General features: G+C 38.5%; 1 protein-coding gene and 1 long non-coding RNA gene across 3 annotated transcripts; one reads left to right on the top strand and one right to left on the bottom strand.

Moving 5' to 3' along the window:
* Nucleotides 1-6,622: 6,622 nt before the first annotated feature.
* LOC311291846 lies at nucleotides 6,623-11,139 on the bottom strand. Its single transcript, XR_014627619.1, has 3 exons — nucleotides 10,371-11,139; nucleotides 10,176-10,268; nucleotides 6,623-7,138 (listed from the first exon to the last, which is right to left on the bottom strand). It is a non-coding gene; the product is annotated as an uncharacterized lncRNA (long non-coding RNA).
* An 11,086-nt stretch (nucleotides 11,140-22,225) lies between these two features.
* cdh6 (cadherin 6) lies at nucleotides 22,226-60,390 on the top strand. Of its 2 annotated transcripts, XM_084411122.1 has the most exons (13): nucleotides 22,226-22,324; nucleotides 34,643-34,979; nucleotides 37,267-37,561; nucleotides 38,108-38,227; nucleotides 39,516-39,689; nucleotides 40,399-40,586; nucleotides 40,738-40,988; nucleotides 42,543-42,679; nucleotides 42,927-43,057; nucleotides 54,007-54,124; nucleotides 56,105-56,128; nucleotides 56,392-56,643; nucleotides 58,411-60,384. In XM_084411122.1, exons 2-13 carry the CDS (start codon nucleotides 34,767-34,769, stop codon nucleotides 58,914-58,916), a joined length of 2,409 nt encoding a protein of 802 aa, XP_084267248.1. In that variant the 5' UTR covers nucleotides 22,226-22,324; nucleotides 34,643-34,766; the 3' UTR covers nucleotides 58,917-60,384. The 2 variants fall into 2 exon arrangements, with proteins under 2 accessions (XP_084267248.1, XP_084267249.1); XM_084411123.1 differs by lacking the exon at nucleotides 56,105-56,128 and having other exon boundaries at nucleotides 22,229-22,324; nucleotides 58,411-60,390.
* The last annotated feature ends 11,699 nt before the right edge of the window (nucleotides 60,391-72,089 follow it).

Here is a 72,089-nt window from a genome sequence, read left to right on the forward strand (position 1 = left end):
GTTTCACAGAGCAGAAGCAAATGGATTCAGGTTCAAAAATAATTGGCCTTGGGCTGACCGGATCGCTGAATTACCTCCCATTACAGGAAATCGGCCTTGATGTATAAAAATCACATATGTCTTACAGATGCTCACTCACAAACCCTGAAGCATCGAAATATCAGTGTCAAAGACAATCCAGTCGACATTTTCATACTCTACTTATAATCGTCAAGGAAATTGAAGCATGCGGTGAAAAGGATAAGATAGGAAAGTATTGACTTCCAAGCTTTTTTCAAGTGTCACGGTGATTTTTTTTTTTTTTTTTTTTTTTGTGACTAATGTAAAACATGACCAACTTCTATAAAGAATGTCCTTGTAATTACTAATAAATAATCAATTCGTGAAGGCAGCTGAAGTAAAGTGCAATTAATTGGGAGTAATTGACCAGCTGTTTCAGTTTAACTGGGGTAATTTTAGATATAATTGTTGCCAACACCCATATAACCTTGTGACCCTGAAAAGTCTAGTAATTGACCAATCGATGAGAAGAATCAATAGAAGACATGTGCTACCACTCAGAGCTAATAATGCTATCATTTGCTTTATAAGCAAAGGACCATCTGGGATCATGAAGTCCTTGACCATGGAGATTTGAGCTGAACTTTTCAGACCTTTGACTTCTTGTAACATGATTCATTGGTTCAGGCAAGTGAACCTGCCTATTAACTCTACAAAAAGGTTTTTTTTTTTTAATGAGCAGTGGTGCACTGCTTTAAGTCAGCCAACTGAAAAACTCAACGATTGTTCTGCATTCTTGGTTGAGTTGGTTAGAATCTCAGCTCAGCATAATGTGCAGCCCCACTGTAATTTATAGCTTTCATTGGTCTTATATAAAGAAAAGCAATAAGGTTGTACTGCATGAATTTGATTTTCACTGTAATGGATCAATTTTTAGGAATCATACACACATCCTGAACTAAGTGTTAAGGTGTACACTTGCATGACCCATAATAATATGTGCATGAGCCATGCAGTGTATACTTTATGAATTCAAAGCAACCTCATTTGTTTTTACTTAAGTGGATTTTCTTCATTGCTGTCTGCTGTTCTGATAGGATTGTAAAATAATAAATAAAAGAAGATCCTCTTGATTCATCTTTATTCTCTGTAATTTACGTCTCGCCATTTCAGTGCAATGGTAACGGCTCTCCTCTTTGAGCCTTCTGTGTTATCCCACATCACATTTCCATCCCAATAAACTGATAACACACATAAGCCAGACTATATAACTCCACATTCAACATTCATCCTTTAAGTGTGAGTTTTTTTCTCTTCAGGTTTCAAGACCAAAAGACTTTAAAATGCACTGAAAGGAACATGTTATTACTGCAATAAATCTAACCATCTAAGCGAAGTACAATAAGCATCTCATAATTCATTACAAAGAATAATGAACCTGTTATATTTGGTCATTCACAAAATATTTTAATTTCAAACATCTGTTGAGGAGTGTCAACCTCATGTAGTTAATATCAATGTTGCATTAACAAAAGATTTGTGGCCACCATTGTCCATTGTGAAGAGAACAGACAGGAACAAAATGTTGACATGTAGGAAATTATCTATAAAATCTTTTCCATTTATATGATGAGAACCAGCTGTTGATCCAACTGTGACATTTGGCACTAAGATGGTTCTACAAATTATGACCTAAATTCCACTTGGACCCAATTCTCTGATTGATGTTATTTGTACAGTAACCCTCTCAGACTAGTGCATATTGTCAGAAATAATGCATATTAAATCTGCCATACATTTAATAGCCAGATCAAAACTCTGTGGAGACGCTGCTGGTGTTTCCTGCTGTGTTGAAGTGCCTCCTACAGACAGGGCACCCTATGGCCTATGGTATTTCTGCCCCAAGCGCAGAACACCAAGCTGGGCTGCTGTTGTCGAGGGTGGGCTGCTGTGGAGATGGTAATGATGCCCTTTACTTGGCGGGCCTTGGGAACTCCTGCTCCCAGTTCTTTGAGACTTCTTCAGGCTTCTTGACCCCTGGTGAGCTTTATAGAAGCTTTCTACTGCACAGATGCCCTCCTTTCTGTCTGAAGATCATCTAAAGTTATCTGGTTAGTCTGCCTCTTTGAGCTTGTTAACAACACCCCATATCTCAACATCACTGGATTGAACACCAATAAATCATGAATACATTATTCATAGATGATATCAGATCTGAATTATTACAACATTACCATGTTATCAGATGAGATTGGAATGTTCTTTTTTCTTTTTAGATCTTTTAGCTTTATATTTCCTCCCTAGACTGCATCAGCGTCTGGCTTGCAGATGATGAGATGGGGGAAATTAGTATTTATGACGAGTTACATGAAATCCGCAGCATGGGGTAAGAGGTTTATTTTTACTTGAATATTAAGCTTTGAGAGACTGTTACCACTGAAAATTCAGTAATATCACAGCACTGAGGTTTTTGTTTGGTTAAGATTAACTCCAATTTGGAATCAAACTAGGAGGTAAATGAGATATTAAATGTTGTTTAGTTTTGTTTCAGAGTTGAAAGATGTTGATGAAATACAGAGGGAGAATTTGTGTTACTAGTTCAATCTTTAAAATGAGAGTTTTGGGACTTTTAGTCCTTGTGTATTAGCTTTTGCAGGTCTAAATATATCTGCTAGTGTACAAAAAGTCAACAAAATGATCTTTTAACAGATATACACATATAATATTCTTTGCCTTTCAGGAAAATGCGCCAAAAATATTGATGACTCATCCTGCACTAGCACACATTTTGTCCAATCAGAATGAGAATGTCCCTCCCATTAATTCCATCTGCGGTGCATGACAGTAACCTTAATTTCTGTTTTAATAGTACATGGGTTGTAAAAAACAATTTGACCAGGAACCACTAAATATGATGATCCCTTTGTAAAGGCAGTGATATATTTTCCATTTTTTCCTTGCCCCACAATTAATATTGTGAGTTTTATATTACTAATGCTGCCAATACAATAGAATAAACATGATTAATCTAATTTCTAAAAGCAAAATAAAAGTGTTCATTTTAATTTTAACATCTTTATTGTGCACCGGGGACGGAAATTTGTCTTTGGCTCACCAACACATGAAATAACGGCTGAAAAACTAACAGGAATTGATAAAACAATACACAGACATGGTCACATTATATATTAAAAAAAAGTACATTCATGTCACTTTCTGTTGCTTTGTCAATCACTTGCAGAGTTAAAAATTTTAGTGGAGTTTGGGATGAAGGACTTCTTGAACACATTTTTATTTGTCAGAGACTCTATAGCGCCTCTCGGATTTCAAGGGCTCAAACTGGCTGAAGAGAGGATGGGAACTATCTGCCAGAATACTCTTCACCCCCTTCCTTGACTTTTCTGTGAAAAAGTAGTTTTAAGGGCTTCTGGGGATTACCAACTATTTTACTTGCCATTGACAAAATTCTACAAAGTTTATCTATTAAATCTACAATTTAGGTGACCATACCAGGCAGGGAGATGAAAGGCTCAACATGTTCACTCAACACTCAAGATATGCTGACTAACACCAAGTTCCAAGATATGATGACTAACACCAAGTTCTTAGATATGCTGACACCAAGGCTGCTGAGTTGTCTGACAAGATAGAGTCGCTGCGAGTATCTCTTTAAAATATACTCTGTATTTTCAGAGAAGCTCATCTGGGAGTCCAGAGTTGTACCAAGATATTTAAAGTTTCCCACAATTTCATCATGTCGGTCATCGAGTGAAACATATCATGTTTTGTGCAAATAATCAATGCTAAAGCGACTCTATGTTTCAAAGGCCTTACTGTGAGCCAGACAGGCAGCATCGCCTGAGGGGTTTGTTTTCTCTAGTAGGCCATGTCATCAGCATATTTAAATAATCTAAAGTGTTTCTCCTTGATCATAATAGTTGCGATTAACATATTTAAGTTATGTTTGACGGATTTTTTTTCCCTCATATTTTCTGCAGTCCCCCAAACAACCCCTTGTGGATCACCGGACCCCAGTTTGAAACCCCCAACAATAGAAAATATGAAGGTAGGAAAGAAAAGAAAACTGCACTTGTCACGTGATACCATGGGTTCTTTAAAGTTGCATTTGTATATTAATGGCTCTCACAAATTCATGAACATAATTTAGCAAAGAATAGGGCAACAATACAACAGTCATATCTTAGGGTCCTTAGGGAGTTATGATTAAAAGATGCATTCATTTATCAGTCAGGCTGACCGATAGAAACGTGACATTTTACGAGCCGTCATTCATTTATACAGCAGACATGACGACATCTACTCAGTGTGCGGTACACAAACCAACCTCCCTCTCACATTAAGACTTAGTGAGGAACATGCAGAACCCATGAGAAACAAATCAACAAGGCCAGAATCAAAGTGATGATTGGGGGGGGGGGGGGGGGCTGGAGCTGGAGTGTCAGCGGTCCATAGAACTGCAGTGCTGAAAAAGACCTTATTTCATAGTGAATGAGCTGTTCGATATGGAATTGAATTAGAGTAAATTGGAGTCTCAGAGACAGAGGCACTCACAGAGAGAGGGTAAATGACAGTGAAAGGGGGGGAATAAATGGATAGAAGGAAACATGAAAAGGTATTCTAAGTGAATTTGAGCTGTACAGGAGCGAGATTGAGAGAAATGGAAGAGATGAACATGGTTGGTCTTTTAGGTGTTGGGAGGTGCTGTGTTGGTCACCATTAGTTACGGCATCATGCAGTGACTGTAATAAGACTTGACTAGCGGTTGCTGAGAGAGACTGTAATTACAGTCGGAGTTAGCTGTTAGCCCACCAGTTTCCAGTAACACCCCAAATCTCTCTTTTTGTATCTTTGTTATTTGAAGTCTATGGTTATTTGGTATAATTTTGTATGTTTTATCAAACGGCAACGCTCTTAGGAAAATTAGAAGCTACCTTAAAGGGATAGTTCACTCAAAAATGAAAAGTATGTCATAATTTACTCACTGCCGTGTCCTCCCAAAGCCATATGATATATTCTGTCTTCTGAGGAATGTAAAAGGAGAAGTTTTGAAGAATGTTCTCAGGTTGTTCTTTTCAAAACAATGAAAGCTCCAAGAAGCAAAAAAATACCATAAAACATAATAAAGAAAATAGTAGTATTAGGTTTTATACTACTAATACACTCATCTTCTCATTGTGAGGTTTGTTAGTGTAATGAACAGACATATATTTAACTCTTTCCCCACCAGTGTTTAAAAAAAAAAAGTTGCCAGTCAGCAGCAGGATTTTTGATCAGTTTAATGGCCCCCAGAATATTTTGTTGTATGAATATGCAAAGTGTCAATAGAGCATCTGATTCAAGAAAATTTACATTTTATTCTAGCTTTATTCATTCTTTTTTTTTTTTTTTATCTACACTGGAATATGGGTAAGTTTCATAAAAAACAACATTTCGAACAAAAACCTGAGAACGTTGCATTTTTGTCAAAGACGAAATTGTTTCTCTTGGTTTTGGGTGTTTCTGTTATTTTCTGTAAAGAGTAAAATTAAATCGCTGTCAGTAGTGATTTAGTAAGCTAACACCAGCCTTTAGTCAGCTAATTACCACAAATAGTTTATGCCAGTGCATGTTAATGGCATGCGCTATACATGCAAATTAGTGCAGGAAAAAAAATGACTGTAGTAAAATTGAGGAATATGACCAGTGAAGACAAGTAAGATGCTGCCATTTGGAAATCATTTTAATTCCCTGCACAATGACCCGTAGGCCCATGACTCACTCTAGTCGGTGATTTCTGAAATCACAAACTGTGAAAGACACATGCCTTACGCCCATATGCTCAACATGCCTCTCCACTGCTTTAAAACGTAGTGATTTCATTTCATCAGTGCTTTGAAAAGCATCGCCGCTGCCAAAATTATGATCTCCCGAGGAGATGATATATAACCTATAACTCAAGCCTAGAAAGTGAAGGCTACTCTCTGTGGGCCTAGTTATTCACAAGGCATTTCATTTGGCCTGCATTTCATGGTCATTTGAACAGACTCTCCATTTTTCCCCTCGTTCTTGCTGGCAAAAGCTTTTGTTGTACACCCCACCCCGCACCCGCACTATTGAAAGCAAAAGCCTGGCATCATTTGGAGCCAAAGTGTGCTACCAAGCTAATAAAAAGAATCAAGGTCTTTCAAACAATTGCCTTTCAGTGTGTGTGTGTGTGTGTGCGTGTGCGTGTGTGTGCATGTGTGAAAGAAAGGGAAAGAGAAACATAAGAACGGGTATTTAAAAAAAACAAAAACAATCATGAACGTACAAGGTGTTCATTTAGGCCTTTCGCCTACTCTCACAAATCTATTTGTGATTATTCTTCAATTACAGAGTAATTTATTTTTATCTGTTTTGTTTCTGTGATTCTAAAAGCAGTTTTGTGACCGAGTGTAGTTTTTGCTGTATTATCTATTGGTTTTGTTTTTCGTGTTTCTCATATCTCGCTCTGCTGATGGGGTCATCTGTGATGCATTTAATTATTGTTCCCACGATAAATCTAGCATCACATGCCAGATGTTTCCTGCGGAGAGATGGCATCAAAACCAGGACAGAGACAAAAAATTCTGACGCACACTTTCCCAACATTTCCCAAATCGCTCTTTAATTTTGTATTGTGCACAAACAATGTTGTGTGCACATGCTCAGTGGATCTCGGCCACACAGATACGCACCTAAAAGTGCACGTAAACATGAATGCACACTGCAGTGAAACGTCTGACTGACAGCTGCCTGTGTCGTGATGTCCAGTGAGTGAGAGGACCAGACAGCTTATATAAGCCTGATGATCCCGTAATATTTTCCCTCGTATTCCACCTGATCAAAGCCGAGGCTTCTCATTAAGCCAAAACACTTATTTCCGTTTTCTTTCCATGTGTTCGGTGCTCACATTCAGGCACTGTACCTCAAGAGTTTAATTATGAATGTGGCAGGGGAGAGGAGAAGAGTTTTGTAATTGACAGGGTCTGGAAACACATATCGCAACCTTGAGGAAATAAATTGACAGATGTGAGAGAGGATCATGTGTTGGGCGTAAGCAGTTTAGGGTAACCGGCTCTCTGAATGAAGACATCTGGTGGGACAGTCAGGGTGTAGACTAAAAAAGAAAAAGATATAAACAGTTTATTAAGCCTCATATTATGCTTGAGGTCTGAGAGACCCACAAGGCCCTTTAATATCTCAATACTTAACATAAGTACCTTAAAAGGTAAAAAAATATTTCATTGTGTGTTTGGAGTCTCAGACATTCTAAAATAATAAATAATAATAATTCAATGAGTTTTATTTATATAATTTACATCATATATATAATATATCTCATATATAAGACATATATATAGCTTGTTAAAATAGAGCTTCAGTGTCATCAACCTACTGGGAGAAACTTCCTAAAATAATTTTGATGGAAAATAAGAGGTTAATTTCAAAATTACTATACTTTTACACTCACATTATTATGACTGGGTATCGTCTCGATAATGATTTCCCAATTCAATTCATAAGCTCTCAATCTGATTAGTTTCCGATTTTCTTTTTAATAATAATATTATTATCTTGCATATGACAAACTCTCTGTCAGCTATTCTGTAGATTATGCAGGAAACATTCTAACTTGGTACATTACAAATAATAGTAATTTAAAAATAATAATAATAATAACAGAACACAATCTACATAGTTTTCATTTGCTATATTATTTAATCATAAAATCATAATTCAGATATAAACTTTAAAGGGTGTAAAAAGTAATTCATTAAAATGACCAGCTAAAAAGAGTCATTTGTTCATGTAGCTTTTAATTTACCATTGAATCCCAGACTGTAAATCTGAATAAAATAAAATATAATGCCTTTTGCAGTTGGGCGTTTGATTCAGAAAACACTTGCATAAAGTCAAATCGATCTTAGGATTTTGAGAATCAATTTCAAGTTTGTTCAAATAAAGAACCCAAACTTAAAAATAGAAATGTTATACACGAGATCTAAAATGAGGTGAGTCCTCTAAATGTTTGTGTGTGTGTGTGTTGGGAAAAGAATGATGACTGCATAATAATAAGATCTCTTCATTTCTATGAATATTGCCAAGCCTATTTCACTGTCAGAAATCGTTTGGTCTCAAACCTGTTCTAATCATAGGAGAGAATGTTAAATTAGAAGTAAAGCTGACATGAGAACAACAACAATAACAACAACATCTGTCAATAAAGCAGGGAGGCCTCATAGGTTCCCTAGAGCTGAGGAAAAGGGGTGCAAATGAGTGCTGTTCCAGAGGGAACCCTCCAATCGGGAGCTCGCGCAACTTATTAATGCAAACATCTTGTCTCACGCAGCGTTTTAAATGTCACAGTCAATTTAAAGCAGGAGTGAGAGGCAGAATTCATTTCATCCCTATGCCTCACCGAGACCCCTGAGCCAAACCCCCGTATATGCAGACATATCTGTCTCCACTAAACGACAGGAGACAGCTGACGTGTTCGGCAGAATGTATCTCCGTACAACGCTCCTGTACAGACAGTAATGGCTCGGGCTGAGACAGGTTTCTCAATATCGCCTCATTCGCCCTAACGAAACCCCTCACCCACAAGCAGCACTGATCAATTCTGCTTGTACTTTCCTTCAAAATTGCTACCAGGCCTAACCGTATTTGAGGTTGTGTGAGGAAATTGACTTTTGCGGTGCTGTTTTCTTGGGTGGAAGAGGACAGACGGACCTCACCTGTGGTTCTGGGCCACTGGTGCATACTGTGGATAATGGCACAATGTGCATGACTGTAACAATGGGATTAGACAGGTGAGACCATGAGCCAACAGAAGGAAGTGTGATAATTCTCTCTCTCTCTCGCTAACTTTCACTCTGTCTCCAGCTATGGCTCGTCCTCTCTCTCTCTCTCTCTCTCTCTCTCTCTCTCTCTCTCACACACACACCTTTCCTTTGCATGTAGGTCAGTGTCTCTTCTTCAGGAATTTGATATGTCCTGGGTAATGGATTATGGCTTAAACTGGGCCAGAATTATCCAGCAAAGTGTGCCAGTACCTTCAATTCGATATGTTGGTCAATCCATTCCATTCCCTGTATGATTGTGTGTTTTGTATCCAGTATATGCATTTTACCTCTGTTTAGTAAGTGTACTCGGTCAGAACTACAGTTTATCATAGTAAACATTATTTTCCCCTCTAATCAGTAACAACATAATCACCTAGACACAGTTCTGTAGTCTACAGCAGCATGGGCCTCACTAAAACCCCATTCACGGTGCCAGTGTCTTTCTGGCTGTGTGTCACCAGCCGCTGTACTAGTTGGTCACTTACAGGCATTCTTAATACGGGTTGCCCTAGAAACAGTTATGAATGTCAAACACAATAAGTTGTCATGAATGCAATACAGGATCTCAAGCATGGTTTTTCATGTATCCGTTTTCTTTATTATTTTATATTAAATGAGCTGACAGGATCATGTGAGCTTCCTTGTCTTTACTCCTATTGGTAGTCATTGCATCAACTCTGCCTTTGCATAAATGGAAATTTGTTTTGTTGCCGGATACATCCACATCTAGTTCTCAAGGCTCACTGTTACTCATGTCACCGAATCTCGCCAACTGTCATTGATTGTTTATGAGTCTAGGTCACATTGTCATTGCAAATGGCTGTTTTTATTTGAATATGAATTGGTTTATGAATTTATTTAAACACTACCATTCAAAAGTTTGGTGTCTGTACAATTTTTTGAAAGAAGTATCTTTTGCTCACCTAGGCTGCATTATTACAATTTAAAATAACTGCTTTCTGTTTTAATATATTTAAAAATGTAATTTATTATTCTAATGTACTGATTTGGTGCTCAGGAAACAGTTGTACTGCAAAATATTTTTGTGGGGAAAAAACAGTATTTATTTGCAATAGAAATATTGTACCATTAATGTAAATAATTGAAATATTTCTAGCATTATAAATTTCTTTGCTGTCACTTTTGATCAATATGGTCAATAAAAGTATTAAGTACTTGACCTGACCCCAAACTAATAACATGGAAATATGCTTTCATATTATTTGTATTATTTTCACAACAATATGATTAATTTATCTCCAATTAAGGCTCCCAGTGTAACCTCATTAAGTAACTAGATGAATGTGTCACCTTTCCTTGTTGGTTGTTGTTCAGGCAGCTGTTATTCATGCAACAGTGGCAAGAGCTAGTTTCAGAAATGAAGCCACTATGGTGACTGTAATCCTAGAAGAAACGTGAGAGAAGAAAAAATCCAATCAACACACCATTTAGCACTTAACTCTTCAGTGGTTTATCATCGTTTCATCAGAATTATCGGCCTTTTACCACGTCTGATATGACAGCAGATTTGTGTTGGGGGTGTCATCGTATAGCTCCACAAATGACGAGCAGATAAGTGAAGGTTGGGGGGACATGTTCTCTGCGACTGTGTGTCAGAACCTGCATTGTGTGCAGCTTTATCAGCCACAATGTGATCCCTCTGGCAAGAGAAGACACACAATCACTGTGTACTGACAGTTCAATTTCACACTTCATTATTGGGCTGCAGAGTGGTTGGAGTCACTCAGAGAACTAGCATTGTTTTGCTTCAGTTCTGTGATGCTGTTCATTTTTCTCTCTAAATTGATCTGGAACACAATATTATCCACAAGGCTTTGAAGAATATATTCCAAAAATAGAGAGCCCGCGCTTTTATTTACGGTATATGCTCTGACTGTACACCTCTGGTGTAGGTGAGGTAGTGGGGCCTGGTTCTGTATGCTTCACTAACAAGGCACGAGCTAATATGTTATATGTGTCAATAGTTATTGACAAGGTATACAAAAAAAGGTTAAACTCATTTAAATAAGGTTCTTCAAAGGCCGTATTGCTAGAATGCAGTAGTAGATTTACTCAGGTTGCCGTCTTTGAAATACAGATACATTGTGAGGCCAACACACATTGTATTTCACTATTTATTTTACAGTAATGGTATAGTACATATAGTGCAGGGTTGCTATCAGTGGGGGACAACAGTCCTGTGATGAGGGCCTCCCATAAGAGGACAGGGGTTTCCCAACCAGCTATGTTTTTTGTGAAAAAATAGATTGTATACAATGCATTTTCATGGCAAGTTAATAATGTAATATATTATTAGATGTGTGCGTGTGTGGGTGGGTGGGTGGCCTGGTAAACCGTACATTATGGGGACAAAATAAGCAATAAGCAATCCCCCACAAAGATAGCAATATCTGAAATCTTTGTCCTTGTGGAGACATTTTTGGTCCCCATGAGGAAAACAGCTTATAAATCATAGTAAGTGATGTTTTTTAAAAATGTAAAAATGCATAAAGTTTTCTGTGATGGGTAGGTTTAGGGGTAGGGCTAGTGGAAGGGGATATAATATACAGTTTGTACAGTATAAAAATCATTATGTCTATGGAAAGTCCCCATAAAATATGAAAACACGACGTGTGTGTGTGTGTGTGTGTGTGTGTGTGTGTGTGTGTGTGTGTGTGTGTGTGTGTGTGTGTGTGTGTGTGTGTGTGTGTATGTATACATGTCATACATACACATAATATTACTATTTCTGCAATAATTAATGAGAATATGTGAGTATTTTATTCAATAAAAGCACTACTTTCTAGTTTAGAAAGAAAGAAAGAAAGAAAGACAGAAAGAAAAACGAATCTGCATATTGTTTTTGTGAGGGGAAAAACAGTATTTGTTACAGATATATTTTAACTTACTGTAGTAAATAAAAAGCAAATTATTTAATCAAAAGCAATTATTTAATTATTTTGTCTTTTCACACAGTAATGTTTTTCTTTTTTCTTTTTCATCCATTTATCTGCCATTTTATTTTAGGAAGGGGGTCCATTGCAAGAATATCATTATATTTTGGGGCACTTGGCACCAAAAAGTTTGACAACCCCTCTCATTGAGTCCAGACAGAAGGCCCACCCATAAACATTTCATCCCGGGCTCAGTGAATTTTATCAGTGGCCATACATAATTTATATTTCCGTGAACTTACTGCTCTCCAAAATACTTTTTGTTGTTATTGTAATGCAAAAATGTAACACTATGCTAATGCTAATATAAAGATACTGCTACTATTACCTCCGCTAATACTTTTAGACTGACTCCTTATTCATCGAACAAGATATACATTTTGTTAGTTTTACTGGGCAACTGATGTAAAATACTGACCATAAAATTAACATCAGTAAAGTTTCTCTCCTGACAAACAGATTCCTAAGAGATGTGCTTGATTAAAGTGCACTCTCATTGAACCTTCTTTTTGAAGTTCCTTGAAAGTGCCGACTCCATTTACAGTGCTGTTGGTGATTGGCCAGCGAACCCAGCTTAGATCTATCAAGACCAGCTAAAGCAAACTTGCTGCACTGAATACTTTGACAGAACAAATCAGACGCATTGCTTCAAAAATCTGCTGCTGGGTATTTGCATCCATCAGTTAAGGGTTTATCTGAGTTAAAGGTTTATTTGGTACAAGTGTATAATTATAATCCGAGCTAAAAGCATAAATTACGTTTAACATTCGTGGATGATCTGGTTGCTTTGCTAGTAGATAATGCTAAAATATAGCTTCTTTTTTTTTTGGCCAAGATGGCTAATGGTTAGAAGAGTTACTCTTTAAACCATACCAAACAGCAGTTAAATTTAGCTTAGGATTCATTTAGATAGGGGAGAACCCCCTGTAGCCCTAACTGTGTTTCATCTTTCCCATTTTAGGGCCCCATTGTTCAGCCATCAAGTGAAGATAAGTGAGACAATGCTAATCACCTGTCAGAGAACAAAAGTACACAGACATCAGAACGCCACTACTGATAATGGTGGACATCAGACACAGAGTGTCCTCACCCAGCCTGTCTCCCGGCCTCCATATCTACACGTGTGCAGGTGGAGGGAAACAAGAGGATCTTTCTCTGGCTTTTCCTAAACCACATAACAGCAGATTAATCAGCCTGTCTCATCATGATAAACAGGGAAAAAGTTCCAGTTTCGAGGTAACATCAAGAAATAGAGAGTACAAACTGTTGTCCATTGCATTTTAATTTATGTAAAGCACATCCGGTAGGAACCACAAAACGTTTGAGATATTGAGCAGTAAATGAACATAATAGGCATTTAAACATAAACCATGTACAAAATATATTGTAAAACGAAATGAATTATTCATCGTTTTTAATTCACACACACACAGAATGATTTAATGTTACATGTTATGAATTAATGTTAGATATTACGAAGTGGTATTAAGAAACCAAACCTCTGATGTCTTCAATATTTAATGCTACATGTCTTTTTCCATCTTCTGCAGTTTTCTGCTATCTTTTGAATTTAGTGAAAGCTCTACATCTCAGAATCCCCTCTCGCCTTATTTTAGACCCTGAAGCCTTTTCAACAGAGAGATGAATGAGTGATTGTCTGCACTGTGGTAACTGGCCCTAAACTAGTGCTCATTTTTAAGATGGCTGGTTCAGCATTGCTGTTCACACTTTGTGTGTGGACTTGTATTTTCTGTGCATGATTTTGGAGGGAAATCTACAGGAAGTATTTAAATAAGATCTGTTAACAGCTGAGAGTATTAGATATTTTTTGCTAGCTGAAAGCATAATCAAATTAGCCAAGATATTTCATAAACAAGCAGGGATGTGTAGAACGTTTTGAATGCTGGTGTTCCAAATTTAAAGAGATTTCTGTGGAGTTCCTCACACTCAGATTCTTGCAGGCCTGCTAATGAGGTACCAATCAAAGGAGAAATCCTTCAAACAGAATTCAACCTAAGAATAAAGTAAAATCAGACCATAAGATAACATTAAAATTATTTTAATTTCAGTGCAGAGCTCGCCGGTCAACTGAAGTTGCTGGTCTTTTATTTAATGATGTTTTGAGTATTAACATCTAATCCAAACCACAGGTGTCATGTAATGATTGGCGATGCCATCACCGTAAATCATAATTATATAGACAAAATGTACATTTCAATTTAAACTGAACTGAAACCCTATAATACACCACCATTCAAAAGTTGGGGGTCAGTAAGATATAGTAGAAAGTAATACTTTTATTCAGCAAGGATGAATTAAATTAATCAAAAATGAGAGTAAAGACATCTAATGTTACAAAAGATGGCTATCTTCTTTGCTTCTATCTCTGTTCTTTTGAACTTTTTATTCATCAAAGAATCCTGGAAAAAAATGTGTCTTGGTTTCTACAACAGTATTAAGCAGCACAACTGTTTTCAACATTGATAATAATAAGAAATGTTTATTGAGCAGCAAATCAGCATATTAGAATAATAAAAAATATATATACAACAAATATATTGCTAAAATTTATTTAAAAATATATTTACTTAAAGGGATAGTTCACCCAAAAATGAAAATTCTGTCAGTAATTACTCACCCTCATGTTGTTCCAATCGCGTAAAACCTTCGTTCATCTTCGGAACACAAATTAAGATATTTTTGATGAAATCTGAGCCTTGTCTCACTCCTCCGTAGGCTGCTAGGTGGCCCAAACTTGCTGGCCCAGAAAAGTTATTAAAGAGATCGTTAATATAGTCCAAGTGGCTACAGTGGCTCAATCTTAAGTATATCAAGCGACGAGAATACTTTTTGTGCGCAAAAACAAACAAAAATAACGACTTTATTCCACTATTCATTTCCTTCTCTCTGGGCCTCGTAGTGTTTTTGCGCTGTGCGTTCTGTGTTGCACGTCATCACGCATCACACACATGACCAGCGTCGGCCAATAGTGAGCCTACGTGGTGACGTGTAACACAGACGCGCTGCGCAAAAACACTACGCGAACCAACTAGAGGTCGAGAGAGAAGGAAATGAATAGTAGAATAAAGTCGTTATTTTTGTTTGTTTTTGCGCACAAAAAGGATTCTCGTCGCTTGATATACTTAAGATTGAGCCACTGTAGCCACTTGGACTATATTAACGATCTCTTTAATAACTTTTCTGGGCCAGCAAGTTTGGGCCACCTAGCAGCCTATGGAGGAGTGAGACAAGGCTCAGATTTCATCAAAAATATCTTAATTTGTGTTCCGAAGATGAACGAAGGTCTTACGCGGTTGGAACAACATGAGGGTGAGTAATTACTGACAGAATTTTCATTTTTGGGTAAACTATCCCTTTAAGTATATTTTTGGTGCATTGTATTATTTCCTAACATATTTTTTGGGCAATATTTACACAATCTGAATATATTAATTTTGTCCGTAATATATATATGATACATTTTTGCTGTATGGGTTATGATGCGAAATAAAAGAGAATTTTGTTTGGGGAAACAAAATATTGGCACAGAAGACTAAATCACTTAGCATGGAGAGCAAATCGCTCTTTGACAAAATCCTCCAGTAGAGCATGTATGTGACAAATACAGTTTCAAGCAATGGAAATTCAATGAATTAGCTTGACCTACTGTTGATCTTAAGAGATTTCACCTAACATTTAATTAATGCTTGTCTTTGTATAACTTTAATGTGTTTTAGATATGAGGAATGTGCTACAAATTGCATGGACCAGTGTGGTTAGTTTGTATGAAAGCATTAGCCTACTGCTGAAGGTCTAGTTGGAGGCAGCTGTGGAAGTGCTGTGGCAAAAGAATTGCAGGGTCGAGTGCACTCTCCAACCAAAGGCTGCACCAAAGTTAATTACCGTAGACTGAAGTTATTTTGTGTTCCCTGTGGGATTTTCTCAGTGCAAAAAAAATAAATAAAATAAAGCAGTAACTTGCGAATTCATGCCATTTCCTGGAGCCCTTTACCTCGTATTAAAAGGAACAATGTGCATGGAATGTTACCATAGGTTTTCAGCAGGTTCTACTCCTGCTTATTGTAGCCCTGTCATTTTATCATACGTGAACAGTATTTTTGACTAATCCTCTCATTGTGTTCTGTTCTGTCAAGACAAAGGTTCTGTAGGTCATCACCTTTTGGCTCTTTTTAAACCTAAGACCTAGTCCTTAGCATTTCGAAAAAGCAGATTCTGGGGCACTTAAAGAAAAAAGAGGATTACGTCCATTGGCTTTGTAAAGCACCGACACCTGAAAAGGCCTGTAAACGGGCCAGACTCTGGCTAAAGATTTTTTCATTTTTTGCCTTGTTAATTTGAAGATGGATTTAAACATACCTCTTGGATTAATCGACTGAACAGTCTCTAAAGCTTTATAAAATGCCAAGTGCTTAAGGGTAGTCTTCAGACAGCCGGAACCGCACAAGTGTGAAAAGTGATTTTCCTGAGGGACGGAACGGAAATATCCTTATTTGCATTTAGAGAATGCATCAACTTTATGAAATGTTTAGCAACTGTGAAGCAGCGCTTGTGTTGATGTCACAGCACAATTTGGCTTTTAATAGGGCCAGAGGCTTAAGCACGGCATTACATCTTTCCTTCCTCTTGAAATTGTCACTCCGTAATCCCTTGGCAAAGAGTAATGCAGCTAGATTAGTGGGCCAACCCCAGATTTCAGAGCGATCGTCAGAGGACCCACAAAGAGATCGCTGGACCATCTAGCTCTCAGTATATACGTCACTCTCTGTTTGTTCACTTGAAATATACAGACTGTATGTATGTGATCTGATGAAGACGGGGGCTGTGAAATGTGTTGATTATTAAAGCACAAAACACTTAGGGATTTAATAACAGTGAACAGGCTCTGTCCATCTGGGCCAGCGAGGGGGGGGCTGATTAATCCGAAGCTCTGTGCAGTATGAGGGATATTAAGAATGGACAGTTGAAAAAGGACCTGTCTAAATAGAATGAAAGCAAAGAGAACTGTTTCTGTGTCGCGCGAAATGGCTTACGGCTCGAAATATGATTGATTTGATTGCCTTCGCCCTTCAAATAGTAATTTCCCCAACCCACATGAGATGCCTTTTCAGAATATAAACAAGATTAGATTAGCTCAACACCTCAGCAGAAAATCTCATTCAAAATACAAACGTAATCGCCTGTTAATTCGCTTTTCAACCGCTTTTATCATCTGTCAGCATCTTTATCAGTATATAAACAATGGTAAGAGGTAACGGAGGTAATTGATGCTAATGTTTCATACAAATCATATTATCAAATAAACAGTGAGAAACATTTTGACTGTCATCAACACTGTCTTGGCTGTTCATCGTAATTAGAACTGATTATATATTCAGTTGTGAAAAATATACAATGTAATAGGTTTTGTGTGAACTTGTGTTACACATTGCAATAAGGTTCAATTTATTCATACTACTTAATGTATTAGGTATGAACTATCAATAAACAACAATTTGTTACAGCACTTATCAATCATGGTTAATGTTTATTTCAAAGAAACTATTTTTAACTCTTTCCCCACCAGTGTTTTTGAAAAAGGTTGCCAGCCACCGGCAGCATTTTTGATTAATTTTACAAAGGTTTCATGGCCTCCAGAATATTTTCTTTCATGAATATCTGAATATATATAAAATAAAAAAAAGAACAACAAAAAAACTGTTTGATTCTAGCTTCATGCATTCCTTTTTTATCAACACTTGAATGTGGGTAAATTTAATAAAAATAAAAAACAACAACAACATTTTGAGAAAATCATAATTTCATCACTACATCTAGATTGAATTCAGAATGATGATCAAAACACTACATGGGGTAGATCGAGTCCATCAACACCCCCAAAGCTTGACATTTCATTCTTAACAATATGCAGTTTTGATTTATATGCTGTTTAACTCTTTCCTCACCATTGACGGAAATGTCATGCTCTCTGTGTTTCCGCTGTTATACGGTAATAGGGGGCGCTATTACACATCTTCTGAAAGAGTACTGAATCTCCTGATCAAAACACAGGTGAAGAATAAGCAGAAACATGTGATATGTAAGCAGATGCATATGCAAAATAAGGTGATCATCAATATTAAAGGAGTTATCTTAAATCTTAAAATATTGTACATGTTTTAATTGTTTTTGTATGGTATTACATATCTTTTATTGATTAATTTATTTAGTTTCTTCATGTTTGTTTATAATACATTTAACTTATTTTATATATCTTATAATGTTAAAAATGCATTATTTAGAAGTTAACATTAAGTTGTAATACTGTAACAATATTGTTCATTGTTATACCTAATACATTGTCAATGAATTGTGTTATTGCAAAGTTACCCTATTTTTTTGGTCGTTTTTATTTGAAAACACCCCCCTACACACACACACACACACACACACACACACACACGTACTTGTATGTCCTTCTTGAAATGTTTAGGCCAGTGTTTGTCTCTTTCACTCTTGTTTCCCCATGAGAGTAGCCCTATAAATGCAACATGACAAAGTCTATTGAGAAGCACGTCTAATAAATGTTTCCCCCTGCTGTAGTGATGTTGCCTTGGGTCTTTGGGATCTGCTCTCTTGCTGAGGGTGGAAATCACTTTCCAGTAGTGGAGACGGGTCAACCCCTGTGATTTGCCATGCTCAGCAAGAGCACTCGGGACTACTTTCTTAGGCCTCAAATGACTCACATTTGGTTCCTCAGGGAATAGAAACTTTACAGTTCCTCTCTTCAACACACCAGCCTTACAGGACATGCAAATAAGATGCCCTTGAAGTTTCCACATTCATTAAAAGAAATTCAGACATTTGCAATCGGAAACATGGAGATATGAAGACTCGGATGTGACAAGAAGTCATCACCATAATTATGTATGTTATACAAAACGCTGCTTGCTCGGTGCATTTCCCCCCCACCCCCACTTTGAAATGTTGACGGCATTGCATGACATATCTGGGCTGCTTATTATTTTACATTGCACCCATTGCTCCTTGACTCTGTCTTGGGTGGTATAAGGTATAAGCCTGAGCCAATATGCTGTTACTGATTTAAAGCGGATTATCGTTTGCTGTCCTAAGCCTCAGTGAAATCCTTTAAAATATTCATATTGGCAGACCTGGATTAGAAAACGAAACAAGACTTTTTTTTACCCATGTAGATTGGATATATATATATATATATATATATATATATATATATATATATATATATATATATATATATATATATATATGACCAATCTACGTGAGTAAAAAAAATTGTCTTGTTTCGTTTTCTAATGCAATATACTTATTGTTTGGATGAAACTCAGCTTCTTTACAATCCCCACATGATATTCTCATAGTTAATGAGTGATGGAGTGTGTGTTGTAGCAATGCTAGATTAGAAAACACTTAATGCAACATAAACATCTGCTGAGTGATTGGCTGTTTACATAGGGCATGTGCTATCCATCCGTCCTCCGTCAACACATTCATACACATCTTCACATTACAGCCGTAATCTCTGTTAGCATGAGACTGGAGACAGCAAGATTGAGAATTTTCAGTATTAGGCCGGTTTATTGGATTCAAAACCATTTGTATTATTAGTAGTCTATTTGTGCACATGACAAACATTTTCTTTAATTCACATGCACATACAGCATTAAGTGTATGACTGAAAATATGCACTTTTTCCCCATTTTTTCCATTTTTATACACACAAGCATTTATAGATTCATTCACGCTGACTTGAGCAAGACTTTCTGCTTTGTCAGCAGTCAAGTGGAATGTGCATCAGCCATGTCAAAGAATACATTTAGGTCATGTCAGGATTTCATCAGTTAGAATTCAGCTGGTGTGTGTAAACGCATGCCATTTCCAGAGTCTAGCATCATGCCTGTAAGCGCACTTGTCACATTCCTGGTAACTCAAATTTTTGGTGCTGTTTCGGTCATTCTTTTTTCTATTTTTCAAGTCAATTTTTAGAATGTCTTCTGATGTTGTGAAATGTCTCAGGGTCTTGTGAGCAAAGCAATGAAAAAAATTCACATCATTCAAGTCTGCTTCTAAATGCTGAGTCATAAATCTGCTTAAACAATAACTTTATTCTGTGCCCCCACCAACAGACCCACTAATGAGGCATCATCAGGCCTAGAGGAATTCCCATTGTTTAGGAGTTGTTGGAGTCAACAGGAAGGGGGCTGACTTTGTTAAAGTGTGACCAGGTTTCATGGGGTGTCTGACTGATGACTGAACATGGTATGTGGTTTTTGACTTTAGGGCTTGACTTTTGAGGCATAGCTAGCTATTTACGTTATCAAAGCAATTCAGTTCACAAGTTCTATCTAATCATTTGTAGATACAAATTGTACAACATGGTTTATAGGAATTAAACACATATTTATTTATATTCTTAGAAGCAATTCATCTCTAGTTTTATATTTGTCAAATATGACCGTTCCCATGCAACTGGGACTCCTCTCTGTAAAAGAAAGGCAGCTTTATTTCATGACTCTTTTATGCTTTGTGAAAAAATTAAGTGTGATATTATGAAGACAAAATCTTTTCAAAATTAATTTGCAGAATTGTTCATATATTATATGGCGATATACTTTGCATGTTGACTGCAATCTTTTTTTTTCTACTTACTACAGTAGTGTTGGATGTACATACTACAGTATATGTATAAATATTTTATAGTACATGCTATATTGTATATATAAAACTGTAAGAAATACATATATACAGCCTATATATATATAATATATATAATTATATATATATATATTTTTACAGTTTTACTGTTAATAGAATTAAATAGTTTTGATTAATCTCATGAATTCGGAAATTGAATATCAGATTAGAAAATGTGTGACTTTGACAGCCCTAAAAATACATTTTTGGCCCCTGGACCCAAGTTTGAAAAAGTCTTGACAGCAACAAACAAGCCTGTACACACCTGCCAGTTTGTAAGTTAACTGTATAAATGTGCCCATAACTTTATATAGATCAAATGTTGTAATGGTTGTAAACCATTTGTTTTTGTTGATTTTTCAAATGTTCAGCTAGTGCCCCCAAGTCTTTTGAGTTTGTAACCCCTTATCTAATGTCCGTAATGGAGCGCTCAAACTCCAAGTTTCCTCCCGAGACTACATAATTTAATATTCAGTAGAGATACTACAAAATAAAGGATGCCGGAGAACAACTGTCAGTGAAGTGAGCTGAGCAGCTGCTTCTTACTGGACTGGACTAGATAAACATGCTTCTCACAAACTTTCATTTAGCACTCAGTTTAAAGCAAGAAGGCCAAGAAGAACATCACATAATAGTTAGATGTAAATAAAATAATCCTTCTCATAAAGACAGCCTGATGCATTTTCTTTATTGAGGAGACTAACTGTGCAGCTGCTTCTATAACCAGAGATCATACATCAGTAACTATTTTATCACGAGTCAGAAAAGTGCTAAAACATCATAGCGCAAAAGAAGTCAGCTAGGGTCTTCTGGGGGTTTTGATTCTCAGCAGAAAAAGTATATGGATGGTAAAACTTCAATGTAAAATGGTAGGCTTCATGCCCACAACTGCTTCACGGGGTCAACAGATTTATGACACCAAGTCAGAGTCTTTGAAAAATGAACTAAAAAGCTTGTTCTCCATCTCACATAACACGTTTCTGAAGACTTAAAGGGATAGTTCACTCGGAAAATAAAAAAAATAAAAAAAATAAAAAGATTCCTGTACTCACCCTCATGTTGTTCCAAACCCATATGACTGTCTTTGTTCAGTGGAACACAAAAGGAGATGTAAGAATGACAGCCTCAGTCACCATTCACTTTCATTACAGCCTATAGAGAAAAAAGAAAAAAAAAGGATGAAAGTGAATGATGACTAAGGCTGCCAGTCCCTAATATTCTGCCTAACATCTCTTTTTGAGCGAAAATAAGTCAGGTTTAAAATAACATTTTAAATCTTTTTTTTATTTATTTTTTAAGAAATATCTATTTAAAAACCAGTTAAACGCAATGAACTTTCATCATTTATTTCAGAAATACAAATAAATTTTCCTCTACGGCCAAAAAAATTAATAAAAAATATTCATGATAAACTGAATTAAAGTAGAGGTAATAGCAGCTAGTGACCCAAATCTCCAAACAGACGAGACGATATCAAATAATGCAGGCTTAATTTTCAAACTACTTTCGCATCCCTTAATGTTCATGATCCCTCTCAGTCACCGCGCTATGTGACAGCCAATCAGCGGCTCTGTCGCTTAGACCGCACGAGAGAGAGAGAGAGAGAGAGAGAGAGAGAGAGAGAGAGAGAGAGAGAGAGAGAGAGAGAGAGAGAGAGATGCTCCGCACAGTGGAGGGGACACATGCAGTCCTGACTCAGTCCACACAGTAGTGTCTTCACAGCGCTCAGAGGATACACATCGAAACCAGGACTACTGTCGACTCCTCAGCACTGAGGTGAGTGGAGGAAATTAACTGTAGCCTACTTACCTCATTTTGCGTTTAATGTAACGGCTCTGCATTTAACATTTAACGTGTGACCTCAACAGTTAGATCTTAGCTTATGCCGTAGACTGACTTTCGTGGATGCGCGTGGATGATGATGATGCCTGTCAAAATTTGCCGGGCTACTTTTTTTTTGCAAACTACTAAGCTACTTTTAAGTGATTTGTATCGCAGCGTGATACGTATCATAGCATCAAAACATTTGTACCATATTATTTCCTGTTCATTGTATTTCCAATTTTCTGTTTTTAGTTTTACACGCCCAGATATAATACTGCACGCGATAGTGTTGTCAGGGCCCGAACACCCAGGTGCGAGGACCCTCTTGGAACTGCTGTTTATTTACTCTTGTTTTATTTAAATGCGCAACTTAATATTTTAATGCGAAATGTTAATATGATTTCTTGAGGAAAGTTCGGACTATTGTAGTTGTCTAAGCTACAAACTACTGTAAAAATGTTGTCATGTTTGTTTCCATCTGTCCATTTAACTTGTCAAAATAATAACTTTTTCATATATATATATATATATATATATATATATATATATATATATATTTTTTTTTTTTATGGTTTCAACTTGATTTACTTAACAAGTAATCAAATTCAAAGTGGGGAAAGGTGCAATGAATGTATCACTGCATATTGTGACCTGGTGGTTTTACTTAACAATTTAGCTATTAAACTTAATTATTTATTTTTTTAGTTTTTAAGTGTTTTAGTGGGTTTACATTTTGTACAGTTTATTCACTGTCCATCTGTTGTGTGGCATGGCAGAAAGTAATGTCATTGGTTATTTTTGTCTCAACGCCTTTTTTTTTTTTTTCAAAGGTGATAACAACCAAACAATAAGTGTATTTATTGTATTTATTTGTAAACCTGTTCCAGCATTCATCGTATTTCATTGTCAGGCCTGTTAAAACTGAGTTGTTTTTTTTTTTAATTGTGATTACCAGATCTGAAAAAGTAATATATATATATATATATATATATATGCTAGACATTACTCTTTGTGAGTACAATCTCTATACAATTATTTTAAAATCCTCATCCAGTAATTATGAATGACTGAAAAATTCAATGATCAAAAGGTGTGAGAAGATGTTCAGACTGTAGTAGGCTACTGTTCAAGGCCTTTTATGTCAGGCACCTGTAGATTTTTGGGTGGATTGATTAAAGTTGTTCTATATTATGTAAATTATTCATAAATTCAAGGACTTCTTCAGATTTTATTCTGAGGAAGAACCACAGTAGTTGCAAAAAAATTCTAAAATGTGTCAGAGTTTTTTTTTGGGGGGGGGGGGGGGGGGGTATTTTTTACCAATGTTATTATTTAGTTGTACTTGTACAAAAATATATTAATATTTATACTTTCCAGTCATTGCGGCAATGCAGTTTTTAATCCACTAAATTGTTGGATTTGACACACTGTAAAAAATCTTAGTCTGGTAAATACTGGTTGAACAACTGTGGTCTTCAGAAGATATGGTTGCTTCTAAGGTGTTCTACTCATACATTGGTTGGATTTTAGGCCATATAGTGTACGTAATAAACAGCAGACCTGGTTATTTATGACAATTCTAATGTTAAGAATATTTTTGAGAAATAATAAGGCAACTGCTAGATGGGTTTATTCAAGTTGATGTTAGTTAATAGCATACTGGATGCAACGATAAGCAAGTTTAAGTTCAGTTCTCCTTTATTCAATTTTTTTAATGTTAAACATGGGTCTTTTAAGAGATAATGGAAAGCCTACAACATCCAACAGCTTTTTAAAATACAAACGCATCATTTGAATGTTATCATATTGAGAAATATATCACCTAATAATCAAAGGGTTAGAAAATGCTTGCAATTCTGTTTGGGTTCAGATATAGATTGCCAGATTGTACATAGATAGATAAGGCCATATGACCTTTGGCTTGCTGAAATTCTTTGACAACAAGCCACATTACAACTGGATGGAGAATCAAGTGCATATTAGTTGTTGTTTTTATCATGGCCATTTTAATTAAATCTGAGAGTCTGTCTGAGAGGTTATTTATTTATTAAAAAACAAAACAATAAAAGCATTTTAATGGCGATTGTCATAGCTGTCATGCTACATTCAAACAAACAGATTTTAAAATATGATGTTCTGACGAACAATAGAATTTCTTTTTTGTTCAAAAGTTTCACACTTTGACAGTCTTAATAGTTTGAGAGTTTTGCGTTCTCAGATTGTGAGGAAGCCTGTATGCAAATGTTTCAGTAGTCTCTGTATGATAATTAGATCAGAGCTATCTGTCACCTGACATGACAATGGCCCAGTAAAAGCTGTGTTTGCTCGCAGGAGATGAAGCAGGATAACATTGATTAGCACATGCACATGATTAATTTCACCCAAGAGTGATTTATGAACCTCCATCATGCTTTTACCTCAATAATGGAATACCACATAAATACCTACAAAAATTATACTTTCAGACAATTGAACTAAAAAAAAACTATTCTCAAGAAAAGCATGACTTGGAGTTTAAGCCTATTTTTCCAAGGTCTGGGTAATTTGCTGTTCTTATGTGTAGAACACTTCCAAAATCAATAGAACAGTGTTTATCTACAGCCGCTTTAGTCCAATACGAGGCGATTGATTTTCTTTACCAATTCATCGTCCGCTATCTGTTTTCAGTTTCCTGGCTTGTTGTTCTTGTTGTTTGCTAATTTGAACGGATGGGAACGGAGGGCCTGGCGACTGAAACCGTGTCTCAAGTCAATCTTTAAATGGGCTCGCAAAGGAAAATATTCTTCAACATTTTTGTCTATGATAATAAGTTTGCATCTTCCAGCAGGGTGTTGTTATTTTCTTTCATCCACATATCCCTATAGGAAATTGGGGATATGAGAGCTCTGGACGTCCTCCATAGATACTCAACACATCAGTCAGTGTGTAAGATGACAGGGCAGATCACAGAGAGTGCGAGTTGGAGGGAATTTGGGGGGAAAAAATAGCATTGATGATGAAAAACAAACTTGAAACAGAATTTGCTATGCACAATGAATATTTCTGCCATTCATGCTGGTGCTTAAGAATAAATAAGGATCGCTTGCTTTCTTTGTGCTGAGTGCAGTGTGTAATAAGAATGCAGATGACAGAGACACCATGCTGGTGGTCCTGCGTTTATGTAAGATGATTTATTCGGTCAGCGCATGACTGCTCTGAATGTGACCTGTGACTCTCCCCATCTTAATCGCAGTGACCCTGGTGAATTAGCTAAACTTCAGTTCTGAATCTTCTGAGTGTGTGTACGGTTAATCAGAAGGGTGGGGCACTTTTTGAATTAAACGTTTGCGGTGCCTATGTATCCTTCAGTCATCAACGTTAAGATTTAGAGATGGTTGCTTTGATAAAGCGTTATTAGTAGTTCATTTTGCGAGTCTGGAGATCCTTTAATCGTAAATCCTCCTCAAAGTTTTTCATTTGTGTTTGATGTGACTTGATTCATGTTCGCAGTGACTTGCTCAGCTCGGCTGTCTCTGCTGATGTGATCTGCTCTGGCTGGTACATGTCGAAGCGGAGTCCTCCACCCATGTATGCAGAGAAACATGAGTCCACTATATACATTTTTTATAGTCATATACAAGACATCTCTAACTGTCTCCATATGTCCACCATTTTACACTAGGAGGGAACAAGTCCCATGTGCATGGAAATTTGCGTGTGGCTAATCATCTGGTGGCTGGTGTTTGAAATTCAGCCCCATTGAACTCTATAGTGCTCACTGTGTGGCGATATATCTCCTTCAGCATAGCTTGTAACACAGTCTAGATTTGCATAACTGAGAAGCTTCCCCCCTTTGGAAGTTGAAACTGTGTCCACAAAATGTGGCGGCACCTAATTACTCACCAGAGCTGAGTTGTCAAAAATGGGCTATCTGCGCAGGCAGCATCCAATCATGTAGTCCACTTTCAGGCACAATAATAGGCCTAATGTCATTAATGTTCTTTTCAGTTGTCATGGTTCTTTCAATTGATTGCTTTCTCTTATTACGTGCGAGTCAGTCCAGAATGAGGCAGAATGTATTACAGCTCTCCAATTTTCAAACCTGCCCTGGACATGTGTGAAATGAATTACACCAGCACCGAAAATGTCCATTCTGTTGAGGAATCACAGTTGTCTCAAACCTAGATTGGTCAGACAATCCAGCCTGGATATTTTCTGCCGGTGACATCTCACACACCGAAACTGCAATACTGATATATTTACCCTTGGAAAAACAAACTGTCATACAAGCAGCATGGCCCAAAAGCAAATAGTTATTAACTGGAAGACGACACAGTCAGGAGTGTGGTCACAGAAAGGGCACATGCAGGCCCCAAGAGCAAAGAGCAAGAAATACAAGCCACATACAGATTACTGTATGGCTGATGTATTTAATGGCAAATGAGGTACAATCTGTTATTGGAAGAATACGCTTTTTCTTTTTTTTAAGAAGTAGGTATGCACAAATATCTTTGTCCCTAATCAGTGAAAGGACTGGATTTACAATTCCTTTTCTTGTATTCAATAATGAATTGGAAATCATAGTTTTAAAAAAAGAATGGATATTTTTTTATACAGTATATATAATCCTGGTATTTGTGTTACAGGTAATATCTGTATTTGGTATCAGAGAGGCGACTGAGGGTCTGATCCATTTTAGTAATACAGTGCTTGCTCATTTAGCCCGGCTTCCAGATAATAAATATGTATTTGCTTTGCAATCAATTAATTTGATGACAGAACCAAATTAGCCAAGATTCATAACAGCTGTACAAGACAACTATGCCTAAAGTCCTGCTGAGTGTTGAAGCTAGCTTTTGTTGATGAAACTGCAAATTCTTCTTTTGAAGATTGCATCTTCTGACTCCTGGTCTTCCTTCATCATATCTGGGTCTGTAGCAGTAAAATCCCCTACATCAGTTATCGGCTAATTGTTTTTGTTTTGTTTTTTTAATTATGAGCTTATCAGTTACTTTTAAATTTGTTGTTAAATTGTGCATGATATTTAATGTGCATCTCCTATTTTTTTTTATACATTACCTTTGGTCACTTGAAGTAATCTTTAACAAATCTGTAAATGTATTGTATATAAAAAAAATGATATTCATTGTAAATACACAATATTAATGATTTAACTTAAATTATATATATATATATATACAAGATGTATATATATATATATATATATATATATACAGTGCTATGCATAAGTGAATACACCCATGCTAAAGTTGACTAAAAAGAGGAATAAAAAATCATATTTTGGAAATTGAACTTAATGCCTTAATTAAAAAAATTAGGAAAAATCCAACCTATTATTCAATATTAATATATTCACTTGTAGCACCTAGCAATAAAACAATTATTATTATTTTTTTTTTTACTTATCTAGACAAACTATTGTAGCATTTTAATATCAGCCATTTATTGTTTATTGTCCATACTAGCATAAAAATCATATTTTATAAGGCCTATCGTAACAGTTGACAAATCCAGGGCCGCCAGAGTACAGCTTTTCCACCGTTACATAGCTTGATCCAAAGAAAGAAAGTATAAAAGAAAAGAAGTCAGTTTAATCAACAGCCTTTAACCTTTGCTCTCTGCTTGCCTTCGGCATATATGGTGGCTTTTAATTCAAAGAATTTTCCAGTTGCCAGTCACTGGGTTTATTTATTTGTGGTCACAGAGCATTGAGATTTTCAATTGTATTGTTGCGTTTGTTAATGTCAATAAATGTCATTATTGATTATTTCTGTTGATATATATTTTTTTTTCTTTCCTTGCCGTGTGGGGCCTAGACTATATCAACAAAGATGCAGAATCAAATGTCAGAGTATGTTGTGATTGCAATCACGATGACTTCTTGTGACCTTTTGAAATGAAAGCATTGTTACCTTGATTGTAAAAATCCTGTCTTTGAAACTTCTTTCCTCAAAGCAAGAGTAAAAGACATAAAACAACACAATGAATTACAGCCTTGTCAGGAACGGTTCCATTTAGATACCTTCATGAAAATCACGGCCATAAATTGAAACACAGTCTGGGGGTTAAACAACCACGTCTCATTCTGTCTGAAACACAAGTCTCTTGTGTTTACCAAGGTAAAGGTGCCACACTTACAAGATGTTGTGAGTCTGAGGATGAGTTAATGGCATTGTCAAGTTGTAAAAGGGCCTTCAGGGTAGAACACACAATAAATATAAACTATGATCCGAGAAAGAGTCTGTTTGACTTTGACAGCCTCTGCAAAAACTCCATTAGCACCATGTTTGTGATCTGCGTATTTGTCAGTCATGGAAGTGACAAGTAAACAAGCACGCATGTAAACGCGCACGCACAAAACAACCAGACGCGGATACATTTGCATTGCAATGGGAGCTGCATTCCAGGGCTGAATCACAATGCTGAAGGGAGGCTTCTGTCTCGTAGGCTCCCGCGGAGTTCGTTACACACGCCGTAAAACTGCTGTTCCCACGGCTTCTCCTTTGCCTCATGAGTGGAACCCTAAACAAACACCCCACTATGCTGTTATGGGATTACAGGGAAACCTTTCCAGCTCCACTGTAAACGCCAGGGCCACACTGACACAAAGATCAACAGGTGTTTTGTGCTATCTATTTGAACAGTCTGCACGAATTGACAAAGGAAGGACAAGCTGCAGTCTATCACGCGACGCTCTCGTGAGCAAATGAATGCTATGTGGCTAAATGGGGATTTGAGGCGCATTTGATTTTAGCAGGTTTGGCTAAATTGCTTTAATTCAGCACACAGGACGGTCTGCTCCAGGCAATTTGTGCAGCAAAAACACACGCTTTCACCGTCTTTATGGCCGACCAGGAAAAGCAGATTCTAAGTCAGTGGCACAACATTGCTTCCAGATCACATTATGGCCTCTCTCGTTACGTAATTAAGAGGACCCATCTGGTACGGGCAGCGCTCCCTGACACTAATTGTGTTGGTGTGCACATGGCCATCCCATTGAGCAAAAAAAGACCTCCAACATATGAATCCATTATCTCCTACTGTTCAGATTAGGGTGCACATGTTTCCAGGGAGATTATGGTGGAGGCTCGGGGGACGCTTGTGTCTTGTAGGGTCGAGACTTGAGGATTAAGTCTATGGTGTGGTAGCCCTGTTGGTTAAGCACTTCCAACAATCCAGTCACATGCCGGGAGTATGTTACAATGTGCTGTTATATCAAGTGACTCCTTTTATGTGTGTGCAGACTAGAGATAATCGGTTTTGGCCGATATTCATACTTTCATACTTTTTATGAAAATGTTAAGGGGTTCTTTAAATTCCCTCTGTGGTGAAAATCAAGCTGTTAATGTTGTTTATATGTCTATGTGGTGTTTTAAAATGCTTTAAGACAAACCATGTGCAAATGCATAAGTCAACACCATTGCTGAGTATTTTCTCAAAAACACGTTTTGAAATCACTGGTGTTTCTGACTTCACAAACTACCTTGTAACCAATCACGTCAACGAGTGGATCTCTGAGCTGGCATGAGTGGAGACCTGGCTAATTTGCATATTCATAGAAACGCGCATACTAAATGAGGCAAGGGTGTAGAGTTATATTTTTTTTTACGTTTAAATATGTAATTTTGGTCATCAAAGATTTTTTAAGGGATACAATGATTGACTACAGGGACTTTAACATTGGGTTTGTTTGGCAAGTCTCCAAAGAATAGCACCCAACAATAGGTAATGTAATTTCATGTATTATTATTATTATTAGTAGTAGTAGTAGTAGTGGTAATATTACAGCAAAAATATGACATTTCAGTTTTTTCATTATGATAATAACAATTATTTTTATCATTATTATTTTTGTATTGTTATAGCTAAATAATGTGCATTATATTTTATTATTATTATTATTGCAAATAAAAAATGGAAATAAAAACAGTGATACAAATAATAATAATGATTTTTATTATTATAGCTAAATACTATGCATTATATTTTTATTATTATAAAAATAATTATTCTTATTGCAAATGAAAATGAAAATAAAAAAGTGATGATAATAATAAAATATAAATTATTATTATAATTACTGGCAAAATCATATGAATTATATTTTTATCATAATAATAATTATAATCAAAATAATAATGCATATGTTGTCATTTTAGTTCATTTGCGTCAAATAGCAGAAATACAATAGGCTATTTCAAATTTAGTTTGGATACTTAATTCTTAACATTAAAAAATCCATCAGTATCGATCATAAAAACAGTGTATCAGTTGATTGTGTGCTGTTGTATGATACTCCAGTCCCACAGTATATATTTATCTTCTTACTATCACTGATTTATTTAACATCTTAGCCTTTTTGCCATCAGGTAAACGTGTTATTGCATTTAAACCTCAAGTGATGTGTATAAATAGCCCTAGCAAATGTAGGGTAGGTCAGATATGGGGAAAAAAACGTATGTCTAAAATGAATAAATCAATCATCGCTTACAGCCGAGCTAGAGTGTTGCAGGATAAGTGATACCTTAGCATTCGAAAACCCAGCTGTCTAGACAGCCCTTTCCCCCCAAACAGACAAATCAATATATATTGATTACCCGCTATGCCCTGGGGAATGACACGGATACGCTGCTTGGCAGGCAAGTGCACCGAGCGGACCGAAGAGGAGCTTGAATCTGTTTAAGTGTGCCACCCTGACTGAATTTGTGTTCACCTGATCTCGACTTTGCCTCTCATGCACTGTAGCTCAGTGGTAGGAAGAGAACCACAATCAAACATGGCACATGTCTCCTACCATTTGCTCGAGAGAGATGAGTACTAGCTAGAGAGTTTTCTCTTGGTGTTTTCACTAAGATGTGATGTAGCCAGAAGGTACGTGAGAATTTCTTTGCAGAGGCCACAAAAAAAAAAAAAAAAAAAAAAAAAACAGATTCGCACAGCTCAGAGAAATCAAACATTTATGCTATCGCTATCATGAGACGCTATATCATGTACCTTGGCTATGCAAACAAGAATGACCTATTTAAAAAACGTGACGTCTAGTCCTTCTAGTTAATGGCTGGTGGTCCGGTGACTTATTCATTTTAATAGAGAGCCTGGAGACAGTGTGTGGCATTAGCTAGCTCTGTTTCTCTCTGCTCTGCTGGTCTGTGTTCCTGCAGCAAGAATTGTTACCTGTCGCCTCCCTTCTCGCTGCCCGTGGCTGACATTCTCCTTCTCTCACTCCTAATTGCCCCTGTGGGACTTATCAGGGCTGCTGTGGCTGTCTGCAGTGTGGCAGAGCTTTCAGTGAGGGCCGCGCGAGGGCCCCCGCCTCTCTCTCTCTCTCTCTCTCTCTCTCTCTCTCTCTCTCTCTCTCTCTCTCTCTCTCTCTCTCTTCTTTCTCTCTGGCACTTCCTGCCGCCTGACCGACTCCCCGCGTCCTCCACAGGTGTCGCCGGTCTTCCTCTTCCTCCTTCACCTGTCAGCCCCCACTTCGCTCGCGTTCCCAAAGGGCCTCTGAGGGTACTGTGTCTTTGAGAGAAATATATATAAAAAAAAAAATAAAAAAAAATTGAATACAAATAGGACATGTGATGTCTCAAGGTCAGACTGCATGGTAAATTGTCTGATCTGAAAACAAAAGCAGATTACGTTCAGGCAGACGCAAGTGAGGTGCCGTTGAGGTTAATTTGTTTTGTCTGTGTTTTGGATAGCAGACAACCGTGGCGCAGTTTATGGCAGGCACCCTGAGAGTTAATTACTTTATCGTTGCATTAATTGAAACATGAAAAATGTTAACATGCTAGTGTAACGGAGTCAGTTTAAAGGTGATGTGTGTCATTTATTCCATGTGGGCTGATTTCTCAGAAAAGTGTGAAGTTGAACTGGTAGCATCTGGTTGTTTGAGATTCCACACCAATTTGACACTGCAACATTGTCTTAACCAATGGGGTGAGTTTGGGACCAATCGCTGACAGGGGGAGTGTTTGGATAAACTGTTATTATTTTTGCAGTTTGATTTAGTCATGCTAGTGACACAAACATTACACACTACAGCTTTAAGTTAATTGTTAGTTTACCAAAATAATATATTATCATTTTATTCGGGCTTCGATAGTCATGTAATAATAATAATAATAATAATAATAATGATAAAATAACCAGGGGCGACCAACATAAAGTTTTTTAAATCCATTCAAATCATAAAAAACATAAAACACTAACATGTTTACCCCCTTTTTTCATTTTAACCTGGAAATTGGAAGTCGCTCCAATGCAAACAAATTAAGCAAAGATCTTATTGCATTTAAATAAAAATAAAAAAAGTCTTACAGGATGAGGTTAATAGGCATATGTATTATCACCCTCTAGTGACACTTTTACATAATGGCAATGGTGGGTTTAAGGATATGGTGCAAAAAAAAAATGTATAATTAAAAATTATTATTTTATATAAAATAATATTTAGACATTATAATTTTTATTTTATTTTAGTTAGGTTTAGAGTCATGAAAACATATTGTATTAAGTTTTCCCAGTAATGTTATTTTGTCTTCTTTTTTTTGGTTTACGATTATGACCTTGGTTTCATTTTTGTGTGTATTCTTTTTTTTTAGGAACTCAATCATGACTTTCACAGTATAAGACTGATATAGAGTCTGTAGTGATGTGGATCAGCATGTATCAAATGACACATTGGTGAGGCTGTAAAATGAAGTGCTGTGCGAGACACTATGTGAAACCATAGTGTCCCATTGAGTTGTCTTAGGTTTGTGCTTATATTTAAAGACAGCAGGGGAATTTTCATCCTTCACTATCCATCTCCCTCCCAGCAGGATGGACTTGTAAATGAACGAGCAGACATTTTGTGCTGGAAACTGTGTCTGTTCAGTCTGACACACCATGTAACAAAACCGCTTTAGATCCAGCTGAGTTCCCCCGGCAGGACTGTGTCAAGGGATTTGCCAGGTCACAGAGCTGAGCAAAATGGCTGCCTGAGTTTGACTAATGTGCTCCAGGAGCCCGTTCTCTTTGCCCAGGAGTTTTGGGTGGCTGAAATTCATTAAAGAGCAGCATCCGTAAACTACAATTGTTGGACATAACAGGGCCCACATCTCCCATTTTGCTTCCCTGTTTGTACTGAAATGCACACATAGAATCATGCACACACATACAGTATGTTTATACATACGTAGAGCCCCCATAATAATTTCTAGCTCATTGACTTTGACAGTAAATCAATATCCTGTACTATCTATTGTTACCTAATTCAATTAGGCCAATTCATAAAGCAGAACATAATGGAGCTAATGGAAAATGTTATTAGGGGAATAGCTGCACCGTTTAAGTCATACACGGAACTATGAAAGTCAATTCGGCATCGCAATTGTGCATTTCCATCTGAATCGCTGGCCCTCAGCCGTCGCTCTTCCTGGATGAAGGGTGATGTTGACCTGATGCATTTTTACACTGACGGAGAGAGGTGCGCCAATGTCGCAAGCAATATTGTAAATCAAAAAAGCAGAGGTACTTAAATGCGATTCATTGAGAGGCCCACGTCTCCCCTTCACCACTTTGCGCAATCACATTTGCAATCTGCTTGATAAAGTGCGAGAGGGAGCGAGGGCAGGCGTTCAGTCGCAGACAAAGCCTCAGATTGATGTGGAAACAGGAAACGTGCTGATTGCTGATTATTATGTGGTGGCAGGAAGCTTTTGTCTATCAGACTGTCATTCCAGCAGGTCAGTTCAGAGCCAGCAGGCTATTGTGACCATGCATGCTGATAAAACCCAACACACATTGGTTGTTGTTGTTGTTTTTTCAAAGAAACTGAATTAATAGCGCTGTGAGTGGTTAGATCTTTAAAGCAGGGCATTTAGAGAGCATGCGTATTGATTCATTGATTACAGATTTGTGAGATCTCGCCCATTGGCCTGCTTTGCAGTATTTTAAAAGTCGGGGGTTAATGGCTAGGTGGGGAAAAAAACCTTTCTGCCTTTTATCATGATGGCTGCAGCCCTTCGAATGGCCTCTGCTTTTATACTTCTTGAATGTGGGACGCCAATTATATAGATATCAGAGCATTGGCTACAAGACTTGCAGTGGAATTGGTATCTTATGGAGAATGTTTCAAAGATATCTTTAATAAGGGGATGGCTGTCATATGATACAGGAGCTGAAGTTGCCTTTAATTAGGAAGAGAAGCATTCCCAGCAGCCCTAGGATAACACTCTGAGACTTTGCCCAATAACTGATTGTTTTTCAATTAGTTTCTATCTCTTATTGCAGGTACTGTGTGGCTCGCTGGCAGCAGGAAGGACTATGAGGGTGGCTGCCGCCTGCACTGCAGAGCTCTGTAACTTTGGCAGATAGGATCATTATCCCCCTGTAAGACACCCTAAGAGCCGGAAAGATGAGGACTTGGATTGTACTTCTTCTGTGGGCATGTGCACACAAAACCGTGAATGCAGTTGCCCTTTCAAGAGGGTCGGTTCGAAGGAAAACCAAAGAAATTGAAGGACCGCAAGACAAAGATTTGCTCAGACGTTCAAAGAGAGGATGGATGTGGAGACAGTTTTTTCTGCAAGAGGAATACACAGGAACGGAACACCAATATATTGGCAAGGTAAGAGATCATGTTTCTATTTCGGAGTAAAAATGTGGTCTGAGCAATGCTGGAGTAATGTTGATAGAGTCGATTGCAGAGATAGATTTGGTTTCATCACTCCTTCTAATTCTGTCTTCTGAGGTTAATAAACAGAGAATGATCAAAACTGTGGCCAAGTCATATGTAGGGAACTCCAGCATAGAGCCTGCTGGATTTGAGATAAGGAGCTGGGTGAAATCTGACCTCCCTGGTACCTCACACTACATCTGAAGCTCAGAGCTGTAGAGGATCAAATATTAAAATGAAGTATAACAGTATGCTACTGTTTCTTATTGTAGAAGATCTCAAACTTTGGCCATCAGGTGGTAGGCGACACACCTCAGGATTTGCACTAAATAAGGTTGTTAGATGAACCTGTTAATCCATTAAAAAGTTCCTTTAAAAAATAATTTATTGCAAACAGAACATGAAGGCACAAGACACTTCATATTATTGTGGCAGTGTTTCAAATTTATATGAAATATCACACCAGTGTTAAAAATCTGAAGATACTAATAAGTGGATAGTAGTTTTCATTTTATGGCTGAAAACTGATAAATAGCCCATATTAAAGCTCTGTACTACCATATCTAAATAAATCAAAATTAAAAGATTTAAAGCTAAAATCAATTTTACGCTTTATAATGTACAATATGAAAAATGTATAATAAGATTACATTTACAGTGTTATTAAATTATTAGATTTATTAAAGATTAGATGATGTAAATGTAATCTCAATGTAAAAATAGGGGAAATTAACATTTGTAACACATGTAACACAATTACATAAAATAAATGCAAAAAAATAAATAAAAAAAATACAGTAGTACCGATATATTGTGCATCCCTAAATATACACTATCATTCAAAGGTTTGGGGTTAGTAAGATTTTTACATAATTCCTTTGCTCAGCAAGTACACATTAAATTGACAGTAAAGACATTTTACAAAAGATTTATATTTCAAAGTAATGCAGTTTTTTCTACTCCTGAAAAAATCATGTTTCCACAAAAATATAAAGCTGTTTTCAAAGGATCTTGTGGAACTGAAGACTAAAGTAATGACTGCTGAAAATTATGTTATTTTAAATTGTAATTATATTTCACTATTACTGTTTTTACTGTATTTTTTATTTAAAAAGTTTTATTAAAAGTTTTGGTGAACTCATGACTCATGAGACTTCTTACCAAGCCCAAAACTCTAAACAGTAGTGTATGCTATACAATATTGAATATTTATTAGTTTGAATTTGATTGTAAAATATGTATATTAACAAGTGCAATAACATGTTATGTCGGGCTGTGTGGAGGCCAGTCAAGGAACTGATAATGGTCTTTACAGGAATAGTGGAATCTAAATCTAAACTTAAACTTGCACTGCAGAGATGTGAATTACCCTGGTGGTTCTTGGATGTTTCTGATTTGATCTGGTGGTACTTGGCCTGAAAAGTCTGAGAACCACTGGTTCAGCGACTCGAAAGCCTTGCAAAGGATCACCAACCAGTGGATTATTCATGTGAGATGTTGCAAGCGCATAATTCACAAAGCTCTCTTTGTTGTTATGGACATTATGTGCCTGGATCATGTAGCAGTCAGTGTGGAGTCGAAGCAGCCATTTCTATAATGTTCAGAGGGAAAATCATGTAGAGCATAAGAGCCATTGTGTTTGAATGGTCTTTTGTATTTTACTACCCTATTTTACTGTAACAAAGCGGCTTATTCAAGTGGAAAGAAGTGTCAAATCATTCTCTCACTCCTCTATCAGATGTAATTGTCAAAGGTAATCACATCCCACCTTCAGCTCTAAAATGAGATGTTCCTATCACTCAATTTAATCATTTTGTGTAACAATAGTGAATAACACAAATTCAAAACTGCTTTATACACACATAGAGACGAGAAGTAAAAAAGTTTGATTACCTCATAAATATCTGACAAAAGTGGTTGCACCAAAAAATACCATGCAGCAGTGTCACTGTTCATAATAGACAGGCATTCAGCTTGATTGCATATTCAGGGTGCTGTACTTTCATCTGATATGCCATCAGAATTCAATTCCACAAGGACTCATTTTCACATATTTGCCATGGAGTACCTGTCTATTGCTACATTCCCCCTGTAGTATTTTGTTATTGTTTTATTCCTTCAAAATCAGCGGACATTGAATACATTCAGGATATCGAATGCAATACATATTCATGAGTCTTATCAACGGCAGAATGAGCGGAGGTGCTGATGAAATGCTTGAATTGCTTCCTCTCAACAGCTTCACTCAGATATGGATAAAGGAGACGGCACAGTGATGTACGTTCTCTCAGGTGAAGGTGCGGGGACGATCTTTGTGATAGATGCCAACTCAGGAGATCTGCATGCTACCAGGAGCCTGGACAGAGAGGAGAAACCTCTCTACTCGCTCCGAGCTCAGGCTGTCAACAAGAAGACCGGCGTCCCACTGGAGCCAGAGACCGAGTTTATTGTGAAACTACACGACATCAATGACAATGAGCCCAAGTTTGACAAGGAGGTTTATACAGCGTCTGTACCTGAGAGGTCACACAGTGGTAAGATTCGGCAGCTTCAAAAACAACCACTGAAAGTCTTGTGGGTGCATATGAAGTATATCAATATTGTAGAAATATTACAAAACAATCTATTGCTTAGTATAGCAATATAAAACAATTGTAACTTAAACAATTACTTTAAGGAAGTCTTTCACTTTTTGAGTCTTATTATTTACTCTCCTGCATCTGGTTCCAAACCTGTATGAGGTTCTTTCTTCTGTGAACACTTAAGGAGATATTTTGAAGAATGTGCAGGTCACTATTTTCCATGCAGTTTAATAAATGGTTTATAGAGCTTTCAAGCTTTAAAAAAGGATCCAAATTTAGTCATTTTAGTCTTTATTCACTGATAATCTTCCCCTGGAGAACTATTAACTGCTGAAACTGGATCACTGAATCAGTAAGTTGAACTTGAGAACCAAAACAGACAGTAATTTCCTCCTTTATGCTTTCCACTGAAAAACGAAAGTCATAGCAAACATCATGAGAGCAAGTACATAATGACTATAGGTGAACTCTTTCTTGAACTAATTTCTTGTTTTTCAGGCACCTATGTCACTCAAGTTACCGCCCAGGATGCAGACGATGAAATGTTTGGCTACAGTGCAAAGCTAGCCTACAGCATCAGCCAGGGTCATCCGTACTTCTCAGTAGAGCCAAACACAGGTCAGTCCATGTTGAACTGTTATATAATAGACAGAAATGGCGAAATAGAAAGAGAGAATGTGTATCTGTATGCTTTGAAATGGGGCAAGGGTTGCACTGCAGCTCTGTCGTTCAAGCAATTTAGCCGGGCAAATTCGCCCAGCGAGTTTAATCATTGCTAATGTGTGCCCTGGAACATTTCCCGCAGAGGTCTTTGTTTAAACAAAAGAGAAATAGAAACACAAAAGCTCCCATGGCAGATTAGTGTCCAGCTTAACACTGATATGCTTTAGCCCAGATGGGACACGAACGATGATGTCCATGAGCACATGAAATCCTAAGACTGAAAAAAAGGGATATTCATTAGAGTTGGGGGTTAATCTGAGAACATTTGTGCCATTCAAAGAAGCAGCAGGGCTTGGATTCTTCTTTACGTGAATTACTGGATTTGTCTTTTGCCTTTTTTGGATCTAACCGGGACATCAGGCATACTTATGTTCAAAGTCAACATGAATCACTGTTTGCAAGCCATTTTACTTCTGTAATGTGATGTAACAGGATGTTCAATAAGAAAGAATGTAGGATGGGACTTGATTTTATCCAACACAAAATGAATTGGGTCATGAAAAGTGGGCGTTACATATAAGAAAGTAAGTTTGCTAATCAATCCCATTATATAGCTATTTGGCTTATTGGTTAACATTATCCAGTAGCTTGCATTTCCTAACTGACATCAGAGGAAAAGTTGTTACATTGATTAAAGATTATGAAGACAATAAAAAAAAATAATATATATATATATATATATATATATGCATTTTTATGCCTGATTAACACTGAATTATGATTACTTGCTGTTTATTTTTTTTTTCAATTAGTTTATTTATTTCAATTTCAATTGAACAGTTCAATTCAACTTGTAAATTATGTCTTGTATTATTTTAGAATTCTTGCTGTGAATCTAAAATAATTATTGCAAAAAAAATTACTGGTCCAACACTGTCAAGCAAATCCAACAGTGTCTTACTCTGAAATTGCTTGTCACCAAATTGGTTTAGCTTGTAAAACACCGGTTTTAATAATCCAAGGTCTTGTTTCTTCAGAACCTGCAGCGATCTCTCAATCAGCAGCTGCTGCCTGTAATAATCTCTGCGGCAAAATGTCAGTCTCAGTGCATGTACGCAATTAGTTCTGCACTGTTCAAACACAACAAAGACTCAGCTGCAACTGCGGTCTGGTGTCGTCCATCTCCTAGAGTAAGGAACTGGGCTGGATTGGATGTTAACAAACTAAGTCATCTTTCCCTCAGGTATAATCCGGACAGCTTTGGGACCTTCCGATATGGACAGAGAGCAGAGGGAGCACTACCAGGTGGTGATCGAAGCCAAGGACATGGCCGGCCAGAAGGGCGGCTTAACAGGCATCACCACAGTAAACATCAGCCTCACCGATGTCAACGACAACCCCCCTCATTTCACACAGGGTAAGCATGCATTTAATAGATATAATTTATAGAAATTCGTAAATATCAACAAATTTATATTTGCACAAGACATTTGTTCCATAATTCCAATGATTCTTTTCATTTGCATGAGTCTTATATTTAAAATAAACAACAAATACAATACACAAATAAAAAAACAAAGACAAAAAAAAAATATATATATATATTTTTTTTTTTTCATTATGAGAAGGAAAACGGTTAGTGGCAAAGCTTTACCAACTGCGTGAGGTCTGTGTGTTAATCCTGATTAAATGGACAGAGTGGGCTCAGTTCACTTACTCTTTTGTGTCTCTCTTAAAATAATCTATTCTTTTAGCCTGCATGCAAATAGAAAATGCTTGGAATTTCTGTCATGTTAATTAGAGGAATGTAGGCTATCTGCACAAAGCGGCTTTATAGCAGGCAGCACAATATCGGTCACGTTCGCCATTTTTTACAGTAAAGAGAACACCAAGAGGAGGTGAAAAAGCTTTAAAAAGCACTTTAATTGGCTACAGTGTTAGATACAGGGATCGGATATGTAGATTTACAAATGCAAATGGTCAAATGAGATTTGTTCCTCAACTCTTCTTTTATGTTCTCTTGAACAAGTAAATGGTCTCTTGTTGCACTATATAGTGTAGATCCTCTCTCAAGAGAATTCACAGATTCTAGCACAAACACCTGACATTAACATTATGTTCCCCAGGTATATATCAGTTCAGCGTTCCAGAGCTCACCAACGTAGGATCATCAGTTGGCAGGATCGAGGCTGTGGATGCCGACGTCGGCAGAAATGCAGAGATGGACTACACCGTTGTTGGCGGAGACGGTCATGATGTGTTTGACATCAGCACTGACAGGAACACCCAAGAAGGCATACTTAGTGTAAAGAAGGTACAAAGAAACTTTCTTTCGTGCTTTGTGTTTGAAAAACAGAATTTTCACTCAAGCAAGTTTAAGAAGCTTGTTTTTTTAAATGTAAAATTTAAATTTAAATTCGACTCGGAGTGGGTTGTTTATTCCTGTGAATGTGTTTCCGTTGCAGCCTCTGGACTACGAGAAGAAGAAATCATACTTGCTTCAGATCAAGGTCCAAAACACTCATCCAGACTCACGCTTTCTGAGCCCGGACGCTAAGGACATGGCAACTGTCAGGGTCAGCATTGAGGATGTGGATGAGCCCCCACAATTTGAGAAAATCAGCTATATTTTGGAGGTGAAAGAGGACGCGGCTGTGGGCACAGTGATAGGATCGGTCAGTGCCATGGATCCTGACATACTCCGCAGTCCGGTCAAGTAAGGGCTTTGCATTAATATCATCCCATCACATTGTTTTCATCATCTAGATTTACAAGATCACCATAAATTTCTTAAAATGCACATTGCCCAACACACAATAGCCTGACAGTAGCTTGCAAGCCTCTTAAACCTCTGCCTGTTTCTTCTCTTGACCTTTTGATATCTGCAAAACCCTGAATAATCTGTCTGAAGCTATGGCAGTATGAGTTTAGATGGACTGCTTCCTCGGAGCGTGTTTATTAAATTCACATTTAATTCAAGAGGTCCTTCAGTCGCAGCATTTTTATGAGATAATTGTAATAAACTACGATTATGAGAATAAATGAGGATATTATCACTGTCCAAAGCGCCCTAATGATAAATCTGATGCAGAAGGCTCAGGAGGACAATAAATGGATGTTTTTCCCTCCGGAGAACACAGTAAATAAGAACGCAGAATGGAAGCGCAATTAAAAAGCCCTCTGCAGCAGAGAACAGGACTTCAGGGCTGGTAATTATCAGGGACATCTGAAGCACGGGCAACACTGTCGCTCTGAACATCAGGAGGCTAATTAGGAAATTGAACAATCCCACTGATTGATTACATTTGAAAGGGCAATATTGTGATCTTCTGGTGAAAGAAGAACAAATGGGAACTGGGCATGTGTGGGCTCAGGGCACTGGGATTTCATGCAGTTATAGCTGTGGTGTGCACCAAGCGTCCTCAAGTGTCTCCTGCTCTAAAGGTTCAGTTGTCTTCACGGTTTTATAAACCAGTGTTGGGGAAGCTGTTTTGCCAAGTTACAGGCTAAATTAGAATTTAAAGTAGTCAAACTAGTAAATGCACCCTTTTGAAAAAGTAGTTTACTTTACAAGATACTCACAAAAGGAGCTCACTACAGAAAAAGATGGTGCAATATCTTTTGAAATGTATACAGTAACTATCGGATTATTTCTTTTTTTCTGGCATAAAACAATGAGGGTTTATTTTTTTTCAACAAACTTCAATTAAGTTTTACTGTCACTATAGAGATTTCTATGACTTTTTATTTTGAATACTTTTGTAATGATTTTTGATGACTTTCCAGGCCTGGAAAACATTTTAAAAACATTAAAAAATTCCTTGGCATTTCCAGGTTTTCTATGACAGTGGAAACTCAACTAGGCTGAAAGATTTTTACTTAAACTGATCAATTTAAACTAATTACAGCTCAAATCTATATTTAGTTATATTTAACAGGGACTCAAATCAAATAGTTTCAATTACTGATACTCACTAGATTGAATTGGACTTTCCAACGCTACATATGAGAATGAAAGGGACAAGTATGGGAGGAGTGGGGATCTTATTATTCTTCCCTACAAAACGATGATTATGACAACACTGACAGTCTTGCATTTTTCCCTGAATTTTTAATGATTTTCACACTCCATTTTCTCTGAGCATAATTGAGCCAAACCGATTTGTCACAGGTCACATCATATTTAACTGCTCTACACTATTTTGAAAAGAACACTGTCGCAAACACATTGGAACATGGTGACAATTGAGCTGAATGGTTTGACTTGCAGGTATTCAATTGATCGGCACACAGATGTGGACCGGGTTTTTGGTGTCTATGCTGGGAATGGATCTATATTCCTGCAGAGGCCTCTGGACCGAGAGGAATTCGCTTGGCACAACATTTCAGTGATCGCAACCGAGTTCAGTAAGTAACTCCACGCGGCTCACAGCCGCAGTTCATTTGGAATGAATTTAGGTTGTTAAGTTCAAGTCATCCAGCATTAAATTTCTCCAGTAAGATTTCCGCATTTTCATTTACCATGACAGCTTATATTGACTAAATATATTAGTTTACTTTTTTAAATTAGAAATCCAGTTTCCTTCCGTGGCTCCAATAATGTGAGCTTCTATCATCTCAAGTAGTCAGCCATCATCTGCCACTTCTTTTTAAGGACACTTAGACAACCCAGAGCAGACCAGCCGAGTGCCTGTGTACATCCGCATACTGGATGTCAACGATAACCCCCCTATGCTGGCATCCTTCTACGAGACCTTCGTCTGTGAAAACGCCAAAGTCGGACAGGTAAAGAGCATTTTAGTATACGTTTCCCATTTATCTGCCACATTGTCAATTTCGATGTAAGATAAGGAGGAATAAGTCCACTTCTCCTGTTCGGCCAGTGGATGGATGTGTTGATTTAAAGCAGGGGCGTCTGTTAAACAGTGTGTGACCTCTACAGAACTCACACCTCCAGAGCGAGATAGAGATCAGTGATGAGTATTTCTCCTTCATGGATTAGACGGCAGAGCCTTTTTCTGTCAGGCTTGATGAGATTATGTGTCATGGTGGATGACAGGGGCTGTCACATATCACAGGCACTTCATAATAACTGTCCACCTCTCCTCCATTTCCTGACTCTTCTTGTATCCCTCGTTGTCCGTCATCACCCACCTCACTGACCCGCCCACCTCAGCGCCTGGCAGAATTGTTCAACCTGGTGTTTGCCATGGTTTAGTTGTTGGGTACAAAAAGAACCAAGACTATGTATACATTATATACATGCATAATACAGAAGTATTTTGGTCTTTTTCCTGTAAAAATATCAAAACATCTTTCTCATTTTACTTGAGAAGCAAAATTACATAAAATACTATAGACGTCTTGCATTTTTCCCCCTATTTTAAGCAATACAATTTAGTGAGGTTTATATTCAAAACAAGAACAATTTAACTATTTATTTTACACAAATTATTTCACAATTTTATTTTATTTTAAGATAAAGTGCATATACTATCAACTACATCTATAAAAATGTTATAATAATTGTAATCATTCAATTTAATTACATTTTGCTAAAAGAGACTTTAGGTAAAGGAGACTGTGGCAATTCTGTTACTTGCATGATGAAACCAAACAATCATTAATTAGTATTGTGTTTATTAGCTATATTTCAGCGACGGCAGTGTGAGATAAGGCTGGGATTTTGATTCAGCAGTTAGGCTATGTTCACACTTAGCGTCTTTTTTCAAACTGCCAGCGTCTGTTCTACATTATAACCCTATGGAGTAAACCGTTTTTTCAAAAAAGTCCTGAGCGCTTTTTTAGACGCCACCGCCGGCGTCTTTTTCTGCAGCTCAGAGCGTCTTTTTAAGTTGAAAAAAGTTCAACTTTTCTTAAAAGAACGCCCTACGTCAAGCGCCTTTTTGACAGCTGACCAATGACAAGCGAGTAGCGAGACCTGTCGTTTCCATAACAACAAGAACAACAAGAAAAAATGGAGACGGTGCCGGTAGATATACTAATCGTCCTTGTTTCGGAGCACAAGGAGCTGTTTGATATGAGTACACAACTCTATCATAACATACATCACAAAGAGGCTGTGTGGGCACAGATTGGACGGATCCTTGGTTATTCAGGTAAGGTTATCATCTACTACTTGTCGTTAAAATGATCACCTAGCTATTAGCTAGCATTAATGTTCGCTCAGCAATAGTTATCAATACCGTAACCAGCTGGTAACAGCAGCTGTCAACAACTGTAACCTTTTAGGCGATGCTTGCCGTCGGAAATGGAAGAACTTGAGAGATAAGTACAAGCGCGAAATGAGAAAGACAGGAGAAGTGGTTCTGAGGGAGGCTTTAAACGGCAATGGAAGTTCATGGGGGTCATGTCGTTCCTGGATCCCCATGTCCAGGATAGGCCGACATCCACAAATTTTGAAACACCAGAAAGCATTTTAAATGCAATGTGTGAAAGTGCAGGAGAAGAGAGTGAGGTAACAAGCTATGTAGTCTGTGACATGTACTAGTGTAAGCCTATTGTAATATAATAATATGCTGATTTGCTGCTCAAAAACCATTTATTATTATTATTATGTAAAAAGTAGAATTAGTAGAATCCTGAAGAACAGCATTTATCTGAAATAGAAATCTTTTGTAACATTATAACTGTCTTTATCATCACTTTCGATCAATTTAAAGCATCCTTGCTAAATACAATTTCTATAATCCCCCAAATATAATTCCCCCAAAAATAATATAATATAATTAATAATATATATACCTATATGTGTATATAGACTCCAAGCTTTTGCATGGTATAGTTTATGATGTTACAAAAGATTTTTATTTCAGATAAATGCTGATCTTTGGATCTTTCTATTCAAAGAATAATAATAAAAAAAAAATAACTGTTTTAAATGTTGATGACAATAATAATAATAATTATAATAAAATGTTTCTTGAAGAGCAAATCAGAATATTAGGATCATTTCTGAAGGATCATGTGACAGTGAAGACTGGAGTAAATGGTGCTGAAAATTTAGCTTTGATTACAGGGATAAATTACATTTTAAAATATATTCAAATAAGAAAACATTTATTTTAAATAGTAAAAATATTTAAAAAATGTACTGGTTTTGCTGTAATTTGGATCAAATAAATAGTGAGCAGAACAGACTTCGTTAAAAAACATTACTGTCCATAATCGTTTGACTGGTAGTGTATTTATTGGTGTGTTGTCTTCTCTTTTTTTCCCCCCAGGGTGCAATGGGTGACTCAGTGGTCAGCGATCCACCAAGCCCTGGTGGACACCAGCCAGCACCACCATCACCACCACCACCACCAGCACCAACACAGGAATCTACTCCAGTTCGACCTCAGCCAAATCCTTCTCCAGCATCAAGGGGAAAAAGGAGGGAGGTATCCCCAGGTCCCACCCCGTACCAACAACAAGTGCTGCAGTCTATACAGCAAGATAAAGATGAGCATGAGCACTTTCTGCTTAGTTTTGCACCAGCATTAAGAAGGCTTGAGCCTCGCAAGCAGGCTATGGCGAGGCTGAGAATGCAAACACTGTTCTTTGACTTGGAATTTGGTGAAACGTCTTAGATTATCAGTTGTCCATAGTGTTATGGCTATAGCATTACTATTAACTGTAATAATAATTTACAAATATTACATTTTTGTTTTCAGTAAAAGCACAATGGTAATAAACTTTTACTAAAAATCTGTTATGTGTTTCATTTTGTTCTTTAAGATATGGAAGAGGTTTTGTAAACATCTAAAAGCATTGCCCATGCCACAGATACTGCTTCATTTTTTATTGTAATAATTACATGAACCATTTTGAGGTAAATACTGATTTATTGCAATGACAACAATTGTAGAATGGGATGGTGGCAAAGAATGCAAAGGTAGACTCCATGTATGCACAAATTAGCAACATGGGGAGGGAGTATTTTGTAAGTAACATACATAAACATAAATACATAAACATACAAATACTGAAAAACTGATACTTGAAACAGTCTGCAATACAACAACAATACATTGTGTAAAGTGTGTTTTGTTTTTAATAGCGATAGAATTGAGTATGTTAAAAGTAGATATTTTGGGTAGCTCTTAAAAGAGCTGTATGCTCCATCAGTAGCGGTCTTGCCAGGGAACTCGACCAACTGGAGACATGAAGTACTCCGCAAACCTATCCCTCACAGCTACAGCATCTCTGCTGGCATTATTGGTGCCAAGCCGGGGTGCATCCTGCATTCCTAAAGATGGCTCTGTGGTCAAAGTTAGAGCAGGAGCTGTGAGCACATCTCTCCTCAAGAAATTGTGAAGCATACAGGTGGCCTTCACAATCTTCTCAGCCAACTCCGGAGACACTCCCAGTACCCTGCGATATACTCTCCATTATGCTGCAAGTATGCCAAATGTACACTCCACCATTCTTCGAGCATGGGAAAGACGAAAATGAAAAACTTTCCTTTCTCCAGTGTTGTGTCCAGGGTAAGGGCGGAGGATGTTACGGCACAGCGGGAATGTTTCATCTGCGAGGAATACATATGGCATGGCTCCAAGATGCTCTGCTCCAGGGAGGGGAGAGTCTTCAGGTATCCTCAGGCTGCTCTGGCGTAGGGCAGATCCAAAGGCAGAGGCAGCCAGTGTTCTTCCATCACTGTTTCTACCATAAGCGCCGATGTCTACAAGCCTGAAGCGATATCTGGCATCAACAACTGCAAGGAGAACTATTGAAAATGTCCCTTTGTAGTTGTAGTATAGGGACCCGCTGGATGGAGGGGCTTCGATGACTACATGCTTCCCATCCATTACTCCAAGGCAGTTGGGGAAAGCCGAAAGATGTTGGAACTCAGCAGCTATCCCTCTCCACTCTGCTGCATCAGGCACAGGCATGCAATCAGACAGTAGACAGTTCCAGATTGCCTCACACACCTGGCTCACTATTCCATCCACGGTACTGGCACCTACCCTGAAGCCAAAGGCAATAGACCGGAAAGAATACTGAAGAGGCTGGGAGTCGAGAGGCTGGTTCACTGGTTTTCATCGCCGGAGCGAACCAGAGCGAACTGCAGGCACGGCAAGTATACGCAGTACTCGTTCCCTCTCTAGAGAGAACCGAGGTTACGTTAGTAACCGAGTACGTTCTCTTACGAGAGGTTCTCTCGTACTGCGTAAGAACTTACGCTTGGGGAACACAATGTAAAACGCCGTGCGTGCTGAGATCCAATACCAAAGTCCCAAGGGCATGTGCCCGGGGCCCATATGGTACATGATCATCAGGGACTGATGCATCAGGCTAAAGCATCATTCCTGAAAGAGTAGCATCCCATCAGGGTGCTTTAAGATAATAGTGTTCCACACAGTCAGGGCGAAATTTGGCCTGATCTGATGAAAATTATGGGTCTTACAATTGCCCTCAGGGCTGCATAATCGATCCGTGAGCATTGCTCATCAACTCCCAGTATTCTGAGCCGACATCGGGGCAGATAGTACTGGCTTATTAGACCGACAGCAGCTTAGCCTGCAAAGCGGGAACTTCCAGGTTATAAAACCTGATAAATGTAGAAGGGGAGGCCCAGCCTGCCGCCATACATATATCATGTAAAGAAATCCCACTAGACCAAGCCCACGAAGAGGCCATGCCTCTTGTGGAGTGCGCTCTGACACCTAATGGGCATTGTAGGCCCTTAGAGATGTATGCCAGCGCTATGGCATCCACTATCCACCTGAATAGGGTCTGTTTCGTCACAGCTAGCCCTTTAGAGCGCCCGTAGAACGAAACAAATAGCTGCTCTGTCTGTCTGAAAGCAGACGAGCGAGACACATAAGCTCTTAATGCCCTGACCGGGCAGAGGAAAGCGGTGTCCTTCTCGTCAGGGACCGATAAGGCCGACAGGGAAATGACCTGGGACCTGAAGGGTGTGTTGAGGGATTTAGGAACATACCCGTGTCTCGGTTTGAGCCTGACAACAGAGTCATTTGGCCCAAACTCCACACATGTCACGCTTACTGAAAGCGCTTGCAAGTCCCCCACACGCTTTACTGAAGCGAGAGCCAAAAGAAACGCTGTCTTGAAGGACAAGTGTTTGATATCCACAGATTGGATTGGCTCAAATGGGGCACCTTTCATGGCCTCCAAGACCGTGGAAAGGTCCCATATGGGAACTGAAGGAGGTCTGGGAGGGTTTAACCTCTTCGCTCCTTTTAGGAAGCGAATGACCAGATTGTTCTTCCCAAGTGACTGGCCTAGCGTTGGTTTAGCAAACGCCGCTATAGCTGCCACATAAACCTTGAGCGTGGAAGGGGTTCTGCCCTTTTCCAGAAGCTCTTGTAGGAAGGAAAGAACGTCCGTCACCCCACAGTCCTGGGGCGATGCGCCACGGGCTGTGCACCAGCTAGAAAACACAGACCATTTTGAGGAATAGAGCCGTCTCGTAGAGGGCGCTCTAGCCTGCGTGATCGTGTTTAGCACTCCCGTAGGGAGGTGAGCGGGTACCCATTGATGGCCCACACGTGTAGGGCCCAAAGCTCCGGGCGAGGATGCCAAATCGAGCCCTTGGTCTGGGTGAGGAGGTCTCTCCTCAGCAGTATCGGCCATGGGGCAGAGCTCGCTAGCTGCATCAGAACTGGGAACCAAACCTGGTTTTTCCAGAACGGAGATACTAGTAGCACCGAGCATCCACTTTCCCTGATCCGCTCTATTACCTGAGGTATGAGCGAAATGGGGGGAAAGGCATAGAGCGGGCAGCGGGGCCATACGTGAGCCAGCGCGTCCCTGCTCTTGGAGAAGTATATCGGGCAGTGAGCGTTTTCTTGAGACGCAAACAGGTCTACTTCCGCTTTGCCGAACTTCTTCCACAGCAATTGGACTGTCTGTGGATGCAGGGACCATTCTCCTGCCGGAACATTGTTCCTGGACAGTCTGTCTGGTCCCAGATTCAAGTGGCCGGGCACATGGGCTGCTCTCAGAGAGCGCAAATTGTGCTGGGCCCAGACCAGGAGGTGTTCCGTCAGCCTGTGAAGGGTTCGGGATCTGACACCTCCCTGGTGATTTATAAAGGCCACCACCGCCATGTTGTCCGAACCGACTAAAACGTGGTGTCCTGCTATCTGGGGATAGAAGCGCCTGAGCGCTTTGTCGACTGCCATCATTTCCAGGCAATTTATGTGTAGAAGCTTTTCCCGTTCTGACCATAAGCCAAAGAACGGTCTGCCCTCGAGCAGCGCTCCCCATCCCGAGGTGGAGGCGTCCGTGGACACCACCTTCACACTCGAGGAAGTCCCCAGGCTTACTCCTGACCGGTACCAGTCGGTCGCCGAACGGTAGGACTGTATACTGATATGCCTGGCCCTCGAAGGCGAATCTCAAAAATCGCCTGTGACGTGACGCTATTTGTATCTGGAAATACGCGTCTTTCAGATCTATCGACGCAAACCAGTCCCCCTGGCGAATTTGCGAGAGGATTTGTCTGGTCGTGATCATTCTGAAAGGGCGCGTCGAGCGAACTGTAGCGAATAGCCTCTTCTTATAATGTTCAGCACCCATTCTGATACCCCGGGAAGCTGTGCCCATGCGTTCGCATGAATAGCTAGGGGTTGAATGAAGTCTGCGCTCTGGCCGTGACAGTGTGGCGGCTGAAGAGCTCTTATGTGCTGAGACATAGGTGCCGTGCTTGCGGCAGACGAGGCGGGGGGTGCGCTGATAACAGCGGGCAACCTGCCCGCACTCAACTCTGATACAGTGAGTAGCTGAGAGGAGGCGAGCGGGCGAGACCCTTCGGGGTTTAACATGTCTGTGAGTGCATATGGGCGCGACACAGCGGGCACATGAGAAGCACTGAACACATCTTTGGCCAGTGACCGTATGTGTTTTGGTTTTGTTTTTACAGAAACCGGAAGACATGCAGTGTGCAGTGTATGTGGGCACTGAGTTGTGGGCACATTTACTACTTTCAATGCGCAATCGACCTGAGTCGAATTTTATGAGCGCAAGCTCTGTGTGAAGAGCTGTGCTTGTGTGTAGGAATGAGCACGTGATAGTGGGCATTTTCTCTACACTTATAACACCATCGGCCGTGGCCGGAATGCCAGAAATTACACTCTTTGAGGGATATATCTGGGTCGCCGTAAAAACGGAGTTTGTAAGCAGGCAAGCGGGCTGTGTTACCGACTTGTTTACTGCTAAATAAGCTGGAACAGTCACATTTTCTGGAACTGAGCGAGCTGGTAGTTTTGGTGGAAGTCTGGCCGCAGCGGGACTTGAACACCGTCGTTTTCCTAGAAGGGCTAGGACGACTTTGAGGCTTCGGGCTTGATTTCAATCTTTGGCCGAGGACCACGTTGAGGGCGGCGGCCAGCAGAGCGAGAGCGCGGTCTCGAGCTTCGGGCCTGTTTCCGCTGTGAGGCGGCGGCGGGCGGTGGCTGCGGCTGTGAGCTTCGAGCAGACGGCTGTTTAGAGCGACCTGTTGCGGAGCTAGCGCGCTTAGGCAGGAAATGTTTCATGGCCTGCGATGTCTTCTGTACCTCAGCGAATCTGTCCACAAAATCCTTGACGGACGATCCAAAGAGCCCAGCAGAGGAGATGGGAGCGTCGAGGAACGCAGCGCGCACGAGTCCGGCATCTCAGACAGTGTTAGCCACAGGTGTCTCTCAGCAACGGTGAGAGAGGCCATAATCCAGCGAACCGGCGAGCTTGCCTCAGTGGGAGGAGGTTCAGGGCCTCGCTGAGCGCGGCGCTTCTTACGGCGCGGCAGCGCGGCGGGCTGGGGTGCAGACTCGTGAAACTGTGCTATTCCTCAGAGTCGCCATAGACATCAGCTCGCAATGAGGGCATCCGCCGTCAGCGAGCGCGAAAGCTGCGTGATCTTCTCCCAGGCAGGAAACGCAAATAACATGGCGGTCCCCGTCGCTGAGAGGGGCTCTGCACGAGCCACAGAAGGTGCGAGGCATCTTAAAAAAGACGCTCGGCTCTTTTAGAGAGAAAAGTGTGAGTCGCGGGGCGAACACACACTAGCAATGAAAAGGATATAATGCACCGGATAGCGCAGCAGGAATGTCAGCAGAAGGCGGCGCGGCCAGCGGCTTCGATGCAGACTCGTCCCGCTGAAAGGCTTCTTCAGACGGCGCGGCTTCTCTCAGGGTCCAGCGATGCGTGAGCTCCGCTGAAGAGATGAAAATCAGTGAACCAGCCTATCGACGCTATATTTATAGCCCTAGGCCACGCCTATTTCGGCGGGACGCTATGCAAATGGGTGCGAAGCACCCCCATTGGTCAAGGCGTCAAGAGCGCCTTCTCGATAGGCTGCTGCAGTTGCCGCAGGGCAGCCAATAGGCGCGCAAGCTGCCTCGCCTATGTCTGTATGCTGCTGCAACGCGTTTTGCATTATATAAAAATTAAGGATAATTTTTGGCTTCAGTATCTCGCGGAAAGAGACTTTCCCCCAAGCGTAAGTTCTTACGCAGTACGAGAGAACCTCTCGTAAGAGAACGTCTTTGTGAACCGACATTCTCCTCCCCGGTAACTTCAAAAGCCAACGCAAGAGCCAACTTTCTCTTTCTCGACATTTTTTGCATCACACAGCACTAGGCTACTGTTGCAGCTGTTGTTATAGCAACAAAAGACGCGCTCGGCTGCTATTTGTAACCGAACGCTGCCAGCGTTTTTTTTTTTTTTGCGAAAAAAACGCCGTTGTAAACTTTTTCTTGTCAAAAAAGACGCTAAGTGTGAACATAGCCTTATATTCTAACAGACTGAAGTAAAGCCCAGAGGAAAGGGAAGCCAGCCAGCAACACGCAAGCAAGAAATCTGGCCAGTGCGTAAGCCTGGTAGAGAAAAAAATCATGCAGCACACAATGGATGATTACATTTTTGTCACAGTGTGTTGCCAGTGCACCCTTGAGAGATGCATTTAAACTAAAATTGCCCTTGGTGACAACTAAAGATAACCATGCGCCTCTATCACTGAGCCAACATCTTTCCTTGCTGTAAACATGATTATAGTGTTTACATGTAAACACTTGTAAGGTCTGAAAGATGACATTGTGAATAGGTCATTCATGTTATGCAGTACCTTTCCAGCTCTGTAACTTAAATAAATAAAAAAAGTAGTTACCTGCATGAACATGTGCCTGTCAAGCTCATGCAATTACATGTTATTAATTATAACTCCACATCATTTACATAATGTCAAGATAATTAACAGAAGGCTTAACAGGATAGTGATATGGAGCAAAAGTTAGCCATTGCTAACGCTATCTAAATTCAGAAAACAATAAAACTAACAGGATAAAAAAAATAATAATATTGGATATACTGTGTGTGTGTGTGTGTGTGTGTGTGTGTGTGTGTGTGTGTGTGTGTGTGTGTGTGTGTGTGTGTGTGTATATATTAAAGAATGCATGTTTTGTTTGAAAAAAAAGAAAAGAAAAGATTTAAATGAAAAAGGATATTCATTTTTTTTGCTACATTTAATAAAAACATATCATGATGTAACTAAACTGCTCATGTCATTTATTATTTTTATTTATTTATTTTTGCTTGATGCATTTCAAAAAGATAATAGGAAAAAATAGCTTATTTGTTTGCTCTATGCAATTTCATTATTTGAGTGTGAGAAATGAAGAAAAAACACAAATATTTCTTCAGAAAATGCCAGGTTTTGATATTAGAATTTGACAAAAATGACAACATCTTCTTAAACCAAATTTAAGGCGAGACACTACCGGTGAATGGGATAAAAAAATTAACTAGCAGATATCACCATGTAACTTTTCCAGTTGATTACCTACATTAAGATGAGAAAAAAAATGTATTATAAGTTTTCTGTAATTTAATGTTTAAATATGCAAATCTGAGTATTGGATAAAGCCAGGTTAAAAATTATTTTTTCATTGTGTTCACATATTAGATGGGGAAAAAATTACAGAGGGATTTATGGATATCTACTTTTGTTATCCTGTAAATCAGAATATACTGTCAATAGCCTTAAAAAAAATATTTTCGCCATGTTTTTTGGAATAAAATGTTATATAAATCAGGCTAGGAATTATATATTTACAAATCCCTCTGTAAATGTCTTCATAATATAACTAGGTACAAGACTGGAAAGTTTGGTGTATAGAGGTGCTACTGGAGATTTCCTGGAAATAAAAAGTTATTTTGAGAAAACGGGCTTTAAAGATTTATCATCAGCCAATGAGATTGCGCATTCAGCCCTTTTACTTTCACGATTGGTTGCTGATAAAAAGGAAATGACCATATTTGGATCCGACAGCATTGTACAGGAGAGAGAGAGCTTTCCAACGGTGCATGTGATGACAGGGAGCAGACAGCGATCGCGGAGCAGCGTGTTGATTAAGAACGCCAACTTTTGTTGAATTTATGAGAAATCTACAGACGCAAACAGACAAAGTGTAGTAAAATAAAGACCTAAATGTGTATTTCTGACTTTTTTTCACCACAAGTCTGAAAGAAGACATGTTATTGAAGACAAATATCCAAAAATCTCAAAATTGACCAGTGAAAAAAAAAAGTTGTTTTTGCCTGCCGTGTCTCCCCTTAAATAGATAACAGTGATGATAGAAACTAATGTGATTTTAATTTAATTTAAATATAATAAATAAAATACATTTATAATGTGGACTTTCTAAAAAACTAACCAAACACAGTTTGTAACGTATGTCCTATGAATTTTGGTAAATATGTGATTTTCATCATTTGCTTCTTTCCCACAGAAAATCCAGACAATAAGTGCAGTGGATCTAGATGACCCGGTCGGTGGACATCGCTTCTTGTTCTCCTTGGCACCAGAGAGCTCAGTGCGAGCAAACTTCTCAGTCCGAGATAATGGAGGTGGGTGCCCTCTCACATCGTCTGGCTCTCTAACTAGCTCACTGTCTCTCTTCATGACAACACAGACCAATCAAACAGGAGAAATCTTTAGGACACATGGCCTTTTCACATCTAGCTGTTTAAACTGAGCCATGTTGTTTTGCAGTAGCCATAACTTTAGGTCTTTCTAGGCCTGTTGTGTTCTGCAGAGAGGACAGTTGCCTCATTCCTTAAAGTGCCCCAATTATGCTATTTTAAAGGTTCCTAATTTTGTTTTAGAGGTCTCCTACATCAAGTTTACATGCATAAAAGGTCAAAAAACATTTTCACTTTCATTTTTCAAAGATTCTCAAACGACTCGTTCGAAGATTCAGTCTCTCTTAAACCCTCCTTTCCCGAGAGCCTACACTGCTCTGATTGGCCAGATGGCCCAGTCTGTTGTGATCGGTCTACTGCTCACAGCATGTGTCATAAACAAAAAGCCCATTACTATAACTGAATTTCAGCTTCGAAGGCTTCCGTCGGTTTTCCCATATCAATCCGAGCGCAAGTCCAATTATGAAACACTGGAAGAACCCGAACCTCCATCACAAGGACGAGTTGAGCAGGACGTTTCTCAGTGATAAGCTACTCAATTTTGATGTACATTATGAGATGTTGCAACTGTAATTCCTCAGCATCAGCATTTACAAGTGTATGTCAATCAACAAACCGATGTGAATATTTAATGCGGTGCACACGTGGGAACTGTATCATTAACTGTATCAATAATAACGGTGCATACTTTAGCTGAGCACTAAAGTTTGTAAAGATCTTGCTCCATCCTTTATCATTACTCAAAGTAGTGAGAACAACAGACAATCTGCATTAATGGACACAATTTTAGGTAATAGTGGCCCACAGCTGATTAGCAGAACTATTTCAGTAAGACAGTATTAACGCAAGTTATCCGGTTAGCTGGAGACCTACACAATATAAAACACAAAACTATGTATTTTAAACACCGGGGAGAAAATATATCCATCAATAATTAATCATACTTACGGCTGTGATTCTGAGGAGCAAATTGGTTCAAATAAAGTGGGTACTGTCCCATCTTTAATGGATAAGCGTTTTGTAAATCCCATTTAGACCTCTCAGAGATTTGAGAAGCAATCGTCAAAAGGTTATACTGCTGTTGTATCGCTGTGGTAATTTTAACCACTGATTCAGTTTTTAACCACTGAAACAGTTTTTGAGGGTGGGTCAAATTAGACATTGTTCGCGTGTAGCCAATGAAGAACTTAGGTTGGCATTATGCAACTGTGTTACATTGTTGCGTATGTAAGTTACGGAAGTAAGGCTGGAACGGCAACTGGCGGCTCATTTGAGCAGTTCAGTTCAGTTTTTTTTTTTTTTTTTTTTTGAGGGACAATAACTTTATTTATCGCACACTTTGATCTTTAAAATTTTGCAGACTTTTTACATTCACAAACAGCTACGTTATTACACGATGCATAAGAAGGTAATATCTGAAAAAGCATAATAGGGGCACTTTAACCCTTACATGCATAAATGTTTCTCCAATCATTAATACATATTTGTGTCTTGTGATCTTTAACTGCTGCAATAGTATAAAACTCTCCTGATAAACAATTGCAAAAAAAGTAAATTAAAGCATGTTTCGTTACCTTTTAATTTGGAAGGGTTCGATTTGAGCAGATGCTTTTTACTATCATCACTGTCATTGTCAAAGCTCATATCCCCAGTACATTCAGCTTCTGGCTCATATTTGCGATCCCAACCATATTCTCAAAACGATCATTTTCAACGTCTTCAAAACTGACAGCATCCCCACCAGATCCACCATCAAGTGACAGTGACACTAACTGATTGCGTACAGAACTTGCTCTGAAATAAATTAATAAGCCATTTAAAGTTTTGCTGATTATATTTGTGTATTCTTTTGTTTTATGTCTGCGGTAATTATGAGTGAAACATCACGTCATCACTGTGTATCAGACATTGCCACCTTGAGGAAAAAAGGTGAATTGCACTTATTGGGTCATCAGAGATTCAATTGATACACAAAAAAATATACCTGTACACTTTTTAAAAAAATGAATTGGAAAACAGATATTCTTTGTCACATTGTTTATAATGAATCGATTGAGGAATACCAAGAAGGTGGATGTCTAACTTTAAAAACAAAATGAATGAGGGGGAGGGTAGTGAATGATGTCCCGGGTCGGAAAAGACCAGAGGTATGCGTTTAAGGGTTAATAAGCTAAGCGCTCAACTCTCCACAGATAACACAGCTGGAATCTTTACACGACGCGCCGGATTTGGGCGAATGCACAAGAGCACCCATCTAGTGGCGGTGGTGATCTCCGATGGAACCTTTCCCATGCAGACTAGCACGGGCACGCTCACAGTTCGGGTGTGCACGTGTGACCGAGATGGCAACATGGAGATGTGCAATGCAGAGGCTCTGACCAGCTCTGCGGGGCTCAGCACAGGGGCGCTGGTGGCCATCCTGCTCTGCATCCTCATCCTGCTCTGTAAGTAGCCTTCAGTTCTCTCCTTTGACAATCAGATCACTTCTCATACGTCCATCTGTCTGATGCCCGCTTCTTCCATCTGTGAATTCATCTGACTGTTCATCTTTCAAGCCCTTTGTTAGCGAGACTTTTCAGTTCATTTTCCCACCTGTCTTCCTGTCAGTTAGCACTTTTGTCTGCGCTGCCATTTGATTAATTACAATTCCAGTGGTTTGAAGTGTGTACGCCTGATCTGCATGTAAAATAATTAGCAATTAGGGGAAAAAAGAAAATAAAGGAAACAGTTTCTGACATGCTCAGATGGCTGAACTGATAAAACTTGTTGGTTATTTAATCAGGACACTGAATAACAAGGGCTACATTTAAATTAAATGAAAATGAATCCAGTCTTGTTTTAATTCAACAAAACAATGGAATATCACATTTGAGTTCTAGACTTAATTTTAATTGAAACACTTGTCATATAACTAACATGCATGTGTAATTGATCAATTTACTGTCATTTTTTGACAGTGCATTTGAATGTTTGCATTGAGTTTTGCTATCTGTTAACATCAGCTACTCGTAGTTCTCACCTGTGAACTGTGTGCAGTAGATATTGATGACCTGACACCTACAGTAGGTGTCACCCACAGGGTAATGCATCATGTATGAAACTCTTCCTACTCCATTGCAGTGAAAGATCACTGATAAAAGCAACTAAATGGTACTAAGGGGGGGTTTACTGAAAAATGAATTGCTCCCACTGATAGTGTGGTTAATTACCACATGCTATCTGAATCACCTCTTCAAAATGCCGAAAGCATACATTACTACACAGCGCATCTGGAAATATGGCTGTTTATAATGCTCTTCTACATCATTTGATGAATATCTGCTGCAAAGATCAAAGGGAAGTTTACACAATGTACACATTTTTAAATCTACCATCTGCTTTCTGTAGGTGGTTATAGCTACAGAGTAAGAGTTTTTGTGAACAAAGCACAATATATAATTAAGCCTAATTTATTTATTACCACATTTCCATATATGGATCTGGTAGAAATGTAGAAATATATATATGTATCTAACACTCACCAATGCTTAATTGTATTTTTTATAAAAAATACTGTAAAAACATTAATATGGTGAAATATTACTATTTAAAATAAATATTTTGTATTTCAATATCTTTAAAAAGTTGTCAGTGCTGGTTGCAAACGCGATGAAATAAAAGGTTGATGAAATAAAACGAGATAAAATTGCAAGCAGTGAATGTTTATTGAAAACAAACTCAAGATAACACTTCAGAATACCGGATACAAAAACACGTAGAACTGAACAACCAACATAATATTGCAGAGAACGGACAATGAACTTTTTTAAGTTTAAGGTTTAACTAATCAATGAAATAGAGAACACTTGCAGATCATAATTAGTCCATGAAAAACCAAGGAAACTAAACTGCAAAGCTGAATTTTCAGCATAATTACTCCAGTCTTCAGTGTCACATGATCCTTCAGAAATCATTCTAATATGCTGATTTGGTGCTCAAGAAACATTTCTTATTGTTATCAATGTTGAAAACAGTTGTGCACTTGTAAAAGTCATTATTGTCACTTTTGATCATTTTAATGCATCCTTGCTGAATAATAGCATGAATTTATTTTTTAAAAATCTAACTGACAAACCTTTTATACATGTATGAGTATACATAATAGCAGTCAATCTTTTTCATTCTGGTGCATCACTAACATTTACCTTTTTTTTTTTTCTCTTGTTCTGTAGTGATTGTAGTGCTGTTTGCTGCCCTGAAACGTCAGAAGAAGAAAGAGCCCCTGATCATCTCCAAGGAGGACGTGAGGGACAACGTCGTCAGCTACAACGATGAGGGTGGCGGCGAGGAGGACACGCAGGCCTTTGACATCGGAGCGCTTCGGCATCCGGAAGCAATGGAGGACAGCAAAATGCGTCGGGACATCCTGCCCTCCGAGTCACTCTACCCCCCTCCGCCGCTCCGCAAGACCATTGTGCCGTCCCGAGAGAACACAGACGTGATGGACTTTATCAACCAGCGCGTGCAGGAAAATGACGGCAACCCCACGGCTCCTCCTTATGACTCGTTGGCTACCTACGCGTACGAAGGTAACGGATCGGTGGCCGACTCGCTCAGCTCACTGGGGTCCGTGTCCTCGGAGGGGGCGCAGGACTATAACTACCTCAGTGAGTGGGGGCCACGCTTTAGGAAGCTAGCAGACATGTACGGCGGGGAGGACAGTGACTGGGACTCCTAATGGACAGACTGCGGAACAAGACTCATTTGCTGATCTGCTTCTACATGAAGACTGGAGTGGCAGAATGAGGCAGCCTAATTTCTTTTACAAAGTGCCCTTTTATCCTTCTCTTTGTCCTACAATCAGGCAGCCGATTTCTCTGTCCTGATTGGCTGTGCGTTTTCTCAAAAGAGGAGACGAACTTAACGCTCCGTGAGGAGGACGTATCTGTCTTCTCATCAGAAAGATCATCTGCGGTGACATCTTTCTGCATAATCCCAGATTTTTCTGGAAATGTCTACGGTTTTTCATATCTGTAACCATCACTGAAAAGCCAAGCATCTGATGCGGAGGCGCTGTTCAAACACTGCTGCAAAGAACAGTTTATCAGTTGACTGTGAGCCTGTGAAACACTTGAAGTGAACTTGAGCAGGTCATTGACTAAAAGGCCAAGGCCGAGTACTTTATGAAAGTAATGAAACCACCACCAAACTCGGGCCTGTGAATTCACCATCAGACCTCAATGTGTTGCAGGCGGCTTAGAATCAAACAATTCAACATCATAGGAGTTGTCAAATAACTGGGAGGAATTTTCAAACTCTTACTATTAACCATTTGCATAATTTTATTAATCTACTTACGCACTCAAGAAAATATGTGTTGTCCTGTTACCCGGAATCAAGACTGGTTGTGTGAAACCCATCTAGAAAATGGGTCAGAAGATGTTTCATGGTTGGCACTGGTTTTCATCATCCACATGAAAAAAAAATGCCAGAAGCTTACAATTATCTGCTATGTCATTGGACGTAAATGTGTTTTTTCTTCTTTTAGCAGTCTGACTAACGTTTAGTTGAACTCAGAACTGCTTAGTATGACTTTCTTCTTGTGAGAGACACACTTCCACACGGTCCCTTAATGACATGCTGCAAACGAATAGCCAGGGAAGTAATAAAAGCTCAACTGATTTATTCCTCGGCTGAATGTTAACCACAACAGTGTTGTATTGAGGTGTGAGTCAAATCTTAAAGTAAATCGCTCCGCAATGATTGCGCCCTCTCTTCAAACCAGAAAATGAGCCTTGAGATTGCCTTCACCTCTTCGCTTAGGAGGGGGTGGGTCAGCTCTGAACAGTGCTCGGGCTGGTAAATATTTGTGTTTTAGAAGCAGAATTTCCATTCTTCGTCACTGATATGCTGTAAAAAAAAAAAGAAAAAAAAAAAAGAAAAAGATGGTTACTCATGCTGTAAAAACTTGGTTTAATGAACAGTGCTTTGTACCAGTGGTTTGGGAGAGTAGATTATGTCCATGTACTACTTTACTTTATATCTTGTGAAATTTTGTACCAAATATTTATATACCACAATGATGACTAAATATTCTTGAAATATGTACATTCGCTATTATTGTTCCCGTGTTTTGAACGTGTTCAACTATAAATGTGAGCTGGTTGCAAATGGAATCAAACTTTCATTAAAATAAATGTTCTCTTTTACAGAAAACCTTTGCAATTCTTTGCACACCCAGAAAACACTTACAAATGCATTGCGTTACGCTTTTGACTTATCACAAGCAATTTGTATTTATTTATTTATTTTGCAAATTATAGTTGGTCTGCTGCCCATTTTGTGAGCTAGGATAAGTTCAATCAACCTAAAATAAATTTATTTTTTATGATATATATATATGAGAGAGAGAGAGAGAATCATAGAAGTATATGTGACCCTGGACCACAAAACCAGTCACATGGGTCATTTTTTTATTGAGATGTATACATCTATATATACTTATTTATACTGAATAAATAAGCTTTCCATTGATGTATTGTTTGTTAGGATATGACAATATTTGGCTGAGATACAACTATTGAAAATCTGGATCTGAGGGTGCAAAAAATCTAAACATTGACAAAATCGCCTTTGAAGGTTTCCATTTATATTCGCGATTTTGCTGCATTCACTCACAAAAATAAATGTTTTATTTATTTACGGTAGGAAATTCACAAAATATCTTCATGGAAGTTTCTTCTTCCATATCTTCATGATCTTTACTTAATATCCTAATGATCTTTGGCATAAAAGAAAAATCTATCATTTTGACCCACAATGCATTGTTGGCTATTGCCACAAATATACCCGTGTGATTTGTGACTGGTTTTGTGTATACATATTAGTATTATACGATAAGATTTATTTTTAGTATATCTTTAATGCTCAGTATATGGACATGACTTTTACATGATTCTTAGAGGCCAAATGTCATTATCGTTAACAGAAAATGTCCAGTGTCTGCCCAAGATCGTCAGCTCATTAGGCCAATCTATAATGATCTCAAAGCTCGCTACTGGATTTGGAGGGAGAGGAAACAGTATTCATTTTAAATTGATTGGGGATGAGCTGTTGTGAGGCAGATGGTGACATTTCAAACAATGCCGATGTTAACTCAATCACCCTGCCATCCAGCGCTCTCTGCAAATATGTACGTAGACACTAGTCTCATCTGGTCTCTGTGTGTCTACAAGGCCATTAAGGGCTTAAGCAACACTCCAGGATTCAGGTGCGCTAAACTCATTTAGAAGGGTCAGTATGCATATCTTGGAAAAAAAATATGGAAAAATTGTACTCTAGCAGAAGGGCTTTTGCTTATAAGAAAAATTGGTTGAGGTTTATGCACTACTGAAAAAGCGGAATCTGAAAACTAAATAAAGGATTCCAAGTTTAAATTAATAGTTTGGCCTCATGTAAATCATTTTAATATTTACATTTACATTTACCCCCTATATGCTGTTTTAATAAAATAAAAATAATATAAAATAATTTAATAATAATATAAAGTAATACAAATTTGAACACAAAAATATTGTCTGTTGTTTGTCTTTAGTCAATAAAAAAAGATTTCTTGTATGGTTTTCTATCAATTTAATTTGCATTTAAGGCACCATGAAACATAGAAGCTATATTCCAAACCTTCTGAAGCTATGATATAGCTTTAAATGAACAACTGACCCACATCTCAGTTCAAATTCAGTGATAATGGTTCTGTGTTGTTTTTATATTGATTTGCTGTTGTTGTCCCACTGCGGTCATTACGAACTGTTGTTGTATGGGAAACAAATCTATGGGAAAATGATATGTTCCATGTTCAAAAGAAACAACAGCTTACAGGTTTGAATGACATGAGGGTGAGTTAATAATGGGTCAACTATTCGTTAACGTATAGCCTAATACATGCTCAGTCATAAGGCACAGCTTTTTAGTATAATGGAGCCGTAGCAAAACCTAACAGCTTTTAACTGATATGCATAAGACATTAAGTTATGTTGCACTAAAATGTTGCAAACTCTAAAGACGTCTCTCTAGACTTGAGTTCATTACAAGCGTATATCTCGAATCAAATACGGCTGGTAATCGTAGGATAAGCCCCGAAGACAAGATTACATGAAATACGCAGTAATGAAAGCAAGGGCGGCACGAAGCAGAAGAAAAATGTACACTCAAGTGTGTTTTAATCTCTGTAACATTAAGCCGACTAAAGGTTGGTTGTGCTTCAGGCCCGCGCTGGATGTACGCTGGGGATCCGCGGCGGTCGTGCCTGAATCAAGGGCAGTCAACATGTCACCGCAGCCGTGCTGCTGCTGAGGGTTGTAACTCATCATGGCCGAGGCTTAAAACGCTGCGTCGCTTCCCATTAGCCTCGCCTGTCTCTTTAGCCTTAATCTGTAATGGGCATGTCATGTTAGGGGAAATGCTAAACACCAATCTACCTCATCTTGGGCTTTGATTTTCTTCTCTTTCTACCCCACGCTTTCATGGGGTGCCGTATCCTCCGCTGTTGCCATCATCGCTGACAGACTAAGTTTTCATTGTTATTCACAAAAAGATGTAAAATTTTCGGATTAAACTTTACTCCAGAGAGTTCTAAAGCACCGTTCCCGCTCTCTTTTGTGCCAAAAATGATGTTTATATTCAATCTGTCAAGCTGCAAATGTTGTGAAGAGCACTGAAAGGTCTGTTGTCTGTGTTATCTAAGAGCTCCTGATGTTGTTTTGAATGCGTTGTGTCATGGCCTATTTTCCAGTCATTCACCGAATGAGTCCCATTCACTTGTACACTCATTTCGGTTACTTGTAGTTCTGACTCATTTAACAAGCAATAGGCTGTTTATTTGCCATACAAAAGACATTTAGCTATGGCTCAAAATAATCTCCCGAACAGCATGTTTAGTGATACTTATACCATCGTTCAACAGTTTAAGCAACAGTGACGGTTAAAACTTTACATAGCCATCATTAGACTCTGATACAGTGAGTGCTTTTGATGGATTATTCTAATTAATATATGGACTCATGCGCTTTTCTTGGAATGGTACTGATGGGAAGTCTCTTATCTCGGAGTCCAACACATCTCATGTTTCAAAAGTGTCCAAACTTTCTGAACTTTTCAGTCTAATATGCATTGATAGAAAACTCTTTGAGTCTCTGAAGAAAAAAATCTTGTCAGCATTAATGCAACATGATCTTCCCCCATGTTTTTTCTTTTTTTTTTTAATCTGAAAGCCTCCATAAAATTTATGAAAAAAGCTTGTGGGGAAAACTACAAGAAACTGTATGTGTAAAATTTAAACCATTTAGAAAATGCATAATGAAAATATGAAAGGTGTTGTATAGCTTTTGAGCTATGAGTTGCCAGTGGTGGTAATGAAGTCATTTTACTTAAGTGTATTTTTGCAGGCTATCTTTACTTTATTACTTTTACCACTATAGCCTATTACAAATCTTACTTTTTAATCATGACATTTCACAAAAAAAGTTAATGCTTAATTCACGTTTATTGTATATGAAATCATTGGTTATACAACTGAAAGTTATATGTGAACTAAATCTGCTGTAAATGGAAGAGCTATTTACGTTAATTGTGTGAAATACTTGAATTTTGAGGACTAGTTTTCTAATAACAATAATTTATAATTATTTCAGACTGACCTAAAAGCTTTTAACCCCTTTTAAAGGTTCCAAAAGGGTGTTTTTTGCAGCAATGCCATAGAAGAGCCCCTTTTTGCTCCCCAAAGAACCTCTCAGTGAAAACCATTTTTTTCTTCATGCAAGGAAACATTTTAATAATCAAAAGAACCTTTTTCCACTATAAAGAACCTTTTGTGTTTCATTCGAAATTATTCAACCGGACAGACTTTCAGCTGTTTGCAGTGAAGAAATCAAACAAAAAGAATTGAAATAGCTCAACACACAAATGTTTCAAGCGGTTTCCCCAAATCCAACTGAAAATGCAACTTTTAATGACTTCTGCTGTCTCAAAATCATTCAACCCCCTGAATAGAATCCTTTACAACAGCACAAATCTGCAAAACAGGTGTTGTCTCAAGCACACCTGATGCAACTAATCAAGCGCTTCATTAGGTGTGTTTGAGCTAGAACACATGAAATATCTGAACTGGCTAGGTTTGTTGAGAGTCACAATTGACTGCATGTCATTCAATACTGTATAGCTAAGTCAAAAGAACGGTCCAAAAAGCTAAGAGAAGATATCATCTCCCTTCACAAACAAGGAACAGGATACAAAAAGATAGCGAAGGCACTGCATGTTCCTAGAGACACTGTTGAAAGCATAGCACGCAAGTTCAAAGTTAAAGAAACAGTGGGTACACTTCCTAGATGGGGCAGAAAAATGAAGATTTGAATGGCTGCAACTAGATTTCAGAGAAGGCTGGTTCAGAAAAACCCTCGAGTGACTGCAAAAGACCTGCAGCAAGACCTGGTGGCAACAGACACTGAGGTTTCAGCTTGCACAGTAAGGCGTGTACTAAACTCATGCGGTTTCCATGCCAGAACTCCAAGACGTTCACTACTTCTCACCCAAAAGCACAAGAAAAGTGATCAAAATCAGCTAGTGAAGTGAAGCTAATCCACTCACCTTTAAATACTCACCATATTCTCATCTCCTTTGTCAGATCGTTGTTTGAGGTCCTCTGTGCTGCATGTCTGTTTCCACTCCTGTTCTGTGTTTTCCAGTCTCATGCTTCATTGTTCCTGTTCCTGTTCCGTGTTTCTCTGTGGATGTCTTCGTCTGGACCTGTCACCGTTATTCACCAGCGCACAATACACCGTCTCATCTGTCCAGAGCTGACCATCGAAGTCCCTGCGCCACCTGCCATCAGCCAGAGCTTACTTACCATTATTATCTGTCTCAATAAAGAGTTTACTTGCATTTGCTTCCTGTCTTCCATCATGACAAGCATATGCTGAAAAGAACACTGCCTACAGTTAAGCATGGTGTGGCTCGGTGATGCTCTGGGGCTGCTTTGCATCCTCGGGCACTAGAAATCTGCAGCGTGTGGAAGGCAAGATTGATTCATTGAAGTATCAGGAAATTTTAAGAGAAAACGTCATGCCGTCAGTGAGGAAGCTGAAGCTTGGGCGTCATTGGACCTTCCAACAGAATAATTATCTCAAGCATTCCTCAAATTCCACCAAGGCTTGGTTGCAGAAGTCGTCCTGGAAGATTCTACAGTGGCCATCACAGTAACCTGACTTGAACCTCATGGGTGGGATTTGAAGAAGGCGGTTGCAGTACGCAAACCCAAAAATATTACAAAACTGGAGGCCATTGCTCATGAGGAATGGCCTAAGATTCCTCAGAAAAGCTGCCAGAAGCTGGTGTCTGGTTATACATCTCGTTTGTTTGCAGCAGGTCATAACAGCAAAAGGGTGTAAAGATGCTTGCCATGAAGGGGTTACAATTTTTGAGACTGCAGAAGTCATTAAAAGTTGTATTTTCAGTTGAATTTGGGGAAACCACTTGAAACATTTGTTGTGTTGAGCTATTTCAATTACTTTTGTTTGATTTGTTCATTGCAAACAGCTGAAAGTCTGCACATTTTGCCAATAAACCTGATTTGGGGGGGGGGTAGTTGTAATCAAAAATCATTTTGATTACAACTATCTATATAATATATATACACATGCATCACAATTTTTATTTTATTTATTAGGGTATCAGTACTTTAACGTCAACCACTGTAAATTCCAAACCAAAAGTCCTAATACTAGATGGCATCACACTAGTCCCATCACAGGGCCTTCAAAATATTTTTTTTGTCCTTTCACCCTGCTTATCTGGGTACATGACAGGTATTTGGTAATCACTGTCTGCCCATCAGAACAACACAGCACGTTGAAGAGTGAGCGGTCTGGAAGACAGCTGATGTCAAAAAGGCCAGCAAAAATTCATTAGAGCTTGAAATATTGAACCTGTAAGGCACCAAGTAACAATCTCCCACTGGGTTTCATGTCTAGTTTTTCATGTCTGTAGCAAATGTGAAGCCATGCGAGGATCCAGATCTGTAAGGACACCCCTATTTTGTGTGCGGAAGGGGGGTCACGGTGCTCTTCTTTTGAACTTCTGAACCTTTGCAGCCACATTAGGCAAACGCTGTTTCCTGCTAGAGAGGACGTGAATGTTCACTTCAAAACAACGCACACCTGAGGTGCTTACATCTCTCTCCAATGGGCCGGAAAATGCAGCCTTTACCGCACACCAGTGGAAGCAAGGAACATTTATTGGCCACACAATGTCCGTCATCACGGGCCAATACGAGAAAGCAAAGAAGGCATTAAATTTTTACCCCAAATTCCCATTTTCCCACAGCTTAGCGCTTACCTGCCCCGGTGTGGCTCCAAAAAGCACGGCTATTGCTTTGTCATCAGGTGGTGGATTATCGGCGGAAATGTGAAGCTGTTGTCAAATTGAGATTTTCCAATATGCCTCTATCTGCCAAGTCTATGACTTTATGTTTACTCGGAGGGGGGATGGAGGGGTCCGAAGGAGAAGAAATGAGAGATCATCGGGTCTGCCGCATCTCATCCGCTTTTCTACATTTCATTTCACCCTCAGTATTCATTTTCCTGCCCCTAAAATGATCAGAATAATTCATGTGCTCCAGCGTTGCCTGTAGAATGTGATTTCCACTTCTCGGCCCTCTCAGCTGAACAACCCCACAGAGGCATTGGACTTTGAGGTCACTCGGCTCCAGCATAGATGATGCCCATATTTATAATTCAATGGACATGAAAAAAGGGATGAGTACAGATCACAGACTACTTAGAAGACATACGGTGGTATGGAATCTCCCTCGTGTCCACAAGATTGGACCCGCATTCCGATGGGGGCATCTAAAAGCAAAGTCCATTAGCAGGAACCTTTTCTTTAAAATATTCCTGCCCTCTGAAATGTTTGTTTTGGCCCTTTTAACTGAACTTTTAGTTTTAGTCTATTTTAGGGTCTTGTGCATTTGTAGATGTTTCTTTTTTTCAAATGTAAGTGTATCTCTGTTTTCAATTCGATCGCCCGAATGTCACTGAATTCACTTTAGTGGCTAACACATAGCAATATGAAAATGGTTCCATTTTCGTCTTAGAGGCACTTTACCAAGTCTAAGACTTCAGTGTACTAAACAGGCTTTTTGCTCAGAAATGGGAGATATAAAAATGGCACTAGTTCCAACAGGATTACAGATCTTTTCATGTTGAGTGCTAGTCCTTTCAAGTTTGATCACAAGTGGCCATTAGGTCTTCTTGCATAGCTTCCTTCTCAAGCACTTCATTGATTTAGCTCAAGAGCCTCTCTTAACCAGTCCAGTTACCTATTAATAATCCTTGTTGCGAACGGAGAACGACGCAATCGCTTCTGCTGAGTATAACTCATTGTAAAGACCTTTCTAGGACAAGATTGTATAGAAACCGACAAAACAGAGAAAATTAAATACTGGCTATTGCAGATCATCTCTTGCCTTGTGATGGAAATGCAGAAAAACTTTACTGAATAGATATGCTTTCAAACTACAATTGATACTGTTCTTCATCGTGGATCTGAGTTCTTGATTCGATCTATGGGCTTTCACTATTTGGCTTAACAACCCAATAACAAACCAATTTTTTTCAACTTGCAACCACATGATGCATATAAAATGGCAATAAAATGGTTAATAATAAAGCAGAGTGAACCAGTAAAGAGTTTTCTTGGTCACATCACAGTAGTCATTGTAATGTCTTTTTCTGTCATGATGCACCATGTTGCAACACATTTGTGTTCTGGAGAACTGCTTTCAGAAAAGCATATTTTTGTATTGATTTTCTACTAATTTTAGAGTCAAATACATTTGTATGTAATGGTTAACTGCTTGGATGTGTTTGACACCTACAGCAGATGCATCATTGTGCATTAATGAAGTGGATACAGCATATTTGTATTTAAGTATCTACTGTTTTTTAAGATTTAAAGGATTAACTTTGGTATTTTTGGTATTCTCACATTTTTGGTACTTTTGTATTCTCCAATCATTAAAAATGGATAGAAGTCATTCACTTCAGGGCAAGATATCCAAAAACATCCTCCAAATAAAACTTTTAAAAAAAAAACTGTGCCCAAGCAGATATGTTGATCGTCACTATATTATAAAAAATAAAAATAAATCCCATTTCAGGCATTTGGAGTTTCTGTCCCAGATTTCAAGCAACTGCAGTCTTGCATTTAGATCTATGGTTCATTTCAAGCATGAGTGATCTAATCACTGACGCTCTCCACACTCACCTTCATTCATGATTATTTCAGATATTGAGGGCCCTCTAAATCATCTATGGTACTTCAGCCACTTCTGCTTTGGTCTGATCTTCTCCACACCACTCCAAGGCTCCAAGGCGCTCTTAGACATGGGGCCGACGGCTCCACCTGCATCACTTCAAATGAGACCATACTTCGTCTTAAGGGCTTTTAAGGAACATTTTTGCTCTGTATTCATTGAGTGCCGACTAAATCGTATTGTTTCAAGGGTATATCACATGGGTTGAGACTATTCTCTGAATGATTATCCAGATTTTTAAGAATCTACGTTTGTCAAATTAATAATATATCAAGTTTTTTGTTTAAAAAATGCTTTTGTTTGACAGCAATGACATACGTAATAAAGTAATATGCTTCACATCACATCCCACTGGGAAAGGCCATAAGTGGAAAATACATTTAAATTGGCTGCCATAAAGCACGGCTGTCCCACTTTCTAGGGCACATTGTGTTAGGCTCCACATTTGAATTTTCAACTCTCAAAAGACACACACCTCATTAGGCATGCTGTGATGCCAAGAAAAGGAATGAATGGAATAAGTCCGCTAATACATGAAAACTCCCCTGATAAAACATCGTCATTAGATAGCTAACAAAAATACTTTATTTTAGAAGATTGTTTGATTATTTAAGAGAGCAAACAGTAGTGTATTTTCAATTCTGTGGATTTACTGATGGAAACAAACAAAAGAGCTCCACCGGTTTTATATTGATCATTGTGCTCTGGACTAGAGAACATGTACATCCATCTGAACAAGCTGGACAGACTGGCAGCTGCTTCTATGTGTTGTTAACCTAGCTATCTGGGGGGGGAATAACAGATTCTCTGTTTCAGAGTGGTTTTATATCATAAATCCAAGGTAAATGATAAAATCCCAGCTGTATTTGATGAGTTGATGTACTGCTAAAAGACAGCTTAAGCCCTGAAGGAAAATCAGTCTAAAATCAAGTTTACCTGCTTCTAGTTACAGTAAATTAAGGACAATCCATGAAGCCGTCAGCAATGTGATCATGTCTGCATGTGGATGGTGTATGAATCAGGCATGTGAGCAACTAAGGACAAAAAAGGAAGGAAAACATTCAATATGACTATACAACAAAAATAATTATCGTAAAAAAGAAAAAATAATAATAAAATTAATATGCAAGTTAAAGTTCATATATACATACATATATGTAACCCTGGATCACCAAACCAGTCACAAGTCACACGGGTATTTGTGGCAATAGCCAACAATATACGTTGTATGGGTCAAAATTATCGATTTTTCTTTTATGCCAAAAATCATTAGGATATTAAGTAAAGTTCATGTTCCATGAAGATGTTTTGTAAATGTCCTACCATAAATATATAAAACATTTATTTTTGTGAGTGAATGCAGCACAATCGCGAACATAAATGTACAACTTTAAAGGCGATTTTCATAATGTTTAGATTTTTTCTCAATGTTCCAGATTTTCAAATAGTTGTATCTCGGCCAAATATTGCCCTATTCCAAATCATACATCAATGGAAAGCTTATTCAGCTTTCAGATGATGTATAAATCTCACTTTCAAAAAATGTTTCCATGTGACTGGTTTTGTGGTCCAGGGTCACATATGGTAACATTTTACCAAGGTTTCATTAGTTAACATTAGTTAACTACTTTAGTTAACAAACTAAAACAATATTTCTACAACGTTTATTAATCTTAGTTAAAGGCAGGGTAGGCAGAAAAACTAAAAAACAATTTCCCAAATTTGTTTAAACTGTCTTTATATACCAATACATAATTAAAATGTAAGTACTCTGAAAAAGAGAGTATAAAAATCGAGTGTCTGTAGTCCTCTCAGGGCTGCAATAAACACAGCTACTTATTCCATTCACTCCCACCCCCTTCCTTCTGGGCTCCTTCCAAAGCCACGCCCCCAAAACACATGAACGCACGATGCCGACCGCTCAGCTGGAGTACGCGTTTGCCAGCGCCGAGCGGAGATGAGCGCAGTGCATGTAGAGACATCATGTCAGAATCACATGTAATAAAATACCTAACTTTATCATTATGACCCTTGAGGTCCCTTAGTTGTCGCCACCGCTGGAAAGTCACACCGATATTGACTCTCATCTGACTTCTTGCTTTATCCACTTTTTGGTCATAGCCTTTTTGAATACTGTCTTCCTTTTTTGCCTTGTTTGCCTTCGCTGACTGTATATGCAGATACTGGGAATTTTGACTGCTCTTTCTCTGCCATAATTGTGATTCTTCCTAGCTTCCGTGCCTCTTCCCCTCCTCGAGTCAAACGGGTGCGCGCATGTGTGCAGCTCCTGTAGCAACAGGGGTGGTAGCCATGGTAGCGAGGCAGAGTGACAGTCGCCCAGCCAATCATTTCATTCGTTCCGAATGGAAATAAGTAGCTGTGTTTATTGCAGCCCTGAGAGGACTACAGACACTCGATTTTTATACTCTCCTTTTCAGAGTACTTACATTTTAATTATGTATTGGTATATAAAGGCAGTTTAAACAAATTTGGGAAATTGTTTTTTAGTTTTTCTGCCTACCCTGCCTTTAACTAAGATTAATAAACGTTGTAGAAATATTGTTTTAGTTTGTTTGGGAACAAATTTGGGAAAACGTTTTTAGAAAAAACCTGCCTACCCTGCCTTTAATGTTAATTCCAACATTTACTGATACATTATTAAAATCAAAAGTTGTATTTGTTAACATTAGTTAATGCACTGTGACATACATGAACAAACAACGAACGACTGTATTCTTATTAACTCACATTAACAAAGATTAATAAATACTGTAACAAATGTATTTCTCATTGTTAGTTCATGTTAGTTAGACCATATATATATAATTATTAATAATATTAATTTAAATAAAAATATTATAAAAAAAATATTATTATTACCATTAGAATAATATTTCAAAATAATATTTTTATTATTTAAATTATAAGGATTAAACATCAATAAAGAAATATAATACTATTGCAAAATACTATTGTACTGTAAAATAATATATTATTGTATTTAATAATAATAATACACAATACAATAAAGTATTATTATTACTTTTATATCCCCAAATATAATATTTTTGCTATACAAATTAAATCAATAAAGAAGTATTATTGCAATAATATTATTGTACTGTATTATCATTTTTGTATTATTATTAACATGAGGAGAGCGAAACTGTAATCTCTCGTTATGTATTCTGCATACCGCAAAGTCATGTATTCATATTCTAATAGTATTGCTAATCATACAGGCCTCAAAGCAATGAAACATCTTGGTTACGTATGTAACCCTCGTTCCCTGAGTAGGGAACGGAGACGTTACATCGTGGCGACGAATGGGGTTTCGCAAAGAAATCTTCTCATCTTCGAGTATACAAAACGAGCCAATGGCAAGAAAATGCCATGGGTCTGCGGAATTTGCATAGCGTAACTCCGCCCTACCTCGTGGGTATATAAGGAAGTACGCTGGCAACATGCAGTTATGTTTTCTCGCTGAGAAGCCGAGACTGAACTCAGTTCCAGCGGTACAGCGGAAGTGGCAGGGAGGCGTATCAT

This window comes from Rutilus rutilus, assembly GCF_951802725.1.
Source record: "Rutilus rutilus genome assembly, chromosome: 6".
In the NCBI taxonomy this organism is placed as follows: domain Eukaryota; kingdom Metazoa; phylum Chordata; class Actinopteri; order Cypriniformes; family Leuciscidae; genus Rutilus; species Rutilus rutilus.

Bases quoted from the DNA above. Each gene is read 5' to 3' on its own strand.
- cdh6 (XM_084411122.1), top strand. From the start codon at position 34,767: ATGAGGACTTGGATTGTACTTCTTCTGTGGGCATGTGCACACAAAACC. The intron at 37,562-38,107 runs GTAAGATTCGGC...CTTGTTTTTCAG, and splicing joins ACCTGAGAGGTCACACAGTG to GCACCTATGTCACTCAAGTT. The intron at 42,680-42,926 runs GTAAGTAACTCC...CTTCTTTTTAAG, and splicing joins AGTGATCGCAACCGAGTTCA to GACACTTAGACAACCCAGAG.